Here is a 72,089-nt window from a genome sequence, read left to right on the forward strand (position 1 = left end):
AATTATATGGTAAAAATATTATGCTTTTCCTTCAACATCCAGACCACATCTGGTGTTAAGAAACAGAAAGTTATTCAATCTAAGCCAAAGTGTGATTTATGGTTAAGGTAACTATGTCAAGCAAATCCAAGCAAAGACAATGCACACGTAGGTCTTACGGAGGTGGTGAACCTGACCAGCTCGGAAGACCTCACAGGCAGAACTTTGTGTTCTTCTCTAGTTCACTCCCATGACCATCACTCAGACACCAACGTACTCGTCCATGTTTTTCAGTTCAATTTTTTTGAGAGATCAAAAGACTATCTGATTGGTTTTCCTTGAGTAAGGTGTGTCTCTTTTGGCCCAATCAGTTGAGTCCAACGTGATAAGGAAATCTGAGCAAACCTGGCCACCTAGGCCGAGGTCTTAGGTACCATCTCTCGGAGGAAGCAGGTTCTCTCTGAAGGATGTATGAGCAAGGAAGCCATGACTGACAAATCTATTTTATTTTAGTTGAAAAATTATCAAGTGACACCAAACCATTTATGAGAAAATGCAATAACAAACATCCATGAGTGGTTACACAAAATAATTGAACTCCGATGTGTGTGTGTGTGCAGTCACTGTCGTTTGTCTAGCATAATATTATCTAAGACTGAAGTAAATCTTTCAAATTATTGTTCCCTAAGTACAGACATGTATGGATTTTTTATATTTATTGTAATACCAAATAATTTTATAGTTGGTCTAATTTGATCTGCTACTGTTCCACAGTTTTGCCTTCAGAGCCTGTAAAAGGAAGACAAATGAAAAGATGTAATAATTTAAAAAGCACATTAGTAGAATTTGTTTTTATTATCTTTTCTCTCCCTCCCCTTTCTTTCTGTTTACCAGATTTCTGTATTCAATCTGATTCAATAGCTTAGGGGGTGTGGATGTGTGAAGGACACCTGGTGAGGGAAATCGAAACACAAGACCATCATTAGACCTTCCACTGTTTCTATGTGCAGGCTCTCTTGGCTTCTTTGCTTCTCATTCTGAGTTTGTTTGCAGGTATATTGTCAGTTCCATTTCCTCTCTTGGTCCTGCTTCTCCTGTATGCATCAATTCTAATTCCCCACGGTTAGCCCCACTCCAAAGCCTGTCATACTGTTCATTTTCAGAATGGAAGGTACAGTGGATTTATTCATGTGAATGAACATTTAAATAAAAATGTGGAGGCGTGAGCCAATATCCTGATTGGTCCATGACAAAGAAATCTACATCAGCCTGTTTTCATAAAATATTGGGAGAGCTCAATTATATATTTTGAAAATCTGGACTCACAGATGTATCTGTGTCCATTTCCTTACTTATTCACTCTGAGGGAAGGATTTGGTTATCACTGTCATAGACCTGGTTATAAAAATAGAATTAGGTTCTAGGAGAATCAGCAAGCAAGGTTGATCCCTACGGATGTGGGAGGGGGGAGGGTTTCAAAAGCACTGTATCACAGGGACACAATCTCCTCTACCCAGTTTCATTTACAAAATAAGGAAAGACTAGTTAACGTTTTAAGTACCACCTATCATTTACGGGTTCTTGATCGACTGGCTTTTCAGAGTTGGCTTGAGGAATCAGATCTGAAAAATCCACTGCAGTAAATAGAGAATTAAAAGAACAGAGTCTTTAGTATTTAAAGCACACTTGGTTTTGCAGTTATTCTCATTTTCTCCTATCTTGTTGTTTCCACTCCAAATTTCTCTGAATGCCTCGCTCTCTTTGGGAGTGGCAAGATGCCAGGTCACTTTTTCATGGAGTCTCAACCCATGACAGTGGCTTATCCACAGCCCCACGGGCAACATGTGCAAGCAGATGTCCAGCATCTTTCTACCGTCCTCCCTGTGGAGCCTTGGTCCCCATAAGGATGACTTGGATCACTAGGCAATTTCTCAGTGCTTGTCCGCTCCCTCCCATTTCAGGTACAGAAGTAGTGAAAATGGAAACAGTTTAGGTTATTATTATTATTTTTTGGATATGTGATTTTACAGGCAGATATAGCAAATATATAAGCTTCTATAATATTAAACACATAAATACTAATAAATAACAAAATATACACACATATGTATGTGTGTATGTATATGTATGTATATGTAAAATATATATAAATGTGTAAAAACTATATAAAAATTATATATATATGTATATATATGGAGAGACAGAGACAGAGAGAAATTCCTAGATTCCCTCCGTTCAAGACAATTCTAACTCAGGCTTCTTAGTCTCTTCCTCTCACCCACCTCCTGAGGAAGATCCTGGCTTGCCATGCCAGCTATTTGGGGCCTTGTAATGAGGGAATGGAGAAGAAGGGAAAGGTGGGAAGGGTGAAGGCAAGGGGCCAAAGCTGAGATTAGACTATTTGGGAAGAGTTTAAGGTTACGTATGACACAGAAGCAACTTTGGTATTAAAAAAAAATTGTGGACATTTTTACCCCTCCTTCAAAATGTTTATGAAGTATAAGAAAAGACACAGAGTTACTTCAAAATTACTTCAGTTGCTGGGCTGTGTTCTCCTGACCCCTATGTTCTCTGAGACGGGACAGCACGAGTCATGACTCTTAGCAGAGATTTGTAGCTTGACTGACGTACCAGCTGGCATAACTAGGTCTTTTTTCTTTCGCTTGGATTAGGTCAGAATATGTGCTACCTTTATGTTCTGAAGCCAATCTAGGTAAAACATGTTGGGTTTAAGTAACAACCTGTGACATATTCTAAGTTGGTGTTTTCAAACTTTGTTGACCATGACCCACAGTAAAAAATGTATTTCACATGGTAGCTCAGTACATGAACTTCTGTGCATATAATGAAACAGAGTTACACGAAACAATATTTACCCCTTTCCAAACTATTCTTACCATTTCCTTATCTTTTCTACTTTTTTTCTTTCTATTCTAGTTCATTGAAAAAATAATTCTGGTCTCCTTACTTGCCCTTTTATTATCAATTTTATTCTAGGTCAAAGGAAAATGCTAGTTATGAAATTGATTTTATGACCCACTAAATTTTTTCACAACCAACCTAACCCACAATGTATGGAAAGTATGTTATATTTGATTCTAATGCTTATTCAACAAATAGCCCCCCAAACAACCTAAAATCAATCCCATTTTTTTCTGCTTTATCACCACTAAAGTTCTTTAGGCTGTATGAGACTATAACACAGTAGAGGGTCTAAGAACCTAAATTTTCAATTAACAACTTAAATTGTTCCTATGCAAAGACTGCACACACTACTACAATTTGGCTTCTCTTCTTCTGTCCTGGAAAGCTGCCAGTCCCCTGCTTCATGCTAGAGCTTATAGTGTTCTCAGATCTCTCACAAGAGCTGTATGCCCTCAGTCCTTTCCTTGAGAATTGCACCAGTATATGAGTATAATACCACCTGGGGTACTACCTGGGCCACCTGGCATAATACTGCTGCCACCCACATACCTAGGGATAGTGTATCTGACTGGGCCTCTTAAGCTATCGCTTCTGACTGGGACTGACTTCACCACGCTCTTCTGGACAGTTATTTGGGCTGCTTGCTCATCCTCTAGAGAGCCAATGAAGCAGGTGAGTCCTCTAAGCCTGATCCCATCTATTTTATGCTTTGTCTTGCCACCCACATGGCCATATTGCTGAGCTCCCAACCAACCTTTCAGCCAAAACACAGATGCCCCCTACCTACCTTTTCCAGCTTTACTCATCCATTTGGGATCCTCTGCTCTTGTCCAGCTACCCGACTTCTTGTCTTCTGAATATAATTTTATACTCAGGTTCATAGCTCTGGTCATGCCTTGATCACCTGAAATGCCTCCTTCGCCCATGTTTTTCCTTCCGGTGGGATACCTCTCACAACCTCTTTCCTACCCAATCTTCCACTTGCACATCTCCGTTCAGTAAATTACATCAGTAATTCCTACTCATTCTTCTGGACTCAGGTCCCATTTCATCTCTTTGTGAAAACGTTTCCTAATACTCCTAGTCTATGTCGGGAGGCGCCCTGGGTGGTCCCATTACACCCTGGGCCTCTCTCTATCATAACACTTACCTCTCAATAAGGTAGTTATTGATTTGCTTTGCTGTTAGTTTGGTGCAAAAGTAATTGCGGTTTAAAAGGTTAAAAATAATTGCAAAAACCGCAATTAATTTTGCACCAACCTAATATTGCCCATGCTAGACAGTGAGCACTTTGAGGGCAAGAATGATGTTTGATTTATGTTTATGTGCCTAGCACCTAGAACACATTCTTTTTTAAAAAAATTATGGTAAAAACATATTAACATGAAGTCTACCTGCTGCAACAATTTTTTATTGTACGATACCTACAGTATTTTAACTATATGCATATTGTTGCACAGTAGATCTCTAGAATTTTTTCATCTTTTGTGCCTAAACTAGCAGTTTCTGAATAAATGCCCATTTGATGATCTTTAGCCATCTTAGGTCCCAACTAGATTTCAAGATACTATTAAATTTTCTCCTTCATACAATACAAGGGTCTTTTCTTGTATCTAGATTATTAATGATGTACATTCTTTTCCTTTGACCCATTTTGCCCTATTTCATTGTTTTTTTTAAGCTGTTGCATATCTAGGCACTACCGTTTCATATTTTCATGGCTCCTTTCCCCTAGACATGTTTGTGTGGCCATAACTCCCTACATGTGTCCCCCAGTGTCTCTCACAGTGACCAGCATGCAGAAGGTGCTTAATGACTATCTGGTAATTGCCTTCAAAGATTTTATTAGGTTTTAAATATGATCTTCTTTTTGAGTATAGGATGAGGGTGATGAAGGACTCAACTTCTGTTTTATGGCTAATAGGTGATCAAATTCCTTTGAAATTTAGTGAAAATTTTTTGACATTTAGTGTTAAGCCTTGGATATAAAGGGCATTTCTTTTCTTCAATCGATATACCTACCATCTGAAACTCTTTGATTTTCCTGGTTGTCATTTGTGGTGGGTAAGGTGGTCTTTTCATCCGTTTCGGCTGAGCCATTTTCTAAAAGTCAGAAAATGAAGTATTAAACTTCATAGAAAAGATTAAACAATCCTCATCCATAAATCATCTCATTGGTATGCTAATAAGCAGAGATGTCTGTACTCTGCAAATTCTGACTATTTTCAATGCTCTGATCATGGAATCTCTGGAAGCATTGGTGTTTTGGACAAGGTCCAATGGTGAAAGAGTGAAGATCAACTCTATATATGCTTTGACCTTTGTTAATAAAAACACAGCATAAGATCGGGTAATTTTCTTTCAGAAAACCCTCTGTAATGCAAGTATTGTGGGAAATTTAGGACTAACAGTCAATGGAGTGAAATGTAGAATGACTGCTTTATAGCCCATTATCATGAAAGGAATTTGGAGCTCTAGTATGGCAAATGCGGGAAACCACATGCAGGGCCTCTAAATCCTGAGAAAAAGAGTTTGCCTTAAAACCAGCTGCATCAGAATCTATGCCTGCACCCTCTGCCTATGCTCTGCCTCTGGGCTTTGGTTTGGCCCACTCCTGGTGATTTGCCCACCAACCAGAACTGAGTTTGAATTCCCAAAGCCTGCCCTTGGCCCACAACTTCTTTCCCTTGTGGTCTCTCTGCCCTTCCTTCCACTTGCCGTACTTTGACCTCCCTAAACTTTCTCTGGTCTGGACCAAGGGCAGTCCTGTCCCCTGCCAGGTTCTTTTTATGAATTAATACAGCTGAGAGGTATCAACTGTTTTAATTGGTTGAGATCTATACCACAGTGGTTGTTAAATATTTTCAATATTACCCTTGCCTGGAGCTTTTTATTTTATTTCTATTTATCGCTTCCTTCTTTATCCAATCTAGACCCCTATAGTCAGTGCATCGCTTCATCAGCTTTCCTGCAATTATCCTCAACTCCTTTGCCTCACCTCCTTCCTTCCCAAATGCTATGTCAAATAACAAAACTGTACTCATTTTCCATTTCCATATTCAATGCCAATAACCAAATCACTTTAGCACCCATTTAGGATGCCAATAAAACAAGAGAAATAGGAGAAAAAAATGTAAGACAAATAAAAACTTTGGGGAAGTAATTTGATATTCCAAATAAAGTCATAATGGAAATACCCAGAATTTTGTAGGAATACAGTGTAATGTTATTTTTATTCTAACTGCATTTATTCTACTAGCAGGGGTGGCAGTACATTCCAATAAATCATGCACCTAAGTTTCCACTCCTGGTTCCAGGCAGGGAATCACACAAAAGCACACTGGAGTCACTACAAGTTTAGTTTCTAACTTTCACTGAGCCTTCAGTTCTACAATAATAATAATAATAATAATAATAATAATAATAATAATAATAGTCATTTCCATTGTCCTTCTTTCCTTTTAATAGTTATTTCAAAACTTCACCTCTTTCTTTATGACCCTAGTCTTGGGGATCTGGCCTTGCTGCCAATTTTGTTCTGAGTCTCCCCACCCTACATTCTTCTCTGCATCCACACCTATTACCTCTTCCCTTCTCTTGGACCTCAGTAGCAAGACACTTTCTGTTTGAAGTGGATCCCATGTTCTAGAGCTTGTTTTCTACTGCTGTCTTTAAGATCTTTCTCCTTATTGCCCTCCATCTTCAACCCTGTCCCTCCCCAATGGGAGTTAAACGTTAATATCCAGCCATCCATGGACATCTATCTGTGCACCGATTTATATTTTTGGATGTGGGAAACATGCATGTGGAACAAAATTCAAAAGGCTGAGAGACCATGCAACGAAGAAGTCTTCCTTCCTCATCCACTCACGTCCTTCCCAAGAAGGTCATCATGGTTATCAGCTTTTTCTAATCACTACCAGTTGCTCGCTTGGCCTCCAGAGACATGTCTCCAGTCCAGATTTCTCACTTGGACTCCAGAGACATGTGTCCATAGCACACCAGATATTTTCACTTAGAACCCTCTCGAAAATCTGCTCCTTCTCCTATATCCCTTAAACCACAGTTTCCTAATCGTTTTCATGACTTAGTACACACAGAAAATGATAAGGACAATTGAGGCAACCAGCCAGGGGATTCCAGATGCCCCAGACTCAGTCCCTGGGGCTCAGGAGATCAAGAGCCCCCCATACCCAACCCATCTGTGGCTGACTGCTGGGTCTCAGGGAATGACACCACCATACGAGTATGTCCAGATGCCAAAAACATCGGGGCATTCTTGACTTCCTGAAGCTCTCATTTATCCTCTAGCTCAGATTGGTCAAGTTCTGTCACAATCTAGCTCCTTCTCTACATCTGCATGGTTGCTTCTTGATTTAAAGCCCTCATCATTTCTCTACCTGCAAAAGAACTGGTCTTATTACTATTTCTGGTCTTTCCACTCCAATTCATTCTTCCCGTATAAACAGAGTGGCCATTATCAAATTAGAATCTGCTTCTGTCCCTCCCCTGCCTTAAAGCCTGCATTTGTTTTAACGAGGGAAGTAACCTATCTGCCTCCTGACCTTTCTCACCTCAAACTTTAGTTTCCCAATAAAATGAATTGGCAATTCCCTAAAAGTTCTTTGGTACTTCTTTGCCTTCATATGCATTGCTCCCTTCTAGATGGAACAACCTCTCATATAGCTTAGCGAATGCCTTCTTTCCTCGCAGCGCTAGGTGTAGATGTTACTTCCTCCAGAAAGCCCGTATCAAAATTCCTGCTGGGGGGTTCCCGATGCTCTCACGGCACGCAGAACATCCCTCCAGCCCACAGCATTAAACACACCAGCTCGGCAGCAAGGCTGTGGCTGCTGAGGCTAGGGGCCTCCCCTCCCACTCTGCTCCCATTTCTACCCTCTCCATTCCACAGAATTGTTCTCATCAAAGTCACAAATGACCTCTATGTCATACACCTGTCAGGGACTTTTTATTTTATTTGTTTCCTAGGTAGCACTTGACACTGTGGACCAGACTTATTCCTGGAATACTCTATCGTTAGGTCTTCCACGACATCAGATTTCAGGGTCTCGTGCTGTCTCTCTGATCATCCCTTTCTCACAGTCCTCTGTCAGCCATGCCTGTGCTACTGAACAGTTGAAGGCAAAGTTCCTCCAGGCCTTCTCCTCGCATTCTCTCTAGACAATATCCAGCATGCTCATGGCTTCATATCTGTTTATGAGGCAATGATTCCCAGTTTGACAGCCACAGTCCAGATCTTTCTGAGCTCCAGAAAGTATGCAGTTCTCTATCTGATGTTTCCATTTTAGATACCCCATAGGTATTTCAGAATCAAAATGCAAGAAACTAAACTCATTCTCCTCTGGCACCGTGCCCTGCCTCTACCACCCAACACACGCATTCTCTTTCCATCTCTTTCTCAAATAATGTTCTATTACCATTTTCCCCTTATCAGTAAATCCACTCCATTGCCCAACCAGAAGAAGCCTAAGTCCTCTGTTAATCCCAGAGCCATTCCATCATCAAGTCTGGATAATTCCACCTCCTAAATATCTCAAAATTCTACTGCCTCAAGCCTTGTCTGCAATCATCTCTTTCTTGGGTCACCGGACTACCCTCCTGATATCTGTTTTTCTGCAAGCAGTCTAGCCTTGTTCCAATCTGTTTCCCAAACTAATTGCAAACCTGATCAGGTCACTCTCCATCCAAAGCCTTCTGTAACTTGCACATGTACTCTTCATGGCTTTGTCTCTCAGCTTCACCTCTTTAGGCTGCGGCCACACAAGCTATTTTCAGTTTTTCAAACCAATTGATAGAGGTTTTCCTGCCTCAGGTTCTTTTCTTTAATCCTCAGGCATAAGTTCGCACAGCACAGCACCTTGTACTTCTCATCCCTAAGAGTCACCACAACTGCAGTCACTTGTATAATTTATGATCCCTTGATGGACTTCCAAAAGGGCAAGAACAGGTCTTATTCAACCCATATTTCTAGCTCCTAGCATTGGCTTATAGTTGGTAATCCATAAATATTAACAAAAGGAAGGAATGCTGTCCTCTCCAAAAGCACTTGATGAAAGCTCTTTGCCTAAATGAATGTATTTATTTCTATGTTTCTATTTCCATATTTAAGGTAAGATTTTCCTTAAGGCAAAAGAAAGAAAGATGATAGCATTTCCTTATGAGTTGATGATTAGAGAAGCTGCCAACAAGAAAAGTAAGCTTATTGAAATTTATTTATTTTTTTAAGCTACCTAAATAAATGTTGTGTTGTGGGGTTGAACTGTTCCCCCAGGAGATTATGTTGAAGTCCTAATCCCTGGTATTTGTGAATGGGATCTTATTTGGAAATAGCTTTAACAGATATAATCAAGTGAAGATGGGGTCATACTGGATTAGGGAGGACCCAGAATGCAGTAACAAGGAGAGAGAGATTTGGAAACATAGACACACACACACGTGGAAGACAGACACATGAAGACAGAGGGAGAGATTAGAGCGATGCAGCTACAAGCCAGGAATGCCTCAGATGCTAGAAGAGACAAGGACAGATTCTCCCCTGGAGCCTTCCCAGGGACCACGGCCCTGCCCACACTTCAGTTTAGGTGTTCTAGTCTCCAGGACTATGAAAGAATACATTTCTGTTGTTTTACGTCATCCAGTTTGACATCACTTGCTATGCCAGCCCTAAGGAACTAATACATATGTATTCACAAAATGTATAAGGTCATAGTGTTTCTAACATGTGATTTCTTTACCATTCCTAGGAGGTGTTTCATTTCCAAGGACATAATGAACTTGGCATTGTATTTTGTCAATAATTTAAAGGTGATAAAATATGGATTATAGTTATCTAAATTAAATAGTGACTCAGTTTTGACAAATACTTTAATACTCTTTCAATAACAGCCCAATAAAACAGCACATGTAAAAGATTACCTGATTGATATGGCTGAAAATTTATCAAGTCTCCCAGCGCAACAAGTTTCTCCTGTTGAAAAATTATATAATCAAAGAATTAAATGACCACAGTTACTAACTTAATCATTCTTTACTAGAAAAGCACTTTTGATTCTTGACTTTGAAGTAACCAACAAATATTTCTAACATACCAAAAACTATATAACTAAATGAGTAGTACTCGTGTGCTTTCTTCCAACTTGTGTTGGCTCCTTATTGTTTTTAGGAAGCAGATTCTAATTGAACCCAAAAGAAACCAATGTATGCCTTGGTTTAGGGGAATCAGTTTAAAGTCATTATCAAAGTCAGTTGCCTTGTATCTAGTCTGACATTACCTGAATCAGATCACTTGTCATTCTGGTCATTATTTGTTCACTTATTTCAATATCTTCGAGATCTGTAAGAACCACCCAAGTTCCATTCTCAAATTTCACAGGCATAGAAAAGACAATTCCTTCAGGTATACCAAACTGGCCTGCAATGAGCAAACACAGAGCAAAACAAAACAGAAGCACTCAGAACAGTAAGTCTTACCTATCGAGCATTGTAGAAAAGAACAGACATAGGTTTTTAGTGATAATGGTGGAACTAAGTTTCTGGGAACCCCTCCGCAGGGAGGCATGAAACACTGACTCTAGAAGTATTGATTGAGCATCTCTCCAAGTTCTGACAATCCCCCCTTCTGTGTTTCTCTCTGAAGAGAGAAATGTTCCTTCTTCTTTACCCTCTTTGTCCTGGGCTCAGACTCCCTGCCACTGCCTGGAGGACTGATGCCGTCTTTGTCTTCCATCTTGTCTGAGTTCCTTTTGGCTGCTTCCCACGGGTTTTCCTTATCCCCCTCGGGCCCATGACTCCAAAGCCTTTGTCCGTTCTGGCCTTCCACTCCTCGAGCCTCCTACTGCGGTCACATAGCTAAGGGATGAGGACTGGGAAGGGAAAGAGAGGGAGCAGGAAAGTTGGTGATTTCCTCACAGCTCCCAGGTCCCAGGTTGGATGTGCTCCGAATCAAAACAATTGACAGTACTTATTATCAACAGAGCAATATTCAGATAAAACTGCACCCCCACTTTTGTGCCTCAATCAAATAAGAAAATTATGCTTGCCATTCTAGTCATCAAAAATGTTGCCGCGAGGGCAAAGAATTGCAGATAGTCAAGAAACTAGTATCTAAAACACTTTCTTCAGGGGGTGTCCCCGGTCCTCTGTTCACTTTCTATTTGTTTTCTCTCTAAAGAACCAGCTTTATTGGTGAACAACACACGAAGGTCTACCTTCGTATACGGTACAGTTTAACTGTGGTATAATGATCACTTGCTCCTCATTCCTAATATTGCATTGTTTATTGACGAAGTCCTACAGAGATTAATTAAATTTCCTACAAGGAAAGATAAGGTTTAAAAGGCCGATTTAATATACTGATTTGAATTCCCACAAAGGAGATGTTCATACATCTTAATTTCAATGGAACAAGATTCACTGAGTGCCTGCCCACAAAGGAGCAGCAGGGAGACCCAGGCAAAGCCCTGTCCTCAGGGTACACACACGCTAATGGAGGGAACACACACAAGTAATCCTACCATCCACAACGGCAGGCAGGCGGTAATACGCTCTCTGATGGAAGAACACAAGGCTATGTGCGCACAGAGGAGAGACAGAGATTAATTGATTTGGGGAGATTTCCTTGAGCTGCACCACAGCCATAAGAAGAATGGGGAGGATGGTCCCATTAATACCAGAAGGAATACAAGGAACACCATTATGAAATTGTGAAAATACAGGCAGCTTACGGACATGTTAAGAGATAGACAGGTGGGGAGTCACAAGTAGGAACAGAAGTCATGCATGGAGGGTTTTCAATATTACGAGATGAGAAAGACCCAGGTTTACCTTCACTCAATACTCCTAATGACACGATCTCCTCAGGTGGTGAGCCATGGTACCAGTATTTCAACGTAGTGGCTATACTGTGTGCAGCTAAGATGCCTCCAAATTGTTTTCCCGTGGTGGTCAACTGTTTAAGAGTTGCCACAAAGTCTCTGTTTACCCACTCACTATAAGGAGAGAAAGAAACAATTTTACAATGGAGGGAGGAATGGAAATGAAAAAGAATGTTCCCTAGGTCAGTGGATCTAAGTCCAAGTGTTTTGTGAACGTCTCCACCTGAACGTCTCCACCAAAGAGGAATGTGACTTCCTCTGTCTTTTCTTCAAGCTTCTTCAACCCCATAATAAGTTGATTGAAAAGTAATGAAATAGAACAGAAAGGAATCCCAAAGTTTCAAACTAAAAACATGATAGCATAAAAATGGAACACCTAAAAGTGGTCAAAGGATGCAAGAACAATTACTTTTATTACAAAGAATTTATTCTATGTAGATGCCATCTTGGAACCAGTGGAATCCTTCATTTTAAATAAAATAATATCATAAGACATTGAATTATTCACATTGACAACTAGGGGAGTAATTATGTTTTATAATCTGAAGTTTAAAGTCAGGGAATAGTCCTGCTGGACTAGAGCAAGTGCTAAACGGCTGCCGCAGCTAAGCCACCACAATACAGCTCCACTGGTCACTGCCCCTACCTAGCAGGCAGCAAACGTAGAGAACCATGCTCCAAGAGGGTGAACCCAGAAACATGTGATTTCTATGGATGGATGAAGTTCTTGAGGTCTGAGGAAGGGAAGGAAAGAGAGAGGGAGTGGAAAGGGTTACAAAGTTTTGAAAGATGCTTCAAAGGCACTCACTCCTTCGCCTTTCTCTCCTCTGCCCTATCCTGACAGCGTTGACTGTGGCGGACACGATTCTAAGTGCTTTACTGTAGTATGAATCCATTTACTCTTCCCAATGACCTTATAAGGCACATACTACACATACTACCGTACCATTTCCACTTTGCAGATGAAAACACTGAGGCACAGAGAGGTTAAGTAACTTCTCTACAGTCACACAGCTAATAAGTGACTATGTAAAAATTCCAACCCAGGTGGCTTGGTTCTAGCGACTGCGCTCCTCACCAATTCTTGATTTTGCCTCTCCTGGGACAGAACACCCGGCATGGCCTGGACCTGCTCCCATCTTAATTCTTTGTTCTTGGAAAAGTTTTAACCAAATTTCAACCTGAATACATACTCATACCTGTGCTTTTACGTTAAATAAGATTCACTTTACATACACTTGCTTTAGAGATAACTTTAATGGAATTATTCACTTTAAGGATAATCTGAATTATAAAAATTCATAATTTCAAAACCAGATAAGTTGGGGGTAGAGACTGACTAGTTGAAATTCTATGGAACTCTTTCTGTTTCTTCCATCAAGAGCATAAACAAAGATGAGTGTGAACAATACTAAGTTATTTTTGTACAAAGATTTCTAAGATGATTTAAAAGATTGTAACAATTATTAAACATTTATTCAACATTGTTAGTACACGTCACTTAAAAATAGACAGTACCTATCAAAAATCAAGCTTAAAACAGGGCGTGAAAACTGAGGAGGTCCCCAAATAGCACTCTCATATCTGTAAATCTTGGCTTTTCTCAGATCAACGTAGCTATTTCCACTAATATTACCCCAAATTATCACATCTTTGATGCCTGTGAAGAAAATAAACAAAATTAACATAATAATGAACGTCATTATAAAAAGTTGCCTGCAGCCTATATTTTTGTTCCTGTGTTTGTTTTCGGATTGGTCTTTTAGGATAGATCCTAATAATATAAAACAAAGTTTATGCTGCCTAAAACTGTGCAAATGATATGGATCATCTCCTTAATCATCAGGGTTTGGCAATCCCTACGAATGCCCTACAAATGGTGTGGGCATGTACTGAAATCAAGAAACACTGAAATGCTCCCTGAAGAAATTGCTATTGAAAATTAGACCACTGGCAATGATCCTAAACTCGTTCCTCTGCTTGCCTTAAGATAACTTTTTGTCTGTTTTGATTCTGACAAAAAGTCCTTGATTCTAGACTGGAGTAGAAATTTGGGCAAATGACTTAACTTCCTGGGTGGGTTATGTTTCCTGCAGGATGAAGGACCTATAATAAGGGGATCCTGAAGAACATCTTTTTTTTTTTTTAAATTTATTTATTGAGGTGACAATTGTTAATGAAATTACATAATTTCAGGTGTACAATTCTGTATTACATCATCTATAAATCCCATTGTGTGTTCACCACCCAGAGTCAGTTCTCCTTCCATCACCATATATTTGATCCCCCTTACCCTCATCTCCCTCCCCCCACCCCCTTACCCTCTGGTAACCACTAAACTACTGTCTGTGTCTATGAGTTTTTGTTTCTGAAGAACATCTTAAGCAACACATCGTTATTGAATTAGCTTCTGTGTGTGAGGCACTTTCAGGTAGCAGGCTTAGAAGAAAGCCAAGCAGGCCAAATCCTTCCAACATTCTGTGGGGGGGGGGAGTGGGTGGAGGGAGGGACAGAGCCCCAGAAAGCAGTTTCCAGGCTCTCGGCCTCACCTGGAAAGGTACTGGCTCGGGTAGTAAATGGCCATCAACTGTGACTGGATGGCCATCAGCTGTGGTTATTGGCCGTTAGCTGTAACCAGTGAGCCATTGGTCACTGATATAACTGCCATGGCTACGCTAGCAGAGGAAGATGGGGGCTAGCAAGAGCGGATTGCAGCTAGCAAGTGGGAGTTGGTTGGTTGGCAGAGAAGCAGATGGTGGATTGCGCATCGTGTGGCGCCTGCTTCCTGTATCTCCAACCCAGCCGCCAGCGAGGATATAGTGGTATGACTCCCCTATCTATGGCTCTATGGGTGTTCCTTGTTGGCCTAGCCATGTCCTACATTCTTGTGTGGGGAGCAGGACCAGAGTCCCTGCATGACACTGAGAAAACAACTACATACAAAGCGACAGGTACTTTGAAAAAAAAAAAGAGAGGATGGGGTTGGAGAGAAATCAAGGCTGGTATTTAATGTGATTCTATAATTATAAATTTCCTAGGAATATTGTATCCAAAGTGAAAAGTAATTTTATTGATTTATTTATTAAGTTATTTATTTGCTTAAAGACTCAATTTCCTTACAAGGCCACGTCACTTCCTGTGGGGAAGATTAACTTTTTTCCTGTTCTCCTGTATGAGGTTAAGATTGCTGTTGGCTTCAAGTAACAGAATATCCTACCGACTTGGCTTAAGTAGAAGGAATTGACTTTTCTCAGATAACAAAAAGTCAAGGTAGGCAGTGACACTGGGGGTTGATCAGCAACTCAAAGACATTATTCTCTTGGCCTTGCCCTCATGGTCCTAAAATGGCTGCAGCAGCTCCAAGTTTCACACACTCACATAGCTGTGTTCACAAGCAGGCAGTAGGGAAAGAATGGGACAGAGGATTTCTCTTTTTCCTTTTCAGGGAGTTAAATATCTTTTCCAAAGGACTTCAAGTAGACTACACCGGTCAGCCACCCCCAGCTGCAAGAGAAGCTGAAACAAGGAGTGTCTCTGAACCTTTATGGTAAGAGACAGACTAGAGGTTGAATGGATCTTGGGTGGTCAATCATCAGTGTCTACCATCTCCTCTGAGATTCTCTCTCTCATCAAAATGACTCACGAAGTAGGAATAGCTGGTACTCCCTCCATCACCCAACTCCCAAGAGAGCTAGTGATGTGTACTTGGGCCCTTCTATTAGCTTCATGTTGTAGGAGGGAAGGGAAAGTGATTGCCTCGTTTGGAGCTCATGGGATCCCACATGGAGAAAATAATTCTCCAGCCCCCAATAAGCGTATGGTAGGCATTTGTCTTAAAGTTTAAAGAAGCCTTTTAATCTCACTAGGTATCATTTTTCTTATCAGCTGTAAGGCCCTTTGTAGCTCGAATTCCCTAAATTACGCTAGAGAGAAGAACAGTGGACATCTGCTGTTTTCTCCTTCTAGGATCTCTTCCGACATTGTTTTCTCTAACAGCATCCTGGTTTTTATATCAATAACTATTGTTCCCCACGTTCTGGCAATATGATTTGTCATATTCTGTCAATATGGGTGAAGCTGTCCTCACCCCACAGGTCTATCAGTAGGCATGAGACCCAGATTCCAGAGTCCTGGTCACAATGATTGATTCAAAGATGGGCATGCGGTCCAGGCCTGCCCAATCAGGTATTATCCTGCTACTTCAAAGAATTGAGAGAGAAAGCCCAATTTCAACTGGGGTAGCTAAGCTATAAACAAATAAGTTTGGGGATGCCAGTGTCCATTTTGCCACGTCTTAGAGAGCCTGCTTGTGAATCAAACAAATGCTGAGGAAAGCAGAGCTGAGCAATAGGCCAAGAAAGAACACAAGCTGGTCCTGATATCAGCATTTAAGCCCCAGCATCCAGCTGTGTCTGAAGTAAGAACTACCTCCTGTGCTTTTCAGTTATGTGAGAGTTCTCTGTCGCACTCCAGTCACTTTGCGGGGACGGTCCGTCACTTGCAACAGAAAGCCCCAGTTAAGCTAAAGCACATGGTCGGACACACCAGTTATGTGTGAACCAAACTCAGGATATCCTGAAAAGGTTTGCTACCCTCTTGGCATCTGTAATTCTCCCTGAATGATTCTCCTCGATGCCGTTTTCCCGAAAATAAGACCTAGCTGGAAAATCAGCTGTAATGTATCTTTTGGAGCAAAAATTAATATAAGACCTGGTATTATATTATTATATTATATTATGTTATATTTATTATGTTATATTATACTGGGTTTTATAGTAAAATAAGACTGGGTCTTTTATTAATTTTTGCTCCAAAAGACGCATGACAGCTGATGGTCCAGCTAGGTCTTATTTTCGGGGAAACATGGTGGTTTTTCTATTTCATGTCATTACGTTTAAATCTGTCGCTGGTGCTGAGTCTCCCCTTGTGGCTCCACTGACAATTCTACTTTGACTACTGTCCCTCTCATGTCTTTTCTTTTCCCAATTTTTCTTCGTTTTTCTTTTTCCCCCGATTCTTATATGGTTATTGTGTTTGAGTACTGCAGGGCTTAGAATTTATGGCACCAGCAGGCCCACAAGAGAGCAGCTTTCTGGCTGCAAGCCCCGGCCACGCTGCACCTTGTTTTGGATTTTGTAGCACTGCCTCTTCTTGCACTTTCATCAGCGTATCACGGACCCTGTGTGATAAATCAGTGTCTACACAGGCATGTAAGGTGGACAGCAGAGATACAATGATTAGAAAATGTTTTCCTCTCCTACTGAATAATTTTAGTATCAGTTTGGCTGAGAGGCAGGCACTGACCTGGGGCTAAGACGCTGAATGAAGATTTGTATGCCAGAACACCAGGCTTTACGGTTCTAGGGCTTCCCTGTAAGGAATGGGTCATACAGCCCTTGCTATCGCGTGTTAGGAGCTCATGAAGTCCTTCATAGGCCCATTCAGAGCGTTCTAGGCTCCCAGTTCATTGTCTTTCCCATAACTATGAGGCCAGGCAGATGGCCTTGCACTTCCTGTTCTCAATGGGTTCCGTTGTGCCTGCTCCATCTAAGGGCACAAAGAGCCACAAATTGTCACGTATGACAGGTATTTTTCAACACAGCGCTCCCCTTTTAAATACAACAACCCATTTTCTGCCTAGTCTCATTCTCATATGATTCTGATATCTAGCAGCTCAAAGAGTCTTAAGAGGAGAAACTGATCAGGTATCATCATCTCCGTGATGAGTTTACTGTCCTTGCCAATGTTTACTGTGTGCCAGGCATTCTAAGCACTTTAGAAATATTATCTCACTGAATCCTCGCATCTATTCAAGGAGGTCGGTAATATTATCATCCTCATTTTACAGAAGAGGAAACTCAGGCACAGCAATGTTAAGTGATTGTCCCAGGTGGGAAGTGGGGTGCAGGCACTCGAACATAGCCTGCTTATTGTTTAAAAAGCACTGATTACCTTAGTTGACTGTTATCTGGGAAAAAAATGGAGTCCTGGGTTTCAAATTATTACTTGAAAATGTAAATCTTATGATAGTAAATATGTGCTTCTTAATTTTTATGGTGATGGACAAAATAAATCATGGAAGCCAGTTTAAAAAACAATGTTTGCACAGTAGTAAAATCACACAAGAAGTTCTTTGTATCTGCTTTACACTTCCTATTCCTGATACCCCGAAAGGTTCTTCCTAGCTGCTTTGAAATCATGTTGTTTAAAAACAAACAAACAAACAAACAAACAAACAAACAAACAAACAAACAGTTCACTCACAGGAAGGGGTTGTTTTCAGTTTTCTGGCCAGTGCAGCTTTGGCTTCTCCTTCCACCCCCAGCGCCACAGCGATAATATTGTGCCTGATGTTTGGGGCATATCTCATAAGCAACACCGCTTTAAGATTGATGAAAGTTTTCCCTCCTACAAGAACTCGGACGGAGTCATGAGCATTTTTCTCGATCAGGTATCCGTAGAGCCTGCACAGAGGGACCCGGCTCCGCAGGCAGTCCTCTAACGTGTACACCTCCCTGTCAGTGGGGTCGTCCAGGATGATGATCACATGGGCCTGGCGGAAGGCCTCCTCCACTCTAGTGCAGACCGAGACGCTCCGGAGGAAGGGCGACACCAGGTCCCACGTCTCCGTCGCAAGGATTTTGAGATGCTCTTCTGCCTGCTTGTTGTCAAATAGAGTTATGCTAATTTCCGTGTGCATTCCAAACACTTCCCCGCTGGTCAGTATGGGAATTAAGTTGTAGCAGGCAGGAGCCGAGGCACTAATGACAATGCAAAGCCAGATTATGAATGGTTACATCTTTGGCCCCTTTTAAGCCTTTGTTTTTAATAGACATTTCTGTATGTGCATTACTAGGGTGATTTCATGTTCTAAAAAGGCATACACAGCTGCAACTTTTCCCCCATGTTTTGCATATGCTGTTGTTTCTTTTTTTAAAATTTAGCTTTATTGAGGTATAATTGACAAAATTGTGAGCTATTTAAAGTGTACAATTTGATATATGTATTTATTGTGAAAGGATTTCCCCATCAAGTTAATTAACAGGTGCATCACCTCACATACTTTTTTTTTTTTTTGATGAGAACTCTTAATTTTTAAGGCTAAAAGTCAAAAGTAGAACAAAAACTTCTCACTACTAACCCCTTGCTCTGGCCATCAGAAAATAACCCCCAAACAAGAAGTGTACCTGTTTATAAGGCTTTTCAAATAAACTAGAATACGCAGAGAGCAAAATTTCAAAGAACTGCGTCACACTACTCTAAGTACATGTTTATGTTCTCTCCTAAGAAGATAAATAACAAGCTTCATTTAACCACAGCTCTTTTCTGTTTTATACCTTCATCCACGAAACAATGACGTTGTTTGGAAAGGACTAATCTTTTCCAAATCCTTACTATGAAGACTAGATCAATAGGGTCTATCAGTGTCAGCATCTATACCCAGCACTCAGCAGGTATTTGTGTACTCGGTGTATTGTTTGCTATCAGCTGACAGTCGTGATGACTCCTGAAGGGAGTTTGGAAATGCATCTGGGCATTTTGGGTTTCCACAGTGGGTCTGGGGAGGGGTACAATGGGGATTTCAACAGTACCTGCACCATTTTAGTCCTTTAAAATACCTAAAGCAGATGTAATATTTATGAAATCTGGGTGTTCGTTTCATGTCAGTTCATTACATCATTCCCAGTTCTTTTCTGTATTTGAAATATTTCATAATAATTTTTAAAATGAACATCTCTATTAGGATACATGCACGTGTAGTGAGAAGGGCAGTATGAGAGAGAGACTGAGGGGTGAGGAAAGGAAAGGGGGAGGGAGAGAGAGAGCAAGATGAACAGCAAGACAGACAAAGAGAGAGACGGTACTGAGATAGAGAAAAACTGACGACAAAGACTACAAGTGCCGAGGACTGAGAAAAATGAGGAACAGAAGTGAGAAGGAGAAAAAGAAAGGAGCAACAGTGGGGGTGAGGGGTGGGGAGGTAGGGACACAGAGAATACATAAGGAAGAGTGAAGGCAGCTCTAGCAAGTGGGAAAGAGAGAGGGCAATGGCGAGATGGGATGGGGGTGGGAAGAGGGGAAAGTAAGCAACGGAGACAGCAGGAAAGACAGCAAGGCAAAGAGCAAGATAAGCGTAGGAATGGGAACAAGAGATGGCATGAACGCCACAAAATGAGGGGACGAGAGCTAGAGACAGAGTTATCAAAGTGAATATCTTTGCTAGCAAGTTGCTCTTAGATTTAATATGTATGTATATATATGCATACACATATATACACATGTTAAATCTATATATGATCTAAAGTTCATACATGGCTCTATTGGGAGATACATATATTCAGGTCTATGCATAGATAGATGTATATATACACACACAAATCTCAACCTTGACATTCAAATAGTCTTTCCTTATGAAGTTAATCTCACATCGTCCTCCTTTTGCAATGTAAAAAGGCAATCTCGTGACTCTTGGGGTTTGACTGTCCCACCTGGTGATCCAGACCTGCAAAGGGTCGATGAGGCTTTTCAGAGCTTCTTTCTCCAGTTCTTTTTCTCTATGTGAACCCAGGTTCTCTTGAGCAATTACCTTCATCAGCTCGGTTGTCATACTAGAGGTGACACCATAGTAAAGCTAAACATCGGAAAAGAAAAAGTCAACACCAGAAAAAAGATAACTAGCTGACAAGGGCTACAATGGAAAGTTCTTGGTTAAAGCCAGAATGGACTAAAAGAGAGCCGAGAGAGTGCCATAGAAAGCGAGACATTTGAAAAATAAAAAAAAAAAATGTGAAGGAATGATCATGTTTTGAACGGATAAATCAGCTTAATTTATATACCTGGGCATGCTCCAGGAATTCATTATATCCTCCCAAAAGTAAACCCTTGCCGCCACGATCCAACAGTTCTCTCCAAATGATGGGGGAATCTTCGTGACTCCATTCATTCTTTTCACACAAATCTCTCAGCCACTCCTACCAAACGATATTACAAGTGAAGTCACATTTAAATCTGTCTCAGAATTCAATGCTTTAGAATTCAAACTCTAAAAATACTAGCTTGTTTTACACTACTACTGTGTATACATAACATTTAGATATCTAAACTATAAAATGTAAATATAGAAAATAGTGATGAATTAAATAACAAATTAATTAAATAAGAAAGAATATTCTAAAAATGCATGATGAAATGAAGGTACTGAAAGTTGCCCTCTTTGCTGAGGAGACATGGAGTACAAGTGTTTAGTTTAAAGAGAAGTCACGTCTTCCAATTCAACTGATTACAGAAAAATTCTACCGATTTTTCCCTTGTTCTTCTATATATTTCCAGTCTTAGGGCCATAAAAATTTGATATTGATTTCCAAATCTGTGAGTATAGTTTATATTGTTTAGATTAAATTAATGAGCTAAAAGTTATCTGGGGATTTCTGATAGTATGTATTAGAAAAAGCTCAAATCATCACCTGGTTTATGTAGACCAGGCCTTCCAATGGCAATGGTGAGTAGAGACAGACAGCAACATTCTTATAGGTAAAGTACATGATAGCCTTCTTTGGAGGCATGTGTAAGGAGGCTACCTTACAAATAAAATCTCGGAGACAAATTTCTCTGCTGATGTTGAAATTTCTCTGCCTTTATTCCACCTTAAAGAAAACAGTGGTGCTACAAAGATCCCACGACTGGCCCTCTAGTCACCACGTAGCCCGACCAGTCAAGTGCTGAGCTTATGAAAGAAAGGATCTACCCCAAAGACCTTGATCACCAAACAGGGCATGTTGACGTCCTGGCAAGAGCTGGGAGAATACGTGTAGGAATGGTCCCCCTGAGGGTGCCGAATCAAGAGTGCAAGGTACATCTGACCAGGGGGAATTTATCACTATGAATGAATGCAATTCAAGAGTGTACACCCTGGCCAAGACTCAGAAGACAGTGACATGCCGCTCAGAAGACAGTAACATCCATAACATGCTGCTAGGATGGCTCTTGGAAGCTTGGAGAAAGTAATGGCTCACATGAAATGTAACAGAAGTGCCAGAACAGCCCTGGGAGACAGTGGAAGAAATGATGAAAAAGCTTAGAAAAGTGGCTGTCCATTCTAGGCCAGGGCTGCTACAGGACATGCTGCTACAGAGCTGGACTCCATGGCCACTGGGATGATTGAATCTTGAAGTAAAAGAGGCCAGGGAACAGTTCCCACCAGAGACTATCTGTTGTGAAAGAAGCACTAAACAACCCAGCAGTAAGATAATTTAGACAGCTGAAAGCATAATGCACTCATGAAAGAAAGAGGTTTCACAACGGCCCTAGAGAACAACCTACTGCTCACCAAAGCTCATGTAGCAAGTGCTGCTGCTAAATGTCCTGTGTTCACAACAGAGACCAGTGCTCTCCTGGATAATGGCATATCCCTTGAAGACACCAAGCTGCCTCTTGGTAGCAAGCTGATTATATTGGATCCCTTCCACACTGGAAAGGGCAGTGTGGAAGGGATCCAATATAATCAACTTGATTCATCAACGTATGTTTTGGGCAAAGAGTTATCGTCCCTGCTCATAGGGCTTTGGCCAGCACCCTGTTTAAGAGCTTATACAATGTTTAACCTACCAACATGGGATCCTGCACTTCGAACCAATGGACCCACTTTAGAGTAAAAAATGTGTGGCATTGGGCACTTAACCAAGGGATTCACTGGCCTGATCATATATCACACCACCTAACAGCCTGGGAGAGGGATAGAACAGTCCACTGAAGTTGCAGGCATGAGCTTGGAGACTGATACCTTGCAAGGATGGGGCACCATCTTTCAGGATGCAATAAATACCATAAGTCAATACTATAGTATTTTGCCCCATAGGTAGAATGCATGAATCCAGGAACCAAAGGGTAGAATTAAGAGTAACACTGCTCACCATCACTTCCAGTCACCCATGTGGGCAATTTATGTTTCCCAAACCCACTGGCCCTAGAAAATGTGGCCTCTAAATCCCAGGGTGTTCGTGTTTCTATCAGGAAGAGTCCCATTTACTTTAAGCTATGGCTGCCACTTGGTCACTCTGAGTTCCTGTGCCAAAGAGACCAGAAGGCAAGGAAAGGAGTTACCATCCTGGAAGGGATAGTTGGCCCTGATGACCAGGGGCATGGAGGGCAGCTATTACCCAATGTGGACAGGAAAGAGTATTTGTATCTAGCTGATCCACAGGGACATCTTTGGTACTGCCTTGCTCAGTTTTGACAGCAAATGGACAAGTGCGGCTGTCATGTCCTGAAAAGGGAATGGAGACTGGGGTTCAGGCTCCTTAAGGATACAGGTGTAGGTCACCACATCTAAGTCACCTGTCCAACAGACGGTGAGGGGAATCTATAATGGAGAGTAGAGAAGAAAGGTGATGTGTGTCAGTTATGGCCCTGAAACTGTGAAGTATATTTCATTTGACTAACATTTCTCTTGTAAAGTTTCCTTAGGGAGAGATGCCAACCAGAGTCCTGGAAAAGCTGTTCCCAGATGGTGTGAACTTATTACATAGAGCATGTGGATGCAGGGCACTCACTCCCTTGGCCACCAGGTGTATGGGTTGCTGATGGCTCAGTGCTGAGTCTCCCTTCAATTCCCTTGCCTAAGGTTAAATCCCTTTCTGGGCAGCTGTTAGCTGGGGGGGTACAAAACCCAGCCCCCTTGCCTGTATTTGGGACATCTCTGAAGGGCCATCCCAGCTTCAGAGTTCCCTGTATGATTGCCTTCTGTTGCAGCTGGATGGCTGTTTAACTTCTCCCACTGCCCAATCCTGCTGCCCTCATTCCTACCCAGGATGTTGTTCCCAAGAGCACCCACTCGGTAAAGGAAACTTCCTTTACTCAAGTCTCTGTTTCAGTCTGTTTCTGGGAAAACCCAGTCCTAAAGAAGGGTATTTCAAATAAATAAGTGCCGCATGTCATTAGAAATCAATGTGAAGGAGAACAAAAAGTTAAAACATGCAATATAAGTTACCTGGATTCTTCGGGGAGAAAATCAGCCAAATTTATTCTACTTATTGGCTAGGGTCTCATTTGTTCTACTAGGTATTAGGAGAAAAAATAATGTTTTGAGACTGATAACTGAGGATTTATTAGTAGTAAAATATCAGTAGTACACGAGCATTTATTACTGGAAGCCTATCTGATACACTAGCTAATATTAATCAAATTAGAACAGAATTTTGTGCATGTGTAAGTTCAACAAATAGTAAAGGCTTCTTACCTCCCAAACATGAGGATGTTGTGTAATTTTAAATATCTGAAAATCAGGAAGATTCTTTTGTAAATAATCTGCCAGAACTTCTGCTTTAGCATAAAATGGGCAATCTGCTCTACCTGAAAGAGTTCAAATTAGCAATGTTTTCTGTCATCATACAGAAATTATCATGTAGTCACAAGTATTTGCTATATAATTACAGAATTAATCATAGTTATATTTTATAACAGAGAGTTACTAAAGTATAAACTTCCACTACATAAACTTTTGATTTTTATTATATTGATAAAAATAAAATAAATTTCAGAGGAGGCCAGAATTTTAAGTAATAAAATGTGGAAAGGGAAAAAGACTATTGAATCTTCACTCTCCTCCAGGACTATGTTAGACCTCACTTCCTCTACGAGGCTTCCATGCTACTAATGAAGCATGAACTACTAACAATGAACTATTCGTTAGCAGCCATGAAAAGGCAAAGTGTGACGTGAGCATGTACTTTGAATAAAGTCTAAAATACTGGACACGGCTAACAAGAATCTGTTATTTAACCCTGGCTTCAGCCTATGCTACTCTCTTCCTTGTCCTCTTTGCTCCAATCCTACTTAACCTATTTCAGTTTTCTACTTATTGTATACTCCCAATCATCATTAAGCTAGCTCTCCTCATTCCAACGCCTCTTTCTACTCCTCATACCTAAATTACTCTCCTTCTTATTTCCTCTCTGCTAGGTAACTCTCTCTGGTCTTTCAGGTGCTTGCTTAAAAAATCGCTCCACCTACAAAGCCCTTGCCTGACTAAATGAAGTCCCCTGCCACTGACAGCGTTCCTATAGAACCCTGCCCTGACACTGCCACGCATACAGCATTCCTTGTGAAGCTTGTTTACCACTCTCTTCCCCGCATTTGGTCAGTCGGTGCTCAAAACTATTCTTCTGAGTGAATAAAGAAGCAAAAAACCCCAAAACAACAGCAACAAAAAAAACCAGGTTTAAGGCAGAGGGGAGATGTCAATTGTGTTACTGCATCAAAGAGGTCAAATATAAGACAAAGAGTGGGCAGCTTCTACGAAAGTCATTGGTGACCTTGGGTGAGGGCCATTTCAGAAAGGAGACAGATTGAGTGGAAGAAGAACCTGGAGATAGAAGAGCAGCCCACTTTTAAGAAACTCGCTGAGAAGGGAAGGAGGCAGGTACAACAGCATGTTGTAGGAAAAGCCTCTTCCGTGCTGTTCTGGAGGCCAGTGGTCATCTCCAGTCCTCCTCCTCCATGGCGGGCAAGGTGCAAACCCATGAAGGATACTCTCCTGCTTTAAAATATTCAATGACCCCTTATTGCTTTCGAGGTACAGTTCAGACACCTGTACTTGGTGCACTCGAGGTGCAAGGATCCGGCTCCAGCTCCGCTCCCAGCCCCAGGTCCAGTCACTTCCCCCGTCTCCAGACCACGAGGCCAGAAGACTCGCAGCCCCTGTGCCTTTATCTGGACCGGCCTCTCCATCCCAAACGTTCACAAATCCGTTCCCGTAAACACCTCCCAGAGCCCGGGGCGCACTGTCAAAAGTACTTGTGCGCACGCTTCTGCGCCCTGAGAGACTGGCAGCTCCACGAGGGCAGGGATGGGTGTTTCCTCGCACCGTGTCCCCAGTGTCCAGCAGCGGCCCAGGGACACTGCCCAGTAAACGTCTCTGAAAGCATGCACAAGCAAGCCTGAGGTGGGCCGTATTGCGGCGGGAGTTGCTAGAACAGAAGCCAGTGAAGGTCACTGAAACACAGTCACAGGAGGCGAGCCGTGGTCGGTGTTGTGAGCGATCTGCGGGCGGAGGCGGGGATACTCACCCGCTATCACGAATTTGGCCATGGTGAAACCGTGACCCCCCGCCCCTAGGCTGGAACCAACGGCGACTCCGGTTTCCTGGCAACCACGCCGCCCAGGGCAGGGCGCAGGCGCTGTCGGTAGCTGAGCGCGGGGTCTGTCGCCCGGCAGGAGCGGTGAGGTGTCGGGGTACACGATCATACAGTGCCTTTAAAAGCTCTGCGGTCTACCCCGTTCCTATCCCCGCACTTAAGAAAACGAATCATTCTCTTCCGTGGGCTTTTTTTTTTTTTTTTTTTTCCTGTAAGGGACTCTTTCTGCCACCTCTGCGAACGCACACTTTTGGACCTCTGAGGGATCCGTCCAATCTCGCGATGCGAGCAGCTCGCGGGGACGCTGTCATGGCTGCGCCCGTCGTAACCACGGGGTTCTGACCTAAGGTGAGTGGAGGACGAGCGTAGGTGAAACCGTTGGCGGCACTACATTTTAGACTTCCTGCCTGTCGGAGAAAGGTCTCAGGAGCTGCCCGGGCCTTGAGTTCAGGGAGGCGCGTTAATGCTAGGCCCAGCTCCGGAGACACGGCTCCCGACGCTGGTTTTGAAATCTTCACGAGACTGGCTAGTTGTCTCTCCCAAACGCAGGCCTCATGCAAACATCAATCTAGTTTGCTGCTTCCTCTCGTGAGCCATTGTGCTTGTTTAAAATCCCCACTCTGAACAGTCCGGGTTCTGCTGTTGCTAAATCCTTGTGTTGCAAAGTATATACATCAACGTTAGACCTTTAAGTTTCATTGAAGACATCTTCGAGGCACTGGTAACCTAACATACGTTCCTGCGGAGGAAGCTTTGCGGGAACACTTTCACCAGAAATCCACTTCATTTTTTTAAAAAAAAATATTTATACAACAACCAAGTCTCATTTGGGATAAATGTATATCATTGGGTATAAATCATTTATACCAAAGTAACCTGGCTCCTTTAAGACAACACGTGGTGGTAAAGCGAAGGAAACCTATATTGGTAAAAGTTCCACCATTTTAATGTAAATCTTTAATGTCCCCCTGGGTTCCCACGTTAGCCCCTATTTAAATACGTTTCATTTCTTTAATGAATAAAGTTTTAATTTTTATGCCTTTCGTAATTCCTTCCCCTACAGGAAGACAGACAACAGCATGTGTTCTCTTTCACTAGTAGAAGCGACGTTTGTGTCATATTGACAATTTTAAAGCCATTTGAAAGTGTTCCACTGGGTAGCAAAATGAATAACAGAGCAATTTCCTTTCTATGGAACCTCAGACAATCCAGTGCTCGAAGTCCAACAAGCAGAACTGTGGGGCTGTACCCTTTGGGATTTTGCGGACCAAAACATGTGTATTCAAACTGGAACCCAAGACACCTCTTAACTAACTTTGATAACAGAATGCCAGCACCTGTAAGATATCTCTTTCAGGATGCCTTGATTTTTAAATCAGGAAACGATGACTTTCAAACAAAGGGTCTGAGCGCTGTCACAGTCCTTACGTTCTGCAGACTGCTTTGTTCTAGAAGACTGTCCTTTGACTTAGAACACTCTCCTGTCTCTCATAACGGATCGAAGAAAACGAAATCGCATCATGACGCCTCCAATGAAGATGTTCTCACCAAGGAAACAAAACCCACCCCTGTCAATTTTAGAAAACTGTCTCAGGAGTGTAATTCCCTGAGTGATGTGTTGGATGCATTTTCAGAAGCACCGACATTTCCTAGCAGTAACTATTTCACCGCGATGTGGACCATTGCCAAAAGGATGTCCGAGGACGAGAAGCGCTTTGGAAAACAACTGATGTTTAACCACCCCGCATTTACCCAGCTGTGTGAACACATGATGAGAGAAGCCAACATCATGCACTATGACGATGTGCTGTTTAGTCTTCATGCGATAGTGAAGCTTGGAATTCCTCAGAACACGCTGCTGGTACAGACTTTGCTGAGGGTGGTCCAGGTAAAATTAAAACGAGACTTACGCATCCTTTTACTTGGTTTGCATATCTTGAAAGAATGAAGGGAAACAGATGTAGCCTGGGCACATTTTGAAATAATAAGGGGAAACAGATGTAGTCTCCAGGAAAGAGACTGTCAGTGGAATGGTAGTTTCCCTTATATTTGTTTCTGCATATATATGATTTAGCGACCTTAAGTTAGCTAGCTCTTTCTTTCCTTTTGCTATGGAAATTTATGAAAGTTGGCCACATTTTTCTTCTCCAGTGTTAAGTAATAGTGAGTAATAAGCTAAAATGAGGAGAGAAACAAAATATACAAGAAACGTTATTTGAAGGAAGGAGAGAGGGAAGGGAACTAATATTTTTTGAGTATCTACACTTTTTACCTATATAATCATATTTAATCCTTTCAACAGCCCTGCAGAGTTGATGTTATCTCAGTTTTGCAGATGAGGAAACAGATTTAGTGATATTAATTAAGCAAAATGGCTAACGTCACAGAACTAATAGATTCATTTATGCAGTAAACATTTATTGGGTGTCAACTATGTATCACTTACCGCACTTATCACTAGGGATATAAAGATATAGAAGACATGATTCCTGTTCTTACAATCTAGAGGGAAGACAGATATTTTGTGGGCAATTACAAAAAATAACCAACATTCATTTAATGTCATACATTTACTGTGTTATAGGCAGTGTACTGAGAACAAGGGAATATAATTGTGAATGAAACAGTGGCCACACACAACTTTAGGTTAAATGAAACAAAAATACAGAGTTTTATGAGTGGATAATTGGCTTCCCGCCTTTATAATGGGAAGAGGAGATGGGGAAGGATACCAGATTAGTGTTTGAGGCAGAGATATGTTTAAAAGTAGAATTGCCTCATGTAATCCTCAGTGTAGCCTTTTGTAGTTAGTATTGTTACTCTCATCTTACTCATCATTAAGAAATTTAGGCTTATGTAGGTTAAATAACTTGCCAAAGGTCACATGTCTGTTAATGTCACTATTTGTAAGTATTTTATAAATATTTGCCGAATGAATGAACAAACACCTAGTCCTTGGTAGACCTAGGATTTAAGCCCAGTGGGAGATGATGTCTAAGTGGAATCCAAGGCATCAACAGCAGTTTGTGAGAGATCCATAGTGAAGGTGGTGATGTTTCAATCAGGAGATTGTGTGGTTACCCCTGAGCAAAAGTTTGGCAAGTTTGAGGAACTGAAAGTAGTTTGATATGGCTGAAGTACTGGAATGCTGGGGTTGTGTGTTTGAGGGAGTGGGGAGGAAATTATGTATGTGGTGGTCAAGGAGGAGGGGTTAGGATGTGTGATGCCAAGACATGAGGCTGGAGAAAAGGGGCTGAATCATAAAGAGCCTTTTATGCCTAGCTAAGGATTTATCCTATAGGCAATGAAGATCCATTGAAGTATTTTAAGCAAAGGGTCAACGTGCTCAAATTTGTATTTTAGATCATTGCATGAGGGGAAAATGGATTGGAAGAAGGATGAAATTAGGTGGAGGAGCCACTTTCAGTTTCACACAGGGAAGTCAGCATCCTGTTTGATGTCACTGAAGCTACACCAGGTGTGATGAGGGAAGGATAGCTTATTAAAGTAATCATTTGCCTTTTAGGAGCGGACACTTCAGACTTGTAAACTCAGTAATCATAATGAAATAATTTTTAAAAAGACAGAAATTTCCTGAGAATGATCTGACATATACCCTATTCTATAGAATTCAAGAATTGGGTTTATAGGTATACGAGTTTTTAATTTTAAGTTTTTACCTTAGTGTGATTTCTGTATGTCCTCAACCAAGAACTAATTTTTACTGTGTGTGTGTGTGTGTGTGTGTGTGTTTAAACCACAGAATATCCATGTTTACTTGGTAGACCGTGTCCCATCTATAGTTATTTTAAAGTGATTATATAATAGTAAGTCACTTCACCTGGTCAGAGATGCTGTTACTAGACTTTGGACAGGTATTCACATCAGCACAGCATCTGCATTGGTGAGGGGTGGATATTAGGAACCAAAATATTTGAATGTATGATTGTGTCTCGCTGACCTGTTGGAATGTTGTAAAGACGTTTTAGCTAGAGATGAACGGACAGCGTGTGATCAATAAATTTGCCCTTCAAACACATAGCCAGATGATCTTTCCTTTCACAGTAGATATTTATGGCATTTTGTAAATTGTTATGGAAACCCTCCCATGGGAATGAGACTTCTTTTTTCTTCCAACCTTCTCCATTTCTTATCTGGTTCTGACTTGAGACTTTGTGCCTTGTTAGTCATTTAATTTTAGCAAAAGATCATACCTCTTGCAGCTTAAGTTTCCTCAGATATGATCACAACTATTCTTGTGAGGTGTATAGACACGTTTGTGATTAAATTGTAGAGCACCAGGTAAGCTGTGTTTTTATTATCTGTTTTCCAAATTATGCCCACTGCTCTTTCTGAGATCTAAATTAGTACGCTAACCCAAGGGACCTGAAAAAAGGATCTGGGTCCTGGGGCTCCCCTGGAGACCCAGATAATGGTGGTGGAATGTGACAGTGTGGATCAGAAGATCAACAGCTGAAGTTACAGTTTGATACCCAGAAAGGATACAGGGAAATTAAAAGGACAGAGTTACCTAAGGTTCTTTAGGGCAAATTGCCCGCTATACCCCCAGTAGCTTTTATATTACTGCACTTGTTGTTGTCTTCATGATGACCTTGAGTCCTAAGAAGAGGTAAAAATAATGTTTGATAAAAGTTATTTCAAAATCAGAGGAATATAATATCAAATGGATTTTCAGTGATGATGGTGAATGTAAACAAGCATTGATGCATAAAAGAGAGTGTGTTGGTTATTTGGAAAATTCACTACGTACAACATTTGAGATCCTAAAGATGGTGTTTATTGAGGACTGACTGTATGAATTACTGGTGTGATACTTAATCCTTTAATTGAAAGCATCCGTTCAGTGGTTTTGCTTGGATGTGATAGTCTACTATGGGGTCATCATCTGTAGTGTTTCTGTAATTATATTTCCACAGGAGCGTATCAATGAGTGTGATGAGAAATGTCTTTCAGTTTTGTCAGCTGTTTTAGAGGCAGTGGAGCCATGCAAGAACGCAGATGCTCTTCGAGCAGGATTGCGGTGAGCACCATCGTAGGCTTCCGTCAGGCGGCAGTCTCCGTTTCTCTGACATCTCAAATCAAAAACCAGAGATGAAAGCTCAATGAGGTTTTGTTTTGGTTTGGGGGAGACTTTGATGGTAGTTTTAATATCTTGTTAAACTTAAAATTCTGACTCTGGATCAGGTAAACGTAGAAATGATGCTTCTTTTAAGGTCCAGCATAAAAAAAAGGTATGGATAACATTGAAACAAAATTTAAAAGAGTACTGATAAGACAGGTACCCATCTGACCCCCTACGAAACCTTTACATTATTGATTATATTTCCCCAAACTGTCTTTGTATCCCTGTGGCAATATGTCTCATTAAGGAGACCACTTCATGGGCGGTGTAGATGCCTGACCACTGCGCTGTACCCCTGAAGCAGAAGTTGAATGATATTGAATAATAGTTGTATATGAATTATAATTATATACATGTATATATGTGTGCATATATATATGGTCATGGGATGTGGAGTACAGCATAGGGAATATAGTCAATGGAACTGTAACAGCTGTATACGATGTCAGAGGGGCAATAGATTGGGGGAAGGGAGTTATCACTTTGTGAAGGGGTTACTATTACATTGTTTTGTACACCTGAAACTATAGTAAAAAGGGTACCGATGTGGGCTGGGGGAGAATTGACAGGTATTCCATTCATAATGGTTATTTGACCACTATGTGAATGTTACATGACACTGGACTGGCTTGACCAGGAGCTTAAGTTTTATGACTTATAAAATTGATGCAACTGATATAATGTCATAGATCAGGGAGGAAAATACTTAATTCGCTGTTTAATTGACTATGCATTGGATATCTTGTTATAATCTGCTGATGTGATTTGTTAATTCATAAAGACAGCAGAATAATGTGAGAAGAAATAGTGCTAGACTGGTCCTGGATCTTTCACTAACTACTTACGTTATCATGGGCAGATAGGTCATTTCTATTGACTTTATATTTCTTGCGTAGAAGTAGGAGCTAAACCAAATGACTTTTAAGATTTTTCTTCTGGTTTTAAGATTCCAGGATTGTGATAGTTATTGTGTTTGATTATAGGATACTAGTTGATCAGCAAATTTGGAAAATAGAACGTGTCTTCACACTACAAGCTGTGATGAAATGTATTGGAAAAGATGCACCAATTGCTCTTAAAAGAAAAATGGAGGTAAACCGGAATTTTCTCTAGTGGGTGAGATTTGAAAAAAAATATTTCTTGTGAACTGCTATCACTTCTTAAAGTCAGTTTTTTAGGAGGACAGTGTGCTTTTGGGTTTAACTATGCTAAAGTGGAAAAATAGAAGTAGATTTATGTTTCTCTCTATATAAATATATCTGTATTTATATATCTGAATCATTTGCTCAGTCCTTTTTATTTAAAAATGAAAGTTTAATTTATTTTGCCACAAGTGATAAATTTAATCCTGTTTTCCTTTAGATGAAAGCCTTGAGAGAATTAGACAGATTTTCTATTTTGAATAGCCAGCACATGTTTGAGGTCCTAGCCACCATGAATCTTCGTTCTATTATACTTCTGAACGAGTGCAGTAAGAAGGTCCTAGGTAAGGGGAATTTAATGATTTCTAGTATCTGACCTACTGTTCTGGACTATATTTGTTTTAAGAACATTGCTATTACTGTATGAAAAATGTCTGATGATATGATTAGATCTAAATTTTATTTTTGCCTGTAGTTTTTTCTTTTGTTTTTTTTTTTTACAAAATACAGAGCTTTTTGTTTGTTTGTTTGTTTTGTTTTTGGCAAAAGTATTGAGTACAGAGTGTCTTGGATCTTACATTCAAAACCATCTGGTAATTTTGTTTGTTTATTTAACTCATTCTTAAAGGTAATATCCATGGGTGTCCTTTTAGAATATTGATGAGCATATTGCAGTCTTGCAAAGTCCTCCGATACCGTAATTTAGATCTTTTCAAGGGAATAGCAGATTATGTGGCTACAACTTTTGACATCTGGAAGTCGAAACAAGTAAGTGTGTTAATAGTTTAGAATAAGCCTCAGAAACTGTCAAAGAGTATATTAACTCATTTAGCATGCTAAGTATTTCTCTGTCAACTTCACAGCAGTTAAGATACCAAAATATTCTAATGCTAAATTGATTTTTGAAAAATTAGCTCCTTATCATTTCTGTCCGGGAGTTACCTGTTAATGTACTACTTAATCTTTTGACTATTTTTGTATCTCAAATAAAAATTGTCTAAAGTTTGCTATTCTATTTGTTTCTTAAAAGGTTGTATGGCACTTTGGATAATTAGGATTTGTTTTTCTCCTTTTTTGGTTAGATTTAGAATACTAAATATGGGTGATATGAGAGGCTTATGCATTTTGAAGAATAAAATGTAATTACTTAATGATCACGTCTATCTATAATATTTATGGAAAGTTTGCTGGTTTCCTTCAGAGTAAGGGCCTTTACGTTCAGGGGTTGTGTTAGTAATATAAACCTGAGTGTAGCAGCTGGTAAAAACTTAATTTTGCAATTAAGCAGTGGTAACTGTGTTAGATCACTAGACTCAGTTTACTTTGTAGGGTAAGGTGAATATTGAATTGGCCATGGAAATTGATTTTAGAAAGAGAAGTGCTTCTCATGAGAAAGACCAAAAGGGAAATGACAAGTGAACTGGAAATTTTGATTTGATCAGATTATTTCATCTCTGTTGTCATTTATAGAAATGTATCGTGAATATAGAAATTTTGAGTTATCGCATGTGTTAGAATATAGGAAGTGTGTAGGTTTGGAAGGGAGAGCACTTCAAAATTGAATTGGTAATTTTTAAAAATTTCAGAAAGTTATTTGAGTATTTAAAGTAGTTTTCAGATACGTTGTATGAAGAGCCTATAGAAAAGGATTTATTTTTAAATGAAATGGAAACATGGAAACCATTGTATACTCTGGTTCTCCCCTTGTAGAAAGAGTTTGCTTATTAACGTAATACCCGATTTAAACATTACTGGAACAGATTTTGTGAGGAAAGGATAATTGTTCCTTTTTAGGGAACATTCTCTTGATCAGGACAGTTCCATTGCTGTTTAAATTTTTTGAGCTCTAAAGAAATTACTACTAGCATGCTGTAATTATTAAAAAGTTTTTCCTGAATTCACTCTTCTTTTAAGGTTCTTTTTCTCCTCATTTTATTTGAAAACCTTGGCTTTCGACATACTCATCTGATGGACTTATTTATGAAGAACATAGTAGATGAACCTGACTTCCTAAACATGCAGAGTGTTGTTTCTGTGCTTCATGTGTATTCTTCTCTCAATCACACCAACCGGTGCCTGACCCAAGAGTATGTATTTGTTCTTTTTTTCACGTTTTTTATTGCTGTGTAACGTGCTTACAGAAAAGGTTACAAATCGTCACAAGGTCAGTGAATCATTACAAGCGCATCCATCCATGGCCGTCATCCATGTCACGAAGTAAAACATAGCATTCCTTAGTTCTGAAGTCACATTTTTTATGTCATTTTTGCTGTATATTGTCTTGCTTGTTCCTTTGTTCTTCCTGATATATTTGTTACTTCAGCATAGGAGTCAGTCTTCATTTCAAACTCTCCCAGCTTATTCCCTCAGCTCCTCAGTTCATAGTTCAGTTTTGACCCTAACTATTCATTAGGTCACAAACTACTGCTTCCTAGGCATTTTTTATTACAGCTGTGCATTTCTACTAAACACAGCCATTCCTCAGACTCGCCAGCCTCTTTCATCCCTCTGCTTTCCACCCAGAACATCTGTCCTTCCTCTCTACGTCAGTTAGGGTTCGTTACAAACTAGGAACACACATAAAATGCAACTTGTTAGAACAGTGGTTAAGAGCACCGACTCCGGAGACATCTTGCTTAGGTTTGAATCCCAGCTCTGCCACTCATTAGCTACTTCACTTTTGGCAAGTTACTTATCTCTTCCTCAGCTTCTTCCATCTGTTAAAATGGGGAGAAGAAATAAGAGTTATTTCTAATCCGTTGGATAGTTTTGAGGATTCAGTGAGTTGACCTGTGTCAAGTTCTTAAAACAATTCCTGGCATACAGTCATTGTTAGATTAAAAAAAAAAAATAGACTGCAGGTCACAGAGGCCTTGGAGGAACGAAGTAGGGCAGTTCTAAGGGTCTCAGTGGCAAACTTCACAGGCTGTGTCTTTGTCCTCCAGTGACTTGACTCCAACTGCTTGACTTCAACTGTGGTTTTCCCTCATGATTCAGATTTCCAGAAGAGAAAATCTGACTGAGTTTGGGTCACATGCCCATCCATTTGCGGCTGGTACTCAAGGAAGTGATGCTGGGCCAACTAAAAAGCAATTGCCCATTATACTCTCCATGGTACTGAGAGACTCAGTATTATTTCCTGTGCCTCCCCTAATTGTCTCCATCAGAGCCCCTGTGCTGTCACATCTTATACATGTCACTGTAATTAACACATGTCGAGAAGCCTGTCTCTTCCTCAGTCAGAAAGCTCTCTAGCGTCAAAACTAGGTTCCTGTTATTCTGAACTTAGCACAGAATCTGGTTCAGAATATACATTTAATAAAGCTTGAAAAGTGTTCCCCAGATTCGGTCTTCTTCTATTCCTCTGATTTTCTTATGAGGCTGGCTCCCATGGACCTCCTATGCTCTCTTGACTAATACTGTCAAGCTGAGTGGTAATTAAATCTTTAGAAACAGCCCCACGGATTCCATGGGATCAGAAAAACAAATACTGGGGGGTTATCCCAAGATATAACTTTGTCCAATAAAATTATTATATTGGGAATAGAGGGGTGGGTAACAAAAGTCGTCCTCACTTGTCACATAAAGGTTGGGAAATTCCATAAAACACACAAGGAGGTGTATTCTACCACGGGGGAGTCACGAATGACATACATTTGTCTGTCTGCTCTGCTTTCATCTACCTACTGGTTCTCAACAGGGGCTGATTTTGCCTCCGAGGGGACATTTGGTGCTCTCTGGAGATCAGTTTTCATGCTGTGTGTGTGTGTAGGTAGGAGAGAACTAATGTCCTCTCATGGGTAGAGGCCAGGGATGCTGGTAACATCGTGCTATGCACAAGATAGCGCCACACAAAGGAGTACCCATCCCGAATGGTAGTACTGCCGAGACTGAGGAAGCCTGATCCAACACTTAACCTCCCACCTCAACATTTCTCCTTGGGAGAGATGGGAGAGTGCGAGTGTGGCTGCTAGATCAAGGTGAATCAGAATTTCCTGGATGCCCATAAAGGGCAGTTGCCCGAATTTGGTATCTCAAGAGTGTAAAAGACGTTTGTGTTCCCCCTCCTTCCTAGTCCAGGTAAGGAGGCAATTGTTGCACATCCAGAAGAAGGCAGTAAATGGTAGGTACCAGATGAACGTTGATGGAGGAGGGAGAAAGGAAGGTGGCATCTTAGGCTGGAATGGCAAAGGTTTTAGAAGCAGGATAACTCAAAGCATTTGGAGAGTGAGTTGACTAGAAGAGATGGATTAGGTAGGAGAATGGTAGAACATTTGGCTTAGCACATTGTATATCCACATGCTATACATTCATCATTTTATTTATGTGATGGCCCCTGGGAGAGAAGGTGTGTTAAATCCAGTGTCTTCCTGGGTTTGAAACCCAAGGAAGAAAGCACATAGCATTTAAACTGTCATTTCCGTCCTTTGGTTTCTCCTCTTCTTGATCTGTGCTTAATCACCATGTAGATAATCCCAGACGTGCGTTTCTGGTCATTAGTGTGCTCATGGACTCCAGAACTCCTGTGCATTGCGTATGGTCTCTGGAGACCCCACAAGTGTCTCATGTTCAATGATTCTGCAAGTCTGCTCGTTCTTTTTCTTTTTCTCTTTTGTCAGTTATTTACTCTTTACCAACCACCATGCATTGTGATTTTTTTAACCACTTTTTTGAGGTATGATTAACATGTAAAATCTTGTGCATACTTAGTGTATACGGCTTGGTGAGTTTTTAGCCTATTATTCTCATTTCATCCTTTTCCACTAGCATTCTCCTCCTTGTGTCTTCGTCTTTTTGTTCATTTAGTCAGAAAAGTACCAAGTACTCAGGTATTTAGGACAACAATGAAAAAGACATAATCCTTTTTGTCAGAGGATTCTGTGTATTAGTAAGGTAGACTCATAAATTGACAAATATAGCATGAAAATTGGAGCGACAGAGTTTTATATGGAGGACATATGGAAACAGGAAGGATATGCCAGGATGCAGGTTGGGATGGGTGCCATGTAGTGCTGCCTGGAGGAGATGGTACCTGAGAAGACCTTAAAAGATTGATAGATAGGAGGGAAGAGAAGCAGAAAGGGACATTCTGAGTAGAAGGACTCCATATTCAAATCAGGGACGAAAGAAACAGCAGAGCGTGTGCAGCAAACAACATGTAGTTGGTGTTTCTGAAGCATGAGGTGCAGCATAAGGAGTGGGATGAGAGGACTGGAGAGGTGAGAACCACTCAGGCTCCAAACGGAGTCATCTGCAGCCCTGCCCTTTCGTGCTGCGTTACTACAAATTGAGTCAGTTTTCAGTGTAACAAGTGCCGCCACACTGTTGTCTCCAGGACCTGTTCCCATCCCATTGTAATTCTCCAGTCCTACTTAGCCTGCCACCTACCGCCAGCCGCCGCCTCCCTCCCACACCCATCTGCTCCTACCCATCGACCGCCCAGCTGGTCTCATGCCTTTTCCTTCATAACTTCATTGTTTGAAGGGATTACTTCTGGGCTATGGGAATCACTTCTCTGTGCCTTAACCTCACTGGTTACTAGAGCACAAATAGCGCACACTTTCAGGGCTTCATTTATTTGCTCAGTTTCAAATGATCGTCCCTTTTCCCATCTTATCCCCTTATTGAAATCCTCCTTATCCCAAAGCTACTCTACCTACTTTCTTTCCTGTGCACCATCACAGTACTTTGCACGTACTTCGTGTTTGTCTTACATAGCAATATATAGCATATGCCCTAAGATTGACCTGGGTTCAGAGGGTACCTGTACCATTGATTAGCAGTATCCCCTGGGCGAGTGAACTACCCTGATTTTGAGCTTTCCTTTCTTCGTCTGTGCTGAACTGCTTTGTGATACTGCGTCGTAGGATTAGACATGCAGTTCTTTTAACTCAGAGTATTTTTTTTTAATCTTAAAAAAAACGTTTATAAGATGAATTTCACATAAAGTTCAACTTTTTAAAGTGAATAATTCAGTGCCATTTGGTACATTCGCAGTGCTGTGTAACCCCACCTCTATCAATTTCCAAAACATTTTCATGTCTACCTGTGGGTCTCACCTCTCTGTTGTTTCCTTGCTCTGCAGTACAGGACTTAACTCAGAGTATTGATAGCCGGAGAATATTGATTGGTTATAAAACCGGAGTGGTGTTCCAGGCCTTATAAACATATTCATGATAAAAATATAGCATAATGATTAAAAGGCTATAGAGACCGACAACTTGGGTTCAAATGCTGTCTCTGCTACTTTCTGGCTGTGTGTTCTTGGACAAGTTACTCAACCCCTCTGAGCCTTTTTACTCATCTTTATTATGAGGATAATAATAACATCTACCCCATGGTTTTAATAGGAATTAAATAAGTTAATAAAACATTTGCCCTGTGTAAGACATATAGCAGTAGCTAACATTTATTTAGTATATATATTTATTAAGAGATAGACCCCTGACCTGAAAGATGCATTTATAAGATTTTCTTTTTTCCTTTTTTTGGTCTCCTTAAAGCCATTGGTTCTGTGGCACCTCACCAGCTCTACCATGACCTTATCTTCTCTTTGTATTTGAAAACTGATTTTCCTTTGTTGCCCTGAAGGTTCCTAGACGCTATGGCCTGTGCTCTGACTGCTTATCTTCACCACATCTCTTCTGAAAACCTATTGAATGCGGTGTATTCATTTTGCTTGATGAACTATTTTCCCCTGGCCCCTGTTAATCAGCTTCTTCAAAAGGACATCGTCAATGAGCTGCTGACATCAGGTGGGATATCAGTGCCCGGTGGTGACCGAAATGAGGCAGTGCTACCTGCTACCGTGTGGTTCTGTGTGGGGTCTTGGTTGGAGCAGAGGTGGTCCAACAATGCAGAACAGGGGTGACTGAGGAAAGGGCCGATAATGGGGAAGTGCTTCCAACCAGCGAACCTGTGGAGCCACCTTGAGTGTCAGGTCCTACGTATTAGGCAGGAATGAGAAACACATCATCATCGTTCTTTTTACTCACACTTTATGCACCTATGCAGAAGCTAAATGTTGACGTCATTCTTTATGCCTTGATTGAAGCGTTTGTACTTCCTGATCCTTACATGTCACGTCTGAAGCCAAGTTAAGTCAACTTTTACAGCTCTCACTGCTTTGTCTCTCCTGGCCTTAATGAGGGCTCAGCCTGTTAGATCAAGAAACCAAATACTTACCAAAGTAGTGAACTTCTTTACTCTAGGAGCCAAATTAATTGTTGATTTGTGACCTTTAATAGTAAACAAGGAAAAGCAATATCAGGCTAGGTGTACAAAATGTGATGATGTGCCGCCGAGAATAGAGTAGTTTAAATTCTTCTAAAAGCTATGTTGTGAAATTCCAAAGTTGCATTGGGAAGAAGGAAGACCACGTGCTAGTTTTTCAAGCAATCTAATGTGGGGGAAACAGCCTAGAACCCAGGAGACCTGGAGTCTAGTCCAACTTTGCCTTTAGTTAACCATGAGGCGTCTTAACATTCCTGGGCATTTCCTCATCTCTTCAATGAAGATTTTAGACTTGAAAGATACTTTCAACCTTAAAAACATCGATTCCTGGGTATTGATCTAGATACTGTGGGAACTAGGGAGACACAGAGAGTCCTCCTGATAAGAAACAGATAACCAGAAATACAGGTGCATTCATACAGGTTCTTAAATGTGGCATTGATATTTTTACTTAACTATGTATTTCTTTCTCTTTTCTTAGGTGACGTGGAGAGGAATGTCCGTAAGCTTCATATTTTGACTACCTGCCTACAGCTTGATGATACTTCGTATCACAAGGCCACCGGCTTCGCACTGCCACCGCTGCCATCCACACCATCACGTCCTAACGCAAAGGTTGCCGAGGCACTAAGGAGCCTTCTGGGAGAAGGATGCTTCTCAGAAAATGTGCAGTTGCCGCATAATTATCATATCGGTATGATACGATTTCCCTTTATTCTGTTCCATTTATTTTCCTTTCTTCCTGACGCAAGATTAGGAGCTCAGCATGGCAGCTTCGTGTTGTGCGCAAAGCCGGACTGCCTGGCGGTGGACTGCTGACTCGTGCTGGGACGTCAGGCTCTCCTAGGCTCCCTGTCCTTGTGCGTGAAATGGCAGTGGTAATGATGTCTCCTCCTAGGGCTCCTGTGGTGACTAAGTGAGGCTGTACGTGTAAAATCCAGACCAGTGTCTGGCACGTGGTAAGCCCAATGTATGGTAGCTGCTGCCGGCGTTAATTGGTGGTAGTAGGAGACATTTGGGAAGAGAAAATCACTTTGAGCAATGTTTGAAAACTTAATATCAATTCTTTTCTTTCAGATTTTGAAATCAGAATGGACATGAACAGGAGTCAAGTGCTTTCACTTTCTGACGTGGATGCGGTAACTTCTGCTACAGATAGTCAAAGGTGTGTATTGGTTTGCTGAGCTTCCTCAATTTAATTCTTAATTCTCGAAGACTTCCTATCAAGTAGCAGTAGCAGTACTAAGGCCTTATATTTGTCTGGAGCTCGTAATGCACCAAGAGGCTTCTCATCCATTAGTTTACTCCTTAAGTGTAAGTGTGGGCACTGGTTGAAGATAGAGGACTGGCGTTGGGCCATTTAATGAAATAGGCAATTTTTAAAATTTTAGGTTTTACAGCTAAATAGTTCCAGAAAACAATGTCAACATCATTGAAACTATCAGTGCAGTGTAAATATTTGACAAGATAACATGATAGTGATCATAAAGAATTAAGGCTTCTACAGAAATCAAATACCCGATAAATATTTTGCTCTACCCCAAGACCTTTGTAAAGGTAGAGAAACTTCAGCTTTTTAGTGAAGCTGTGTAGTACGTGGGTCAACCTGTATTGAAGTTATTCGTAGTTGTTTCCTTGGCCCCCACACTACAGACGGGTGTCTCTGGGAGAAATGGGATGCTACATTGGAGAGAATGTCCTGCCTTTCAAGCAGGTGCATCAGATCGTGTTGCGCACACCCCAGGTTCAGTCAGCTTGTGTGAAAAAGCTCCCCTTCGCCCGGTGGGGCACCCAGGATGAATCAGACGTGAATCCTGACCCCAAGGCTCTCATTTCCCCTAATGCTTTGTAAGACGTGCTCATAAATACGGTAGAGAGAGGTACAGAAGAAAATCTGTAGGATTTCCTTTTATCTGCCCATCCCTCTCCATTCACGTACAACTCTGTAACTTTTCCCCCTTTCTGAATCCATCTAGCTTGTTCCTTGGCCATCTTTTTCAACTGCTGCCTATATGTGTTACCAATATCCCCTCAAAAAAGGCTTTCTCTCTGACGTTGCTTAAAGATCATTTTTCTTTTCCAGGTACTCCACTGTTCTGGCATAATAATAGAACATAGTAGTTCTCAGCGTAAAGTGCTTAGAAAAAGTGAGGAATTTGAGCATTCCTTTAAATGCATAAAATTTCTCTTAGCGTTATTTCAGATAACAGCCAGAGTATAACAGAGGATGGTAAAGATACAAATGTCTTTCTTTTCCCCAGTGGACTTTAATCTTTCCAAAGGCAAAGAATAATGAAAAAAACAAATTACACATTTCACATTCTTGTTACACATACAGATTTTATCTTTTTAACAGTCTTACGTTTCCTTTAGTGTTTTCTTCTTTGTATTTGGTCTCCCTATTCTCATTTTTAAATGCTCTTTCTGGGAGGCAGTATGTACAAGGAGAGCATTGACCATTTGGTACCAAGCCTCTATCAGTCCTACCAGTACTAGTAGCGTAAATAATTACATTTAGATCAAAGGTTAGCACTGCATAGGAAAGCCTTAAACTGGAAGCTCTCATTTCTGAAATTTTTCCTCATTAAGAATGTAGCCACCCTTAAAGATGGTTTAGGGATAACTGTTTGTGTCAAGCATTGTTGTAAGCTTTTGGTTACTAAAGTAGCCTTCATAGACTGGAATCGCTACAGAGGCCAAGTAACAGGGCAGTGAAGGCCTGCAATGGTGGGGAGCAGTGAGGCAGGGGGTGGTGAGGCCTGTGGTCCCCTAGTGGAGAGCTCAAGTTTGCAACCTCCAAGGAACAGCAGTACAGCCACATTGTAAATGATCATCTCATTAGCAACTAATCTCATGCTATGTTTTTGTTTCCAGAGTAGCTGTACTCTGTGTGCCTAGATCTACGTACTGTTTGGATTCAAACCACCCCAGAGGATCCCTTGCTATGAAAATGCGGCATTTGAAAGTCATGGGTTTTTATGTGATCTTGGTAAGAAAACTATGCAAATGAAATATCTTTCGAGTTACTGAGGTCCATTCTGCCAGGGATGTTATGGTTACAGCTGGTTACTAGGACCCTGCAGAAATTTTCAGCAGTATTAGAATAAGCATTGTAGTTATTATTTTCTTTGAAAAAGAACATTCCTAGTACATGGTCTGGCTTCTACTCAGCTGATTGCTGTCACTTACTAGGGTTTTGTAAGTGCTACATTTGGTCATCTTTAATTCTTTTTGTTAAGAGGAAAAATGTAAGTAATATATTTTCTTATTTAATTTAGGACACATGAAACCATATTTAGTTTCTAGGTTATCAGGAACAAGGGAGGAAAAGATGTTAATTAAAGCCTTGTTTTCACCAGCCAGCGTGAGGCCGGTAGGAGGTTTGTCACCAGAAAAAGCTGGATGGTTGTAAGAGGATGGTTCTTCCTCTTCCCTCTTTATGCTTCATTTTGATTCCGAGTACCACAGCTTTTTTTGAACAGTCTCTCCAGATGTCTCTGTATGGAGCAAGAACTTTACGCATAAATTTATATTCATGTTGATGTTGGGATCTATCTAAATGCCACTCATTCAGTTCCGCACATAAGGTGGAATGGAAACATTTGAATCTTGATTCTGTACTTTAGTATACCAAAATGGATTATGCATGGGTATTGAGGTGAAGATGGCTCGTTTCTCTTAATGGCTTACTATTCAAGACATTTTTTCATATTGGCTATTATATATATTCTAGGGGACATTATTCCAAGGAAGAAGTTTTTGCACCCTTTCGAGGAATTTTAAAGTTTTTATAACTTTCAGTGTTAGTGTTTTCTTCAATCCTACAACACAGTCTTACTAAGCCTTTAAAATATGAGTAATTATAAGATAACATTTGATTTTAAAAAGAAATCAGCTTGATATTACTTTAGTATGCTTAGGTCTTGAAACTAGCTTTTATTTCATGTGTCAGCATTTTTTTGCAAACTGATCATTTTCCTCTTTCTTTGATAAGGTCAAAAATTGGGAGATGGAAAAACTAAGGATGGAGGATGCAGTCACATTTTTGAAGTCTGAAATCTATTCAACCGAAGATCTTCCAACTGCTGATGTTAATTTTCAAAGCACATGTTAAAGTACAAAGCAACCTTTTCGTATTAGGAGACATCAATTTGCAAAAATAACTTTAATAAAGATGCAATTCAGTTGTCAATGGAATTCACCTGACTGCTCATCATAAAAAAGTATTACTACAGTTCACTGTTAAAATTAATTTTAAGAATGGAGGAAATATTCTTTTTGGCATTTTAGAATATGGTGAGAAAATTCCCAAAGGGTCATTTTTCCAACCGTAACTATTCCCTCTAGTGCCCAGATATTTGACAGATTCATGAGCTCTAGGCTTTACTGTTTCTCATCAGTTTTGACGGATTGGAAACTAGTTTCTTAGTTGTGATGGGTTGCAGGTAAGTTGGTGTGGGCACTCCTTGTTTGGATCTGCATATTTATATTCTTGCTGTGAGCTATTTGGCGACTCAGGCATTGCCCACATTTTCAAGCACTGGCCACATAGCAGTTGGATCAGGTTCTCAAATTGTAGACTGTAACAATGAGTGAGGTAACTGGTTAAAAATGGGTGAGGATTGGACATCTGCATTTGTCACAAACATTCTAGGTTGAAGTGGTTTGTGGGCCATACTAAGAAACACAGATGAGATAACAGAGATGGCAAGGAGTCCAAGTTTATTAAAAATGATAGGCTGTGGGTTGCTAACATCATAATTCTTGTTAAGGTCATTACTTTTTCTTTCTTTCCCTCTCCCCCTCCCACTATTTCATGATGTCTTTTAAATTCTATGAGTGTATATATATATATATATATATATATATATATATATGGCTGAACTATGAAATTATGAGTATATATATATATGAGTGTATATATATATATATATATATATATATATACACACACACGCACATGGCTGAACTGTGTTGTAAGTCAGTTTTGAGGACTATTTTTCAATTGTGTTTTTTCATTCTTTTGTTGAAATATTTGTTCAAGTTTGCTGTCTACCTGTCTACCAGTATTTGATTCATTGGGGATACTGTGAGTTTCACCTGTGAAACCTGAGTGCCATATAAGTTAGTTTTATTTTATCCCCATGCAAAAGACTGAAAGTTTATGTCCCCTCAGAATTCATATGTTGAAAGCTAACCCCCAATGTGATCATATTTGGAGGTAGATCTTGGGAGATGATTAGGTCGTGAGATTAGAGCCTTCATGAATTCAATTAGTGCCCTTAGAAAACAGACCTCAGGGAGCTCCCTCATTGCCTCTGCCATGTGAGGACTCACTGAGAAGATGACCATCTTTGAATCAAGAAAGGGGCCCTTACCAGACACCGAATCAGCCAGAGCCTTGATCTTGGACTTTCTAGCCTCCAGAACTATGAGACATCAATTTCTGTTGTTGATAAGCTACCTCATCTATGACATTCTGTTAATATCAGCCTGGACGGGCTAAGATGCCCCAAATGTACAGACATGGAATTATTGGACATCTTACTCTATGCCAGGCACTGCTAAGTTCACGTATATTCTCTCTTTTCCTTATCTTAATGAATTCTCTTTGAGGTGCAGCTGCTATTATGATTCTCGCAGGTCCTTTGTTTCCTTATCTCTACTATGAGGATAAATTATTTGCCAAGGCTTTACAGATAGTAGGGCAAGGCTAGAGTTTGAACACAAGCTGACATGGGCTTATGAGAAAACTACTGTGTTTCCCTGAAAATAAGACCTAGCCGGACAATCAGCTCTAATGCATCTTTTGGAGCAAAAATTAATATAAGACCTTAATTATATTTTATTTTGTATTATATATTATATTCATTATGTTATTTTATATAGACCGGGTCTTATAGTAAAATAAGACTAGGTCTTATATTAATTTCTGCTCCTAAAGACGCATTAGAGCTGACTGTCCAGCTAGGTCTCATTTTCGGGGAAACACAGTAGTCACAGAACCCCATGTTGGCAATAAATATACTCCAGCAATATGACTGCAACTCTCAGAGGTTTAATCCATGTATTCAGCCTGCATTTAGAAAAGGTTAGCGCTGGAAGTTTAGCACATTCAAACACCTTCCTCATTTATGGATGAGGAAGTTAAGGCTCAAAGAATTTGATTTTTCTGGAGTCTCAGCCACATCACCAATTTCCACATCATTTCATCCTCCACTGCTCTAGCTTGTGTCTCAGGAAATCTGGATTTTGGTTCCAGACTGGACATCATCTAGTTTTGTATGCATGGCTAAATGACTTAAGCCTCATAAATGTCAGAACAAGGGTTAAATATTGTGTTATTAAAGAAACTAAGATTTATTCTTTAAACGTTAAGTGTGTCTCTGTCTTCTAGTGGTTAATTATGACTCATATTCGAAGGATTGGACAAATTTGTGAATACTTGTAACTGCCTTTAGTGGAAGTAGTTTTCCTGAATTTGTACCAGTTGGCATGGCAGATAAAAAGGCATTCCTCTTTTATTAGTATTACTAGTATTAACTTTCTGCCTTGTTGTATGATCTAAGAAAATCTTGTGAGATTCAAGGTTCAGAATGAAGAAAACAGTTTGATAATATATGTCTTCTCAGGGTTATTAATATAAATAAAAATCTACGAGAATATGTAAATACTCTTCTCTGGTATTTAATTGACTTTCAAGAAAAACCAAAACCATACATCCCCTGTTTGATTTCATGGGCCCGTTTCTCACACAATGAGAAAATAAATAAAAAGTGAGAGTTTATATATTGAAATTCTGACTGTTCTTAATCAAGTCACAAAATGTTTTATGTCTTAGTACCACCATCCATTTTAAAAAGGTTGAAACTAACCTATTTTACTGTATTAACCAACTAAAAGTGAACATGAAAGGTATAAATTGATATGTTTATGTATGTGGCTTCTGATGTCATTTCATGCTAATGTTAACCACCTTCTGAAAGAAATTAGGTCATCATAAAAGACTTTGATTTTTTTTTAATGTGTCTAGTTCTGTCTTCTGACCCTGAGCTTTCTTTGTTCATTTGTTTATACATGTTTGGAGCAGTGTTAATATTAGTTTTTGGTTTTTGTTTTTGTTTTTTGATTCTTGAACTTCTTTAAAACGTCAACTTACATGATAATTACATCAAGTGTACACAAAGGTAAACATCAAGTCAAGGGAAAAAAATAGGTGCTATAGTTATGACAAATATCTAAAGAGCTCCTCTAATTTGATGAGAAACACAATGACATTACAAAAGATAAATGAGCAAAGAGCTGATCAACGTGGAACAATTTCAGTCTGATAGTAAAGACATGCACATTCAAACACGAGACACTGTTGCCTTTCAAATTAGCAGTTTTTCTTTTTTCCTTAAGAATTACTGTGCTGACAAAGGTGTAATGAAGCAGGCATTCACATATGCTGCTGGTGGATTAAATTAGTATGACCCTTCTGGAATGCACTTTGTGGCTCCCCCTCATATTTAAAAAAAAATAGTTTTATTGAAGTATAATTGAAAAACCAGATATTTAAAACATCAATTTGATAAGTTAACATATATAATATAACACACATATGTATAATGTGTATATAATTTACATATGTATAATGTGTATATAATCTTCATATCCATGAAAATATCACCACAGTCAAGATAATGAACAAATCTACCATCCCTAAGCCTTTCCTCCCTCTGCCTTTGCCTTTGTTCCCTGGGAACCACTGATCTGCTTTCTGCCACTATGGATCGGCCTTTGGCTACATGCATCGGGAGTCTTGAAAATACTGGTATCTCTTGACATTGACCAGTGATTAGATTTTTAAGCTTCTTGGTGCCTGTAGCGTATATACTTGACAAATATTTGTATCATTCCTAGGTTATGTGTAAGGATTATTATCACTACATTGATGATGTTTTACTGCATAAGAGCCAAACACTGGAAACTATTTAAATGTTCAGCATTAATGGGATGTCTGTAGATATTTTCTAAGCCCTTGCTGCTGAGGGTGGTCCACAGAACAGCAGTGTTATTATCATCTGGGAGGATATTAGAATTGCAGACTCTTCAAAAGCATCTCAAACATACTGAAGCACAACCTGTATTTTAACAATATCCCAGGTGATTTGTATGCTCATTAAAATTTAAGAAGCGCTGTTCTAAGACAGAATATTAGTATTTGTAAACTGTAATCTGGATGTGCCCTAATTTATGACACGGGGAAAACTTCACAATTAAATAGAAAAGCACTATATACGAGGATTCAAATTTTGTTTGTAAAAAGTGCAGTTTAAACAATGATTAGAGGTCCACAAAAAGACAGGTAGGGAAGGGATAAAAATGTAGAAAGTGGTATTCCTGAAGAAGGGCATTGTGAATGATTTCAATTTTCTTTACATTTTATTTTTCATATATTTTAAGAATGAATATCACACTTGAAATTGGAAAACAAATCATAGTTCATGCCAAGTCATTTCTAATGTTTGATTCTCCAAATAGTGTTTAGGGCTAACCACTAAGAGCTTAATATACACCCAGAGCTATGGGGGTTATAAAGAAGTTAAGACAGAACCTCTCAAGTTGCTTATGAGATAAGACACCATTATTGTGTGTCAGAAGATAGTCTGATGTACGACAAGGCCCACAGCAGAACATAAGGGGAGGTCATAGGAGAAAAGGGTCACTGGGTTGGGTTTTCAGAGCTAGCTGTGCAGAGGAAGATGAATACGATTTGGCAACATGCAGAGGGAGACCACATATGATCTGAAAATTATTTCTTTCAGGATTTGTATGAGATGGAACAATATTAGTAGCAGTGGTGCATGTGATAACTTCTGATAACTAAATTTTAAGAGGGAAAGGAGCTAAGTGTAGTATCTTCTGGTTATGATGTTAATGTAGAAAGCAAATAATTTTCTTATATTTCCTGTGAAATCTTGTGTATGTGATAGTGTAGAATAGATCACAAATTAGCTCATTCAACTCCATTCTAAGCTCTAGGTTTTATTTTTAAGATTTTTATTAAAAATATAGTGAATATACAATATTATATTAGTTTCAGGGGTACGCCATAGTTACTCAACATTTATATACCTGAAGAAGTGATCACCACGGTAAGTCCAGCAACCATCTGACACCGTACCTTGTTATCACAATATTATTGTCTATATTCCCTATGCTGTATATTATATCCCCATGACTTATTTCTGTTATACCTGGAAATTTGGACCTCTTACTCCCGCATTAGAGGTGACTGTCCAGCTAGGTCTCATTTTCGGGGAAACACAGTAGTCACAGAACCCCATGTTGGCAATAAATATACTCTAGCAATATGACTGCAACTCTCAGAGGTTTAATCCATGTATTCAGCCTGCATTTAGAAAAGGTTAGCACTGGAAGTTTAGCACATTCAAACACCTTCCTCATTTATGGATGAGGAAGTTAAGGCTCTGTGTGTCTTGCCCAGCTGCCAGCGAGAGTAGGGTGCAGGAAGACCCCTTGGGGTACTGGTGGATGTTTGCTCGCTGTGTCTCCACCCCAGCCGCCAGCGAGAATATAGTGGTATGACTCCCCTATCTATGGCTCCGTGGGTGTTCCTTTTTGGCCTCACCATATCCTGCGTTCTTATGCGAGGAACGGGACTGGAGACCCTGCATGACAAGCCATTTAAGCTCGCAGCTTTCCAACCCACCTGAATGTTCACAATACACACTGTTTATACAGCCAGGTATTGTGGCGACTCCTCAACCTGGCCCCAGTACTCTGAGCTGGGGAGCCTGGTGGGGGACCGGGGTTCCTCGCTCCTTCCAGGGAACTTCCACAGTCGAGATATCCCTCCTGATTCTCAACTGCCACATGGAGGTTTGGGGTCCATTCTGCATCTCCACCCCTACTACCAGTCTCAACTTGGCTTCTTTAAATTTTCAGTCATTAAACTTCTGTTTGGTTAGACTTCAGATGGTTCTCCAGGTTGATTGTTCTATAATTTAGTTGTAATTTCAATGTGTTCATGGAAGGACACAGACATAGTGTTTATCTACTCCTCCATCTTGGATCCTGGAAACCCTACTTTTTACATGTTATGGTGAACATAGAAAATGATAGTGTTTTCATAGCACTAAGCTAGACAATATTGTAAGTGTTTATTTGGAGCTTAGTAAAACAAAATATTCTATTTTCTTTACATGATGTCATAAAAACTAAAATCAGCAAACCCCAAAATATTGGGGAAGATTTTAAATATTAATTTTGTGTAAAATTTCCAAGTACAGTTTTCCGAATTCCTTAACGAGAAGCTTGATCTTGCTTTGTAGACAAAGCTATTAAATGTCAAGTGGTATTCTTGAAATGCCTGTGTGCAATTCTTAACCAAGACATTTTAATGATGACGTCTTCAAATTCTCGATAGTCACCATTGACAAGAAGCTTTGTTGACATAAGTAGCTGATGAAACAATTTTAAACTATTTTTAAAACCATTCAAAAATGGAAAATGATATTTCGAGCTTAACAGCTCTTGCTGTTTTGTCATTGACAAATGTAATGTTGATATTTTTTATAATAATGCCAAAGGATCTCAAATGCAATTGAATTTTTTCCTATAAAGTATTTCCAAATAATGATGACATTCTGATTTATGGAGTGTGTGTGTGTGTGTGTGTGTGTGTGTTGTTAGAGAAGTCACCCTGCAATTAGTTTGAACGTCTCTAAGCAAGTAGACATAAGTAAACATAAGACAGACATTTGGGGGTAACTACCTGGAACTATACTTATGAAAGAGCTGTCTTCCCCATACTCAATGGCTGTACCTTACCATGAAATTATCCAGCAGCTAGAGAGTCCCTTGTTCATCATGATGGTCGATGGCTCACTCAGCAGAAAGCTTCTTAGTAGCTGTCAGGTGACTGGACATATTTTTGGCTTTACTCAACACATCACAGCAGAGCAGCAAATGCCAGATGCCTCCCATATTCTATGTCAGGAGGAAGTGAGGGGTAAACCATCAGACCCCACTCTGTTTGGGTTAATTTCTAGGGAGCACTAGCTGAGGAGGTTACTGGCCAAGAGGGCTTTGGCTGCCCAGCCCTTTGTGGCTACCCAGAAGGCTGAGGCGATAGATATCTCTTGACACATGTGTAACCCATTTGTGGCATGTAGTTGTGCTTATTGGGGGGTCCAGAAAACTGAAGTCTATACTTCTCTCAATACACCCCCCCACTGTTTGAATTCCAGATGTGACCTAGCTTCCTCCAAGCAGATGTGTGTGCTTGAGATTAAGAAGACCAGATGAGTTGGAGATCTTATTTCTGTTATTTCTGTTTAAACAGTCATGGAGCATTTGATTTTTCTGGAGTAACAATAACAGAGATCCCAGGGTAGGGAGCAGCAGGATATGGGGCATCCGTTCTGCTGGTGGCATTTGTGGCTAAAGTACTGTGGCTCCCGAACCGTCAATTAGGCAACATCTTCATGATTTCTCAGCTTCTGTGGTTATAAGAGATAGCTGCTCTTTTGGGCAGCCAGTTCTGTGCTCGTGTTCTGAGGCTTCTGTGAATGGTCAGAAGTTAACATCCAAGCACACTGTGTTTAAACTAGATATAAGGATATAAGGAGGTATGTGTGTGCGAGGGGTGGGGGGACTGCAATCTTTCAAAAGGAATTTTATGGTGGAAATAGCAAGAAATGAATGCAAGTGTCCCCTAGGTGGTGCTGTATCATTGTGAAAATGCAAGTGGGAGCCTTGGTATTTTTAGAGGTGACTTCCTTCTGGTTTGAATTTCAAATTGAGAGCAGGACAGCTCCCTGGAATGTCTGGGAAAAAGTGACCAGGAAGAAAGAATCCTTTGAGTAGGACTGAGTATGCAATACTCTTGCCGTGAGGCCCCAGCCCGTCTTGGGTTTGCTGTAGTTGGAAACAGGAAGTGGGGTCAGGCCAACTTTTATTCATTCGCTGCTGGAGCCGGGACTGATTTTGACAGATTGAATACCATTTATAACACTGCTTTGGGGGACAGTTTAGCCTGAGATGTTAGTGCTAGCCCCTTCGGGGACTAAGTATGGGATTTGAGGGATGTAAGGACCCTGGAATATTCAAATATGTATGCTAATGAATTTTAACAAGAATAGCCCTTTATTATTTTGTGTGTCATTGTACATTTCTCAGCTACACTCATCCTTTCCAACCTCAATTTCTGGGCAACCTATTTTTCTTTCGACATCAGAAGCGATAGCATCTGGGAAGTGAATCTGATGAATTCTATCTGGCAACCAACATCCTTCAGACTGCCAGATCCTGGGGGAGGAAAGGGAGATGCTCAGGAGTTGGTTCCGGGCCAGATATACCTGTCCTTGAGGTCCTAGTGTTGGGGGAAGGAGACTGGCCAAATGAGGAACTTTTGAAACTCCACATCCTCAGTTCATTTCCATTTTGGCAAAATGTGACTTTGGTTTCCAAGGGAGAGAGTTCACATGTATTAAAATGTCTCGGTTGCTGAAGTTGCTTTGTGTCCTCCACTAAAGCCTTCTGCCATCAATCCCCATCTCCCAACACATTTTCAACTGTAGTGTCTTTGGAAGGTAACCATAGCAACTAAGCTTATTCAGAAATGACTGAATCTGGGCAATAAAGGGAGAGGTAACCCCATGGTATTTTTCCCTGGAAACTCACAAGACATTGTTGATTCTAATAATTATAATATAGTCTGTGTACTGTTATCTATGTATTACTAGGCACTGTCCTGCTTTAAGATATTTGGTACTCACAGCCACCCTATGAGGTAGATGAGGTCGTCATCATCATCTTTTTAAACAGCTGAGAGAACTGTAACACAGAGATTGGGATGACTGGTCTAAGGCTGTACAGCTAGGTAGATATGCTGAAATCAAAGGGCCTCCTATGTGCCCTATAGGCATTGCCTTCTAAGAAAAGCTGCAAAGAAGGCTTTCAATCTCCATTTTGTACGCAGTAAAAGTGAGTCACAGAAACATGGAAATTGTTCAAGGCAACAGAAGAGTTGCAGAACCTCTGCCTCCACCCCACTGCCCCCCACTAACACCTTTCTGCTACATGTATCATTAGCTCTCCCAAGATGATCTCGTAATGCTCACAGCATGTCTTTATGGTTATGGTGTTTATATACAGATGAGAAAACTGAGACAACTCGGAGTTTAAATGACATTTTTCAAGGTCACATCTAGCGTATTGAAGAACAAGAAACCAAATCCATCTCTAATTCCATGTTGCCTTCCTAGATTTGATGCTTTAAAAATATTTCATCCATCCATCTACCCATCCATCCAACTATTCACCCATTTCATAAAAGTTTATGAATATATTAGGTACCGTATATTGTGTGTGATTGACAAGGTTTTCAGGATTAACTTTAATTCATCAGAAATAAATTTTACTATATATACAGAGGGTGCCAAAAAAATGTATACACATTTTAAGGAAGGAAAACTGCATTAAAATTGTAATACTCAATATATACTGATAACAAAAGATGAATACAAGTCATGTGTATACATTTTTTGGAACCCCCTATGTACATAATAATATATATAGACTATCTTGACTTGAATATTGTAGAAATACTGTTTAGGAGTATAAACTTTTATAGCTGAGAATTGTATATTGAAATTAATCTTAAAAATCAACACTATGTGCTATAGATATGAAATAATAAATTTATCTCCATAAATTGCCTAAAATGATGACAGAGAAGGATGTTATTTTATGCTTACAATTTTTAATTAAGTCAAAGGTTGAGATAGTCTCGAGAGAAACATGTTCTGTAATCCTAGCTAGGGCCACCTGCCATACAGGAAGTCCAGTGTATGGAGAGGAAGTGTGAGGAGGATGGGCTCCATCCCTGGGGCCTGTCTGGTGGCTTGGACTCATTGTTCACTCAACAAGGCAGATCCACGATTCATGGGGTGACACTCAGAAACTTCAACTCAGAAGTCTTTCGAGAGTTGGATGTGAGTCTTTTGAACATTAAGGAGCCCTGAAGATAGGATCCTGACTCTTGCTTGGAAAAGCCCAAAGGCAGGAGGCTGCCTGGAGCTGCTTCTGATGGCGGAGCAAAAGCAGAGGGCAGAGCGAGAAGGCTTTAGGCTTCCAGGTTTTGCTGGGGGTGGGGAAGGCATGAATGCATCCTGTTTCTCATGAACTAAACGGATGTCAAGGAAGGTGGCAGGTTTGAGCCATCCTGAAAGACACCCCCTAGACAACTTCCTACTAGGGCACAGCAAACATGTCAAAAGGCCTGTGGCATTGCAAGGGGTCACGGCAGGGTCATTGGTAGTGTCAGAGAGCTGCAGCCAGGGAAAAGGCGGAGTGGGTCTTAAGGACCCCCCCTCCCCAAATCCCCCATGTGAGGAGGAGCCAGTGTTTGTACATGTAACACACAAAAGGCATCTTCCCATAATACAGGGTCATTGGTTAATAGACTTTGCCCCTTTAGCCCTTGTCCTTCCTCACCATCCTGACCGTGCAGGACCAAGGGCTGCACAGGGAGTGGGGCAGGAGGAGTGACAGAAAGAACAAGGTAGACAAACAGCAAAAGAAGAGATTGCTGCTCATTACTGAGCATGGGATAACCTTAAACTGGGTGAGAGATTAATGTTTTGAGAATAGATCAATAAATGGACTTTTTAAATACCTGAAAATGAGGCAATTCTAATATCTAGGTGTGACCAAAAGTGCTCCGGTAGATGCCTGATAGATCTTTGCTGGGTGAGGAATGGTGGGCAGGGGTAGAAGAAAATCGAACTGCTTCCAGCCTAACTCCTGATCCAGCCACGCATAGAATAGGCTGCCTTCACCTCGGAAAACACTTTCCAAGTGCATGATACATTTTCCGAGGAACTCCTGGATTTCCTTTCCTTGCTCCTTCACCCCCAACAGCTAGGCTAACTCTAGAATCCATATTCAATATGTTTTTTTCTTTTCACTTCTGGTTAAAAAAGCATCCCCCTCCCTGTCCTGCTTGGTTTCTCATTTTCACTTTAGGTTTATCACCAAGGAGAAAGGATGCTTTTTCCATAAACTGCAGGCAAGAGCTGCAGACTCCATCTGGGTGGATTTGTTGGGCCTTCTGGATGAGATTAGAATCTGAAGGGAGTAAACAGTACAAATAGAAAAGATATCTCTTGCAATAAAGTTCCTCTAATACTGCTTATAATAGCATATGGCATTACATGGTGAGGGGTGCAAACAAGATGTATTCATCCGCAATTATTTATGCTCACCAGGGAAAGGAGCTTTTGCATTGTTTATTGTTTTATTCGTGATTAACTAGCAGTATAATGATAAGGTTGTAATGATAACAACATGAAAAATGGAAATGTTTGAGGTGCAAATTGCAGGCAAAATGCTAACCCTAGATTGAAAATTTTACAGGCAGGAAGCCTATTCTGTAATTGCGTGTGTGTGTGTGTGTGTGTGTGTGTGTGTGTGTGTGTGTGTGTGTGTTAGGGGCAAGGGGAGGCGGAGAAGAGAAGTTAACCCTGAATAAGGATAGGGTAGGAGGGGCCCGGGTGCTCGCCTTATGTTTTCCACAGGCTGCTTTGCGTTCAAGGTCATGAGTGCTTAGGGCTCTCACAGGACTTCTCCTTCCTTGTATCCCTCACATAGGATGAAAATTAATCATTACCAGAACTACAATGATCTTTCATGTGAAAACCCACATGAAATTGCTTCTGAGAGGCAGTATTTCTCTCTCAAAAGTTCCAGAAAATTCTAGCTTCCCAAGGGCTGACCTAGAGTTACCAGCACCCCCATTTCCCATCTTCTCAACGATGGAATGGGGTTTGATTCTGTGGCTTATGACTTTCCCAAGCTTCCTGGGCTGGTCCAGCCATTAGAAAATGTGTCCTCTCCACTTGAGGAAGCAAATTCTTTTGAATATCCTCAATCATGGCAAAACTTCAACTTTTGTCTTTGGTTTTCACAAACGGTTAATAGTACTTCACAGCTAATGCTGGTGAAGTTGATAAAACTGAGTTAAACCCTTTATGGTCAAAATGTAGGCATAAAGAGACAATTTTCTCCAAAGATGTGAAAACTAGCTTTGAAGGCAGTTCCCAAAGAAAAATGCACCAAATATTTTGAACAATGATAGCATCATGGGAACGAATATATGGTGAGTCTCCCAGGGAAACTATTTTAAGCCCAAACCCAAATATATAACATAAAATATAATGATAGCTACTGTCATTTAAGCATTTTTTCTCACCGGTTAATTAGACACAACACTCCAATGTTGAGGCATATATTATTATGCCCATTTTATAGATAAAAAAACCCCAGATTTACACTTACTAGCCACATGATTTTGAGCAAGTTATTTAATCTTTCAGATTTGATTCCAGAGCCCTATATAATATATTGCATAATATATTATGCATGTCTACTAATCCAACAGAAGGCTAGTGATTTTCAAACAAATGTCAATTTTATAGTAGGATATAAAGGTGACAATACATAATACATGGGTAATTGTTTTTTTTGCACTTCTGAATGAATTTCATCATGGATAAAACAGGCCCCTTTCTCTATTTTTCTTTGCTGTATTTTGAACTGTAGGGAGGAAAGGGAAGAAGAAGAAAGACCGTTGAGCATCAGGAGACCCAGCTTCCAGCCTCTACCTCTAATTTACCTTCTCTGGGTCGTGGTTTCCTCATCTGTATAACCAGGTAGTCAGATAGACCTTCTCTAAGACATAAGGCTCTCCCTTCTTTCCAAGTGATTAGCATAAACTCAGCTGCTCGATTCCAGCTTCTGGTCAAAGGTCCTCCTTATAACCCCAAACCACGTTTTAAGCTCATAAGAAGAGCAGGTTTTCATCCCAGGACTAAAATTACACAGTGTTCCGTAAATCAAATTCAACATTAAATTGCAATGCAAACATAAAGTTTTACACAGTTAAAATGTTGGCGTATGGGATTTAATGAGCTCCATATGCCTGACCTCTGGAAAGAAATGATTTTGGGGAACTGTAGCTGTGCGCGAGTCTAAGGGCATCAGCATCTGGTGTGAGTTACTCAGAGTGAAGGGAAGAGACCACATTTTTGTATTATTGCCAAGCTTGGGAAGGTAGAAATACTGTGTAATCTGTGTGCTCACCTTCTGAGATAATGCTGACAATTTTCCAAACTTTTCCTCACTCTTCAGGAAGTTGTGTAGTCGAGTGGATCCCGACTTCCTTCCTGCTGCTCTCCTGGGTTTCTCATGCCTGTGACTCCATTGGGTCTTAAGACAGCCTGCTTTCAATAGAGTAGACCTGTTGGACGTGTCAATGACTTTGACCAGTTGTACTCGTTTTAGTTGATGCTGACTCTTACAGGAGCCTGCCTAAAACCCAGATCCTCTCCCTTATATAAAATATTCAGGTCTCCTCATTGCTTATGCATTTACTGCATGCTGAGGAGTTGAACCCTGAGATTCCTTGGCCATGAGTCCCCATCTATGGCATGCTGTGCTGTAGCCATTTGGAGGCTATCACCAACATTCCAATCTCTTCTTTCTGAGCCTTTCTACATGTTTTCTATTGTGCAGAATCCCCACCACCTCTTCTCCACCTGGAAATTTCCTAATCAATGCAGCTTGAACAACACATTCCCTGGGATGTCTCTGCTCACTCGTTGCTGCCTCTTTCGTGGTTATCCTTTGTCATTTCTGTGTTCCATAGCCCTTGGATGCAGTTAGGGCTAGAAAAGAGGAGTGTCTAATCTCTCCCTGGTAAATTAGAGAGCTTTTCATAAGTGGAAACATGTCTGATTCTTCCCTTTATTTCCTGGAGCAGAGTATATAGTTTGTTGTAAATATTTGTTGACTGAACAAATGAAGGAATGAATGAATAAATAGAAGGTTATTGGCCAAAGCAAGCAAAGTCTCAGTCTTTTGACGCTTCTCCACCATATTTCTCTGATTATCTTGTATATGATAATTTATGTTTATTGGAGTTCATAGAGTACTGACATCTGTTTTAAAGGCTACTGTTCAAGGGTAGGAAAAGAGCTAACATTCCTCTGACCTCAGGAAGTTGCTATGAAACAGCACAGAAGGGAACAAACCAGGAAACTCACCTGTCTTCACAAAACGCTGTGCTCCCAGAGCTCATTAAGCATATGGAGGAACACTTGTCTTAGAGATGTGTTTTGAATTCAGTCATTTTCTGTGTAAATAGGTCTCCCAAACTGGAAACTGAACAGAGTCAATAATTTAGATCTTTCTTGTAAAATCGGATTTAATTCTGATCTTGTTCTTACCTTTATTTCAATTTATTTCCTAAACACTGAGACACCAAAACGATGAATCGGTACCTCTCGTCTTGATACCAAAATCTCAAAATAAAGAATATTTGTATTTTGGAGATTCTTAGTGTTGGTTATCTGAAATAAAAATTCAGAAGAATTGATAGCAATACTTTAATAGGACATAGTAGCTTTCCATATATTTATTGTCTTACGTGATCCTTGCAACAGTCCTGTGAAATGGACAGGGCAAAAATGAAAATCCCTGGTGTATAGATGAGAATATTAAAGCTCATAGAGCGTAAGTGACTTATCCAAAGTCACCTAGCCAAGAAACAGTCATGCTAACACCTGAACCACTTATGATTACAAACCACACCTCTCATTACAAGTGTTTGTAAATGAAAAGTCATTCACATTGTAGCCCAATAGTTTGAGCTACCTTTGCAAGTTGCTAGCCTCCCAAGACATACAATCCATGTTGGGGAAACTGGTTACTCAGGGACATTCTCCGGTTCATTGTCATGCTGCAATGAGAACAAGAGAAGCTTCTATGAGAAGATGGGATTGAGAAGGAAAACCCTGAACAGTGACCCTTTGTTTGACTAAAGGCTTGATGCAAATGCAACTGAAGTTATGTAGTAGAAAAAACAGATTGTGGGATTGAGGGGTTTTGTTTTGTTTTGAAATTAGGGCTGTCCCCTTTCTCCATTCTCAGAGAGATTCAGACAATGAGAAAGAAAATAGTGATTTGATGTATTTGACTAACTGGTTCCTCTTCAGAAAGGGTGCAGGTGGTAAACGTGTTAAGAACTCAGTTAAAAACAATGGACAATTTAAAATTCAGTAAATCGGTGTTCCCTGTTTAGCCTGCTCATATTAGAATAATGGAATTTGAGGGTTTAAAACATAGCTTGTTTCAAAATGATGCGTGAGTTCCCAAAAACCTTAACATATTGCTGGAATAACGCATATGAGATGGTTAAAAATGGAAGTAGGAAAAAAAAAATCCCCAACACCCTTAGAGGAATTTGCAATTCATAAAGTTACTGACAATTTTGCATTATAGTTGCCATGGTAACCATGCTAGGCTTCTGCTCATATTTTCTCAAAAAGGGAAGGAATAGTATATAATAAGCTCTTCAAGTGTAATTTTTTTTTTATTGTAGTCGAATTAGTGTGTAATTCTTACGTGAGTATTTCAGTAATCCATGAACGTGCACTCTAGTTATGGTTGTGATTTTATCTCTGTATGTTTAAGCAATGTATGAAAAGTTGCTGGTTACTTGCAATGCGTGGTAATTAATTATAAAAATAACAACACAAAGCATTATCCATAGTAATTAATTATAATAGTGAAAACAAAAAAGCATTTCAAACCTGACTGTAGTAAATTTCCCAGACCAAAGTGTTGGCTTGCTTATTGATTCAGAATGCTTTCAGCCAAGCTTTTAGGCTACATTCACAAGTCACCCCTTGCCCCTTCTGTCCTTTTCATCAGAAGAGTCTTACGTAGTGAATAAATGAGGACCAATTAGACCAAAATAATACTTTAATTTGGCCATTTCGATAGGGAGCTATTTTTAAATGGTAATTGACTGTGTGTATGTGTGTGTGTTTGTGTGTGTGTGTGTGTGTACACTTTGTTCAGCTTCTATGGAGCTGCTCTAACAGCTGAGTTGGAACAGTGCATATCTGGACCTGCAGCTGAGCTTGTTTACGGTTTGATTTCACATGGGTTAGTCTTGAATAGAGTAGAGATGCGCTTTGGAGTCAGATAGATGTGAACTGCAGTTCAGCTCCTCCTTTTACTGGCAGAGGGCTTAGGCAAGTCACTTAACGACTGGAGCCTCAGTGTCCTCATTGGAATGAAGGGGATGGTCGTGCCTTTCTTGCAGTGTTTGTAAGAATTACAGATAATTGGACGTGAAACATTTTGCCCAAAGTTTGGCACCATGTGTTAGTTGCCTATTGTTGCTGTAATAATTCACCATAAACATAGTGGCTTCAAACAACTCATGTTTATTCTCTTACAGCACTGGAAGTCAGACGTCCACCATTGGGTAAAATCAAGGTGTCAGCAGGCCTGCCTTCCTTTGTGGGGTCTCCAGAAGAGACACTGTTTTTCTTATTGATGTTATTGTATATCTTTGCCTTTTCGAGCTTCCAGTGGCTGCCTGAATTCCTTGGCTCCTGATCCTCCCCACTCCATCTTCACAGCCGGCAATGATTGGTTGAGTCTTTTTCACATCCCGTCACCCTGATGCTGACATTTCTGCTTTCTTCTTCTGCTTTTAAGAATCTTTGTGATTACATTGTGCCCACTCAGAAAATCCAGGATGATCTTCCTATTTTTTTAGGTCAGTTGATGAGCAATCTGAATTTCATCTGCAACCTTAGTTCTCCCTTACCATGTTAATCAAACATATTTATGGTTTTATTAGGACATCTTTGGAGGTGGGAGCATGGTTCATTATTCTACCTACCATAGACAATAAGCAAACATAAATGGTAACTACATAATATTCTATTATTAGTATGATGATTTGTAGTGTCAGGAATAGTAGTACTTACCCCATCGAAAAGAGACCCCAAATAGGAGTTGATAGGACAGAGAGAAGAGTCGAAATCTAGAGCATACGAATCAAATGTGGGCCTGCCTGAAATTCTTTGTTGCCTTTCTGTTTTCTGAAAATCACGCTTCAACGGACTTGGGTGGATCCTTATAGTTGGAACCCATACCTGGAGAGCTGCCACTGGGACTGGGTTTCGTTTCCCAAAGGTCTTGCTTTTGTGTTTTTAATTATGCGATGCTTTATTTCATTAGCATTGATTTTTCAAAATTGTCTTCTCAAAAGGCACTGATTCCTAAAATCTGGGAACTGCCTCTCAGAAAGCTAGGCTGGATGAATGTGTCTGCAGATGACAAGGGGGAGTTCTTGGTAATATTCTTCCAGGAGACAGTATTTCTACACTCTAAAGCAATGCCAGTGCCTGTCAGCCCTCTACAAAAGCAAGGTTGCAAAGGGCTTGCCCGCTCTGGACCTGCACTGCAAACAGAATGAAAAAAATAATCTTATGCACAGGAGTGTTGATTAGTAAAAAGAAAAAGATTCTAACCAATCTTCCACCTGGAACACTATGGCCAAGCAGATCATGGGAGCTGTATGTCTGGAGGTCTCATGTACTTGGGATGGTTTAGGTGTGGCTCTGGGCAATGTCAGGCAGATGGCTGAGCAGCCACCCAATGCCTTTCTTTCCTTGTGAGTCAGTGAATATCCTTTCTCTCTCTCTCTGCCTCCTAGGGGGGAGAGGGTTGCATTATTGCTCCCATAGTTCTCCCCAGAGCAATCAAGCAACTGAAAACATCTGTTTTCACTGTCTGAAATGGATTTATCCTCTATGAGTTAGAGGTGCTCTGGTTCCACTCAGTATATTGTAGCTTGGGGGAGCAATTTCTTAATGTCACCACCACTTTTTCTAATGATTCTATAAGAAGGCCTTATTTCGACTTCTGCTTTCCTTTCACATCTATAAGTGTTTATTCAAATTACTTTTTTGCTTCCCTGACTCTTTTTTGGTCTGTGTTCTTATCATTTGGATTGACTTCTACTACTTTTATTTTCCTGGACTAGTTATTTTCTCCTCCTTTGATTTAGTCAATGTATTCTCTCAAAACATAATGGCAATTCTTATATGAGAGCAAAACAACCACCCCTTCAAGTTAATTTTTTTCCAATTTGATTTATGTAAGGAGAATGTGCTTGAATCCCTAGTCTCATACCTTAGCAAAGAGCAGACAGTACGATCAAAAGAACCAGAATGATTGTCTCTTTTCTCAAGAAATCTACTCATGAGTAAAGACAAGGTGTACTTATTTGCATTTCCCCTACAATTTTCTTCCTTGGGTCCTTTACATTTCTGTGCTACTAATATATGTAATCTCTCATATTGGGAGAAGGGACTTTGAGAGATGAAATTTATAATTTTGGTGATTTACATTTTACCCAAATTGATCCTCTCTGGAAACACAAACTATCCTTCCTGTTGCTTTAAATGAGATAAATGTTACTATTTTCTGGTAGTAAGATAAATGGGTAAGAGAAAGGATATTCCAACTGTGACATGGTCCTCTCTTTAACTTTTGAGTAGGAATGGAATCTTGGTCTCTTCAGTGTGCATATTCAATAAATATAATAGATGTTCAGTAAGTTGATATTTTATCATATAAATAATGTTTTAATTTCTATCCAAAGGGAAGACTTTACTTTGGAAATCATCGATCCTTCTTCCTTTTCTAGCTTTTGGACAATTTGATTTTGTCTACTCTGTTGGAAATACAGCTCGAATTTACTGAAGTTCCATTTTCTAGCCTTATGATATTGGAGCATCTCTATACTCTCAGTTTTTGGACTTAAGTTGGCAGATACTAGAGGAATGGACTTGTGTCAGTCAAAATTATGGTCGAACTTGTAAGACAATGAGGATTTTAGTGTGGTGAAATGGCTGCCTCCAGTGTCAGACTAACCCAGCTTCTGGTCCTAGCTCGTTCATTTGCTATCCGTGTAGGCAAGTTTCTTAACCAGGGTGACCATAACAATCATCTCTACCCCTCCCTCTTTGTTACATAACTTTATAATCCTCTTCCAGTTTGACTCTGGTCTCAGCCATGAAACTTGCTGTGGCCAATGAGTTGTTGGTAAGCATGACATAGCAAAGGCTTTGAAACACTTGTGCAATCAGGCTTGTTCTCACTCTTCTCCTCTTCATCGCTGTAATAATATCTGCACTAGCCTGGTGAGTGACGAGAGATACTTGGGACAGAAAAGCATTAATCTAGTCATTACAGTCAAAGCACTTTATATCAGCTGAAAGCCAGCTGACCCCCAGACATCAATACATCTCCTTATACATGTGAGATTGTCCAGTTAAGACCAGAAGAACCACCCAGACAAGACCAGCCAAGATCAGCAGAGCTGCCTCATCAACCATCCCAGAGGCATGAGCAAGAATTGCTTATTGTTGTTTGTCATTAAGGCATTATGATTGGTTGGGAGTCAGAATTACTGTGAAAACAGTTAGTGAGATAGCTGTAAAGACTCTCGTCCTCATATACTTTCTCCTTAACAACCACATTTCCTAAGACATGTTGTATATCTGCCCACTTGGTAGTCTCACATATTCTACAATAATTTCTTTGGAAGAATGAAATAACTGTTTGAGTTATTTGCTTCTGGTGGGTTCACACTTTTGAAAGACTTGGATAAAAATTGCAAAAATCTCAGATTGTGAAATGGAGGAGGAGATTCTTTTATTATCTTATCTCCCATTTATTGAGTGCTTGGGTGCTGGCTCTGTATCAGATACGGTGCTGGGCATTGGAGAAGGGAAGGGAGCAAATGTAAATAAATCTATTCATGCAGGCCTTGCATTATACTGGAGGGCGTTCTATTATGTTGGTGCAAAAGTAACTGCGTTTTTGCCTTTATTTTTAAAGCTTTAAATCACAATTACTTTTGCACCAAACTAATAAATGGGTAAATAGAAAACAAACAAAGAAATAAAACAGCCCAATGTGGAAAATACTAACACAAAGGAATGAGCACAGTTTTGTTTATTTTCAAGTCTAGAGCGATACATGTTTTGATGAAAACACTTGAATTAAAAAATACTAAGATCCTATTGGATTATTCATTCATTTAATAAATACATGTTGAACACCTAATATAGACAAAACAGTAAACTAGATGCTGGGAGGCTATAAAACTAAGTGCTTGAAGGTTTTGTAATCTAGAATGGGACTTTAGCATATAGAATTGATATAAATCAGAAGGAATAACTCTTATTAGGGCAATCATGGAGTGCCTTAATGATGTCATAGAATTTAGGTGGATTTTGAAAACTTCTAGTTTATATCTACCCAAAGAAATAGCCCTATACAATAAAGGATGTGACGGTGTGGCAGAGGACATAGCCTATTCATTGGCTATAAGATTTGGGAAAGAGAAAGCTGAGGGATGTTACAGAGGAAGAGAAGCTAGAAATAACCAAGGCCTATAGGCCCGGGATCTCTCAGGCAGTTGGACTCACTGGTTGGATGACTCTCACCGATGTAGCCTGTTTGGTTTTCTCATCTCAAAAATGAGTAAAGTGATTCTAGATGATCTGTACAGACCCTTCTAGCTTAATGACCCTGAGTAACCTAATTCAATTATTCATCATGTGCTTAAACTCATAAAACGCCCAGTATTTTCCATTAAGGATAAGCCAACATGGGCTCAGTTATTGGGTGTCATGTGTAAACTGATGCAATTAGAATATTTCATACGTTTCAGGTATTCATACATGAATGCACTTCAATCTTAATGTAGCAAACTCAACATGGTGGAAATTCTATTCTTGGAGGGACAGAATCATCAGCCCAAGTGAAGTGGGAGAGAAGTTGTATCACAGAGTAGAGAGAGTATCAGACAGACCTGGGTGCATATTCAGCACTGTTACCACCAATACGATTTTGCATAAGTCACTTAACTACTACACGTGTCAGCGTTTTAATCTACAAAGTGGGAATAATCATCCTACTTCATCAAGTGAGATGCAAATAAGGTAATATATTTAATGCTACTCATGAATGGTTCATTATAAATAATATGTGAGTGACTAAGTGAGATCTCTACATGAGGTTATCTCTCCCTATACACAAGAGATGTGTTCCTGAAAGGTTCTATGTGATTTGAATGTTTTATACCTCCTTCATATTTGAAGTGTGCAGTTTTAAAAGTCCCTGCTGTGACTCTTCTTGCTAAACAATTAATTGATTTTTCGATTACATGAAATTTGAATTTCTAAAGAAGGACAACTATTTTCTTAAAGAATGCATTATAAAACTACTCTGAATGCAGAATAAACTGCTAATTCCCTAACCACTATTCACTTTCCCCTTCTTTCTAAATAAGATGTTCTTTAAGGCACGAGCGTGCTCAGCTGAAAAACTTCATTTTACAATTCTTGTATAGAGGGGTGGCCGGTGAGATAGAAGCTGAAGGCACTAAGTAAGGCCTTAGGAGGAGACCCCTTTACCCTTTACTTCTTCGTTTTTTCTTATTGGAATGAAAGTTGGATGTCTAGAGACCCAGAGCTATTTTACAGCTTTGAGAATGGAAGTCATACACTAAAAATGGTGGAGCAGCTCAACAGAATTTGCTACAGTGCCTGATGAACTTACGGTGCTGCAGTACCAGCCCTGGATTGTCCATCCTCTGACTCTGTCCATTTGTGAGAGAGCAATAACCTTCTATTTTGTTTAAGCCTCTGTTATTTCCATTCGCTGATAGGAGGAGCTTAGTGCAGTTCCTAACAGAGGAAACTAGCAATATTGGTGACATTGTCAAGTTCAATGGGCTGGGTGTGTGTGTGTGAGAATCAAGACATCAGAGTAATAATTATGCCTGATAACCCTCCCCCCCCACCTAATCATCTGTGCAGGATCCCACAAAACTAACCAGTTAATGTCAATAATGTTGTTGTTTGCCAATAAAGTATACCAAACATTCACGTAGATGCTGGGGAAGCATATAGGAAGGGTACCTAGTTTTGTCTCGCAGGGCCACGGAAGTCTTCATTAGGAAGATTATGTGTATCCCGAAAACTACAAGCCAGCAGCAGTTGGCTATTAAGGTTGAGGTGGAAGGGAGTGGCGAGGGCAGGGGGAAAGGCATTCTGGCAAATGAACCGTGTTTGCAAAGACACAGAGTTAGAAGTGAATTTGGTCTACTCAAATAGTATATAAATGGAACACAGCGTCAGAGGTAAGGGATAGATAGGGAACGGAGGGGGGTAGCAAATGAAGCAGGAAACCAGGTGTGGGAGCAGATCAAGCAAATGTTTAAAACCACATTTAGGCATTTTGTTCTAGCCTAAAAGAAATGGGCTTCCATTTTTGAAAGACCATTGTGACAGCAAGGAGGAGGAAGGATGGGTCAGGTGTGAGCTGGGTGTTTCTGTGAATGAGATGATGATAGAACCAAAGGTAAGGACATAGTATTGGAAATATGAAGAGTAGACAAATTCAGGAAATAATATGGGTTGGGACCAACAGGACTTAATGATTGACTGGCTTAGTGCCAAGGAAGATGCTTAGGTTTCTGGCTTGGGATCCGTGTTAGTGAAAATTTAGAACTCTCATGGATGGCCTATTTGCTGCTGCTTATAAGAATCTGAAATGTCTGTTTCCTATTTAAAAATGAGCTTGGTCAGAATTGGCTTAGTGAAAATTAAATTTTATTGATAAGTAGAGTAAGCCATCTGGCTACTCTCTGACTGGTTGATATGTGTTTCTCTGGGTATAATAAAGATGTAACCTCTGCCACAGGAAGCTATTACCTGATATTATTTATTTCCTGATAAAAAAGGAGCAAATCATGCCTGGACATCTGTGGAAAATGACTTTCTAATAAAGCTAAAGTAGTTAATGTCTAAATGGGAGTTATCCCTTGCAATGATAAATGTCTACTCTGTTGGAATAGTTTCCATAAAACTCAGTAGATAAGAGACTAGAAATATTATGTAATTGTCAATGAGGCAATAAAGGGATGTTTGTTTATTGGGTTTATAATCCACAAAGAACCCCGACTCTTAAGAAGAATGAAAATGTTTTGGTGTACCACTTTAGCAATAGATGCTTCCTTTTCAGAAAAATATTGTATTTCAATATGTATTTAGCATAACATTCAGTGAGTAATAGGAAAAAATGTGAAGGAAAAACAACAAACTGTGGCCATGTGTGGGAGCGCAGTGCTAATAGCTCTTAGAACAAATAAAAGCATATTGTTGACCATTCAGGGTATACAAAGGGCTGTTTTTTTCTAATTGTTCTGGGTCATTTCTGCTTATAAAATCCTTCAGTGCTAGATTGCTGTCTGTATTGGCAGGCTGCTAGAATGTGGCAGCAAGAAGTAAAGTACACCTTTTCCTTGACTACCTGGTTCTTCTTTACCGTTAAACCTTGATGAAAAACAATTAACTGCTTCTTGGCACTGAATGTAACAAACTCACAAGACCAATATGCTATAGATGAGGATGTCACACTTAATTGCCATCCTTGTCTCAGGTGCTCTAGAAGTCTTAGTGGCCAGTGGGTGCTAGTGGGGTATGTGTGGTTATCTCCCACTGGCTGTGAGTGGGCACCAACAGGGGTTTCTCTTTTTGGAGATCGTTATCTGGAACCAGTCTGTATTAGTCAGGGTCAGACTAAGCTGCTACAACAAAGTGACCCAAACATACCATGACTCACATAAGCTAGCAGTTTACCTCTCTTTCACATAACAGTCCAGAGGTGAGGATAAAGAGAAGTCTGGGGGAGGTGGCTGGTTCTGCCCCACCAGTTAACTAGGGTCTCAAATTTCTTCTAACAGGTAGCTTTGCCTTCCCTTGTCCTAAGCTGCATGGTCAAAGCCAGGTCATCAGCGTCATACCCTTTTTCCAGCACAAGGGAAAAGGGAAAGAGGGGATTGAGGGCAACCAGCTTCCCTTTAAGCAACTTCCCGGAAGTTGCTCATCCCATTTGCTGGAATATTATCACATAACCACACCTACCTTGAAGGGAATCTAGAAAATAAAGTCTGTAGTTGGATGGCCGTGGAAGATAGGGAAAACAGTGACATTGGAGAGCATATGGTAATCTCTGCAACACAGTCCTTTTGATCTGCTTTACTGCCTGTTCTCTTTCTCTGGAATAAGTTTCATTTTATGGAGTGTTTGGGGAGGGGGTCTCTGTATCTTATTGATGTTTCCCAGATGGTGACTGTTCATTGCTGAGATAGAAGCCTTTGGAAACTAGATATTTCAAATGTCCCGTTTAAACTGATACAATTTGAATTTTAATGTAACATACTCAACATGGTGGTAATTATATTGTCCATCATCTTTACCAAGGAAAACCTAAATATACGTTGAGGATTTTCCTGTTTTGTTCCATAATCCTGTTCCTGGAACATGGCAAGTTAAGATTTGTTAACAAGGAATAAATGACAACCCTTGAAACTGGATGAGGGGTGCTTTGTTTATTTAACACTTAAAGGAAATATATCAAGTATATTTGTATTTCAAAACAGAAAGTTTTGTTTCTGTTAAGTCAAATGAACCTTGGGGAATTTGGATTTTTGTTTTCTTCTATAGTGTTAAAAAGGTATTTTTCTGTAGGGCTATCATGATGTTACTTGTTGGGTTGGGGCTGGTGAATCGAAAGGGCCTAGTTTTGGGAAGTTTAGGAGACCCCAGGATTTCCTTTCTGAGGACCCAGAAGAACTATTGGGGCCATTCAGGACTCTCTTCACCCTTCTATCACAGCACTAACAATATCCATTTTATAGTTGGTTACCTATCTTTCTCTCCAATAACTTCTGAACTCTTTGGGGAAGGACTATAGCTTTTGTAGCTATGTGTCTCCGGAGACTGGTGCACAGCTGGCGCAAAGTAGAGGCTGTTTAAAATGTTCAGTGAATGGAAGAGGGAGAAGACAACTTCCTAAATAGGAGTTGGAAAACCTCTTTCAACGTATTCGGATAAAAGGAGCAGAAGATGGGCATGGATAGGAGCTCCACGGAGCTCCTCTCTGATGGCTCGGTCTTCTCAATGAAGTATGAGGAACCATCTTCAGTTGATAGTGAGTGGGGACAGGGAGGTCAAGAATTTGGGGAGAGCAGAAAACTTTGAAATGATTACTTGGAAAACATGGGAGACACTTGATGGGAAACTGTAGGGGGTTGCCTGGCAGCCTCGAGGATCTCTTTCACTTCCAGTCCCTGTTCTATTTATTCCCCTCTTTCCCTGTGTTGTTCACTTCCCTTCACTGTGTAAAGATGCTCACAGGGTTGCATCTTAGATGTTGAAAACCCATCCAAATCCCTCTCTAAAAAATTGTCCTCTTCCTCGTCCTCTTCAAGGGCAAGCCCTGAAGGGGAGTTTCCGCCCTCCCTTCTCTACTTTCCTTCCTCCCTTGTACTCCTCCCCCACTGACTCCTTTCTATTCCTTCACTGAAATCATTCTCAACCAGTCCTAGTGATATCCTTGTTGCGCAACACAATGCAAACTTCACGTCATCTCACTTGATTTCAGAACAGCTTTGGACTGCTTGTTCCTCCTTGAAATACGCTCTTCTCTTGGCTTCTATAACATTGCTGTGTCTCCTCTTTCTCTAGCTGCTCCTTTCCCATAGTCTTTGCAGGTTCTTCTTCTCTTGCGTATCCTTAAGGGTTGGTGTTCCTCTCCTCAGGGTTTTGTCATGGGCTTTCTTTTCTTCTCACGCTACATTCCCTTGCTGCATAATCGTACTCACGTTCATGTCTTCAGTTATGTCTTGCCTAACCCACATGGTCAGCTCACATATTTCTCCTTAGATCCAGACCCATGCGTCCTGGACCTCTACATCTGCATACCCTGTAGAAACCTAACCTCATCACGCCCACAACTTGATTCATCACCATTCCCCTGACACTTGTGCCTTCCCCCATTTCCCCTAATTTAGTTAATGGCATCTCTATCCATTTGCAGAGAAGTCAGACATTAGGCCATCATCTCACCTGCTAGCTCTCCATCACTATTATTTTACCTTTTAAATGTCCCTCTCCGAATACTGCTGTACAATAGTGCTACCCTAGGCTAGTCACCAAGATCTCTTGCCTAGATTACTTCAACAGATCCCAAACTTATCTATGTCCAATCTACCACCTCTCCAACCCAAATCTCCAGATTGTAGCCGGGCTGTCCTTTCTGAATGTAAATTTTATTATTTTCTCCCGTATTTAAGTTTTTAAAAAGATGTGTCGTTTCCCTTCTCCATGAAGTTCACACTTTTACCAGGCTTCTCGTCACTCACGACGAGCTGACCACTCCTACTTTATCTTTAGCTGGTTCCTCTCTGGCTCTCTAGGCCACATGCAGACGGACCTCTTTTACATGCCATGTTCTTTAACATGTCATGTTCTTTAACATACCATGTTCCCTTTCATCTCAACTTGATGCTTTTTCTGTCTAGAACTCTTCTCTCCTCCTTTGCCTAGATAACACTTATTTATTTATTATTCATTCACTTCACAAATGTTTTGTTAACATATTATAGTATTAGCAAGGCATTGTACTAGGCATTAAGGATATGGTAGAGAATAAAATAGAAAAGTCCCTGTTCACTAACGTTAGGACTGCTGCGGTTCTAATTAAATTTTTGTGCCATCTGTCAGGTTAGGCATCCAGCTTGAGCTCATTTGAGGATTCTTCAGGGGCCCCCAAGGGAAACTTTTCACCGTGCCCTTCTTTAGTGAAGTATACTGAATGGCTCACCAAATCCAAGGAAAAGCTAAACAATGAGGGGTTGGAGAAAAAATTACCCAAGAAAACTCTAGAATTTCAGGACCAGGAATCTTTGGATTGGCTCCTCATGGTGCTAGCGTTGCTATGACTCATCTCTGACTAGCCTCCTAAAATAAGGATATGATAGAGGGTGACTTCTGTGTGTCCCCCTGGTTAAGACTTAAATTCCTGGGAGAGGGAATCTAATTGACCTAGTTATGGTCGAGTATCTACATTGGATACTGTATCTGGCAACCAGAAGAACTATAATTACTGTTAACAGTATTCCACAGAGGAGATGATGGTCATGTGGATTATGTTAGCTGTGGCGATGGATAAGAGTGGAGGCTTCAGACTATGCTGAGGGACAGAGACTGACAAGATTTGCAGTTAAGTGGCTATCAACTTTGAGGGAAAAGGAGGCACGGATGATGTGTAGATTTGGGGTTTAAGCAACCCAAAAGGTGGTGTCATTTGCTAAGATTGGGAGACTGGGGGTGGAAGGAGATTTGGATTGGTGGGATTTGGGGATAGAGAGGAGATCAGGCATCTACTTTGGCTATGGTAAGTTTGCTTAGTCAGTCATTGGACATGAAAAGTAAAGCTCGTGGGAGCAATCCGACCTAAAGATATAAATATGAAAGTCGTTAGCCTATGGATGCTAAAGCCATGAGTCTAGATGTAATAGCCTCCCGTGAGATGGAAGTACATGTCTTGGACCTGAGCCCTGGGGTCCAAACTGTACTTAGAGGTTGTATTAGAGGACAAAGAGCCAGCAAAAGAGGCTGAGAAGGGAGGCCAGCAAGGTAAAATGGAAAAATGGAATTTTCCACCATTGTCACAGAAGCCAGATCTTATTATCAATAACAGATCTTCTCCTGTGTTGATGTCTGTTCAGTCTTGAAATGCATAATAATCTTCTTTAGTCATCCCCCAGTTGGATTCAGTCATGCCGTCCCTACATGTCCTAATATACCTGATTTACTCCATCACTGTTAGAAATTTTACGGACAGATCACCCAAACCGGATGGTCTGTGTAGCGTCACTAACAGCCCAGACCACATGCTGTCTCTCTTTGCCATAGTGCTTATTTTCTGATTTTCTTTTGCAAGTTACAACCTGTCCAGTTTAGATTACTCTTCTGCGTTTATGGGAGAATTCCTTACATCTTATGAGTGTTGTGGTCATGTGCTTCCCACTGTTGACTGCTCCCAGTCTGTACTCTGGCCAGGACTTTTTATAGGCCAACAGAGTATGAGGGCTGGATGGATGCTAAGCAATCCTATAATACCAACCTTTTATTTTTAAGATGAGGAAGCTGAGACCTAGAACTGGTCATCCTGTCCAAAAGGACGTAATGATGATATTTTCTCAACTCTACTAGGCTACTTAATTTTTTTGTATATCCTAAATATAAATCTGTTAATATCAGAGACCATGAGATCAGGAGGCATGAGAGTCTGGGAGTGAGGTAAGATAAGGTGTTTGTATAAAGAAAATGATAATGCTAATTTTGCCCATTAATGCTTTTATCATTAGACTCCATGAATAGTATTGTAAAAGTTCATGACAGACAATAAAATGCCATACAAACGTGAGGTTATACTTCTTTCTCCAGATAAGCCGGGTAAATATCAGTCAATTTTCTCAAAAGTCACTTGTACTTAAGAGAGGAACTTACTTCATGCCCTAATACCTCTCTGGGTTCAGATTTCTCAGCTCTCATAAGCATTTATAGAGTTCCAACACCAGAATAGGGCAATAATTATATAGTCAAGCACATTTGTGGATGTAAGCAAGAGCCCTTGATGTTTGCTTCACACTTTGGTATGGACCTACTGGGCCATACTTGATTACTGGTGGTCAAGTATGACATCCCTGTAAGGCAGATGTCTCTAAAGGACCAGAGGGCACCTGAGGGTGAGAAGCCAGGCTGGATGACAAGCTTAGTCCAGGGGCAATCTCTGAAGTGCAGCTGGGCCATTGTAAGCTTTTTGGGAGGCAGAAGAC

At 40.3% G+C, this 72,089-nt stretch overlaps 2 protein-coding genes across 3 annotated transcripts; one reads left to right on the plus strand and one right to left on the minus strand.

Annotated features, from left to right (window-relative positions):
• Positions 1 to 463: 463 nt before the first annotated feature.
• On the minus strand, positions 464 to 26,176 carry MDH1B (malate dehydrogenase 1B). The gene is given in 15 exon segments (XM_081051104.1): positions 464 to 768; positions 871 to 929; positions 4,927 to 5,007; positions 9,841 to 9,892; positions 10,197 to 10,336; positions 11,749 to 11,912; positions 13,317 to 13,458; positions 18,063 to 18,559; positions 20,288 to 20,430; positions 20,636 to 20,770; positions 24,034 to 24,146; positions 25,862 to 25,924; positions 25,927 to 25,992; positions 25,995 to 26,024; positions 26,027 to 26,176. Coding segments are annotated over 15 exon segments (1,740 nt in total). The 5' UTR covers positions 26,040 to 26,176; the 3' UTR covers positions 464 to 726.
• On the plus strand, positions 25,952 to 43,709 carry FASTKD2 (FAST kinase domains 2). Of its 2 annotated transcripts, none has more exons than XM_081051103.1 (12): positions 25,952 to 26,278; positions 26,994 to 27,818; positions 30,868 to 30,971; positions 32,057 to 32,165; positions 32,436 to 32,559; positions 32,844 to 32,983; positions 34,130 to 34,302; positions 38,807 to 38,970; positions 39,930 to 40,142; positions 40,526 to 40,613; positions 42,323 to 42,437; positions 43,443 to 43,709. In XM_081051103.1, exons 2-12 carry the CDS (start codon positions 27,096 to 27,098, stop codon positions 43,560 to 43,562), a joined length of 2,073 nt encoding a protein of 690 aa, XP_080907229.1. In that variant the 5' UTR covers positions 25,952 to 26,278; positions 26,994 to 27,095; the 3' UTR covers positions 43,563 to 43,709. The 2 variants fall into 2 exon arrangements, with proteins under 2 accessions (XP_080907229.1, XP_080907228.1); XM_081051102.1 differs by having other exon boundaries at positions 26,271 to 26,501.
• The last annotated feature ends 28,380 nt before the right edge of the window (positions 43,710 to 72,089 follow it).

Source organism: Rhinolophus hipposideros (genome assembly GCF_964194185.1).
Source record: "Rhinolophus hipposideros genome assembly, chromosome: 6".
Classification (NCBI taxonomy): Eukaryota; Metazoa; Chordata; class Mammalia; order Chiroptera; family Rhinolophidae; genus Rhinolophus; species Rhinolophus hipposideros.

What these genes read in the sequence shown, in the direction of transcription:
- FASTKD2 (XM_081051102.1), top strand. Translation starts at nt 26,394, where the DNA reads ATGCTAGGCCCAGCTCCGGAGACACGGCTCCCGACGCTGGTTTTGAAA. An exon ending in AACCGGTGCCTGACCCAAGA is followed by an intron (nt 34,303 to 38,806) that starts GTATGTATTTGT and finishes GTTGCCCTGAAG; the next exon opens with GTTCCTAGACGCTATGGCCT. An exon ending in TGGGTTTTTATGTGATCTTG is followed by an intron (nt 42,438 to 43,442) that starts GTAAGAAAACTA and finishes TTCTTTGATAAG; the next exon opens with GTCAAAAATTGGGAGATGGA.